The following is a 72,089-nucleotide window of genomic DNA, read 5'->3' as shown; positions in this document are numbered from 1 at the left end:
AGGTAATTGGATGCAACTTATGGGCAATTCGACATGACTTGCAGGTAGGCTACTTCAACGTGAGTTATGGCTAATTCAAGTGTACTTATGGGTGATTCAACACGGCCTATGTCACCTCATCTTTGTTGTTTTTCAGTACTTTTATAAAAGGTTGTCCATTTGGAATCAAAGTAAATGCGACGTCAGATGGAAAAGCGCTATGCATCACTGAGATTAGTAATGTCAATGATCATAATCATGATTTCAATGAAGTAAGTGGAAATAACCCTTTGTACGGTAGTAGTCATAGCCTTTGAGCTATGGTCACACTAGCTCTGTATATGATGAGGCTTTCATCAGAAATTATGTGAAGGATAAAAAAGAGCAATAACATTAGGGGGGGGGGGGTTAATCGGCTTTTTTTTTCAAATTCAATTTTAACCGAGGTTTTAGGATACAACAGTACATTCTAAGAACTCTAGTAAAAAAAATTTGAAATTTCCGTCCAAAACCCCCCTCTATCCAAAAAATTACTTTCCGTGTACAATTGCATTTTGATTATGACACTTGAAGTTCAAATATTGTTTGCTACTGTACTAAAACACGTTAAAAATGTTGCAAGACAGATTTTCTGATCTTGACTTCATCGTAAGACACGGTAAAGTGGTCATTTCACTTTGCGCGCATTACTACGCACATGCTGAATATGACCAGTTTGTGCGAAACTGGTCATATTCAAGCCGTCGATTCACCGAACCTGGTGATCTTGCCCATCTCTGTGGGTTGGACACCTGTCAAATGATATGTCGTTTTCTTGATTATGTGCATATAAATTATTTTTCAGAATGCATTTAATTTGATGCCTAAACAACGAAGATTAAATGAAACAGAAAGCAGTGTGATCGGAGAAATGCTTGCCACCAAAGCAAATAAAAAGTTGGTACAAAAGCACATTGCAGCTTCTACAGGAAAAACAGTTATTCTTAAAGATCTGCATAATATTGCCGCAAAACAGAGACCTTTGTATGAAAACACCTATGATGAACTTATTAATGAAATGAAGAAAGAAAAAGGTTAGTCGACAGACAAAACTTTTTTGTCTGTTATACAAGATATGTTCATGCTAAATAGTAGAGATGACTTTCCATGTGCAGTATGATAAGTAGTGATAGAATGAGCTCCGGTTCCGGTCAAATTCTGGCTCCGTGCTGGAGGTGATGTGACTCCGGCCTAGAGCCGGAGGTGTGTGTGCAAGCTGTGGTCAGGGTCATGACCTTGGATAAATCTTTTTTTTTTGCATCATTGTAGTACTGCAGCAATGCAAGAATAGGCTACCAGGTTGCCTGTAACATTGGTCAACACCGCAGGCGTATTTGCAATCTATAGGTCGCTGCTGCAGATTGATTGTCACATGATATTGTGTGTGAGCATTCTTCTTGAACCATTTCAGATATAATGTCAATTAAGCAATTCGCGATTGACCTCTCGCTGTAATGGTTTAGACTGCAGATGAATTATTTCGATGACGTGGGTTCAATTCCCCCCATTGCTAGTTCAATTTAAAGTGTTGACCGCCTGGTTTACCGGTCAATAGACTTCGTCTACTGCAGCGAACTGCGGATTACCAGTACGCACATCATAGTAGGCTACACAAGAAAAATATCTAATTTTCAGACGTTTTTCTATTCAGAAAACGTTTGTCTAGTATAACCAACACAGAACCCTACAACGTGTGGAAAATTTGCAACATTGAGCTATAAAGGGTCAATTGAGAGTATTTTTTGCTTCATTTTCTTCACAAGAATTCATTCTACTTTCCCAACCTCATGCTCCAAAAATTTTTGTTGCAACATAAGGCGCTATGGGGATTGTAAGATTGAAAGCGGGATCAAGGAATTCAATCAAAGGTCTTCAATATCTTGAAACAATTCTACATTGAGTGGATAGAAATAGAAAACATTGCTAAATTTGAAATCTACGTAAAAGTTTACTCCTAATGGATCCTTTTAACGGACCCTAAGCATTGCCATGTGGCATCTGCCGCATCTTTTAGAGAATTGGGTGAGAGTGGTATACAACCGCTCAGTTGGAACATTGATTATATGATGTAAATATTACCAAAGGCATAAACATCCTTCCTCTGGCCAATAATTAGAATAACATAGAATAGAAAACAAATTTCACTAAAAGTTGATGTTTTTGCTTTTAAATCTGATGTAGTCTGGCCCAGGATTGCCAAGATTCTTGCTTTGTAGGGTATACTAATCCTCAGTTTATTTTCATTTTAGGTGTCGCAGTAGATGTGTTTGCAGATGATGACAAACAATTGCAGGCGATATACTTTCAAACGAAAGACATGCGGGAAACCTTTGCGGCATATCCCGAAATGCTGCTGATTGATGCAACCTACAAACTTAATGACTTGAGAATGCCATTATATGTTATGCTGAATGTTGATGGCTTAGGTCAGAGGGAAATTGTGTGTCTGTGGCTTGTAGCCACTGAAGACAAACTGACTATCAGCAAGCTGTTAACTCAGTTTAAACTCCACAATCCAGCTTGGGATAAAGTGGAGGTTGTAATGGCTGACAAAGACATGACAGAGCGGGATGCCATGATGAAAATGCTACCTACTGCAAAAATTTTAATTTGCTATTTTCATACCCTTTGCACTTTTCGTACAGAAGTTTCCATGGAAAAATTAGGCATTTCTTCAGCCCAAAGGCAGGTATCACTTGAAATTTTAGGAAAACTGGCAAATGCCAAAAATGAGTCAGCTTATAAGTTAATGTATAACCAATTCGTTGAAACAGTCCCAATTGCTGTCACAACATATTATAACGATAACTGGCATGCTATTCGACATCAATGGGTGGATGGACTGAGCAACTTGAAAGCTAATTTTTTGAACATAACTAATAATCGACTGGAATCCATCAATGGAAAGTTGAAAAGTGTCATAACAAGATACTCAGGAATGACCATGTTTTTTAAAGATCTGATGGCATGTATCCAATCTCTTTCCACCGAACGTGACCACAAAGCGTCAAATGCTTTCCTTAAGGTTCCAATGGATGCGATTTCAAGTGTGGCAGAGAGACAATACCAACAGCTACTGACACCATTTGCATATATTCATGTGCAACAACAATTCAAGTTAGCGGAAAAGGTTGTCATGTCAGAGATTTTGAATGATTCTGCCATAGTAAAATCTCGTGTCCATGGGGAATTGGCAGTCACAACAACAGCATGTCCTTGTGGATTCACATCATCAATGCTGCTACCTTGTAGGCATGTCTTGGCAGTTAGAAGGCAGCTCCATATGTCAGAGTACAATCCCAATCTTTGTTCAGAACGGTGGACAATGCAATATTTTCTTAAATCCCATCGCCTGACAAGAAACTCACTGGACAACGGTCCTGCATCCACATTACCAGCTGTTGAGATTCTTAACAAGCCTCAAAGAAGATGTGTTTTATCAGAACAGCAAAAGTATCGCCGGGTTCAAGATATTTCCCAGAAGATTGCGTTAATGATATCTGAACAAGGAATGGATGAATTCCAATACAACCTGGATAATTTACGACAAATTGCAGAGTTCTTGCAGGAAGGAAAGAAATTCCAAGTTGTGAACTTTTTGGGTCAAACTCAGAAAGGTAGGCCTATAATTATATGCTAGCACTATTTACTAAATCAGAAAAGCTAGACTACTTTTTCAAATATCTGAAGAGATATGGGTTAGTTACTGCAACTTGCGTCGTGATTTTGCACTTTTGCAGTCAATTCTTTTTTGAGCAATGATTTTTATGGCATTGAGCTATCCAATAGGTGGGCTAATATGTACTGCATGCGCACTAATTTACGATTATACAAGGTTGCAGATGCTCAGTAATTCTGCTTTTGTGAACAACTGCATGATCCTTTTCAGGCACTGATACTGGAAGTGCTGCTGCAACATCTTCCAGCAATGATCCTGGAATTGCATTTCCTACGGTCTCAAACAGTACTTTACAGCACACACCCGGTGACGTCTTGTCGACCGTTGATACCAGTGCGATTATGATGCAGACTCCGTCCAGTTCTGTTCAGTCTTTTACAAGTATGTGCTGTTTCTGAAAGCTTCATTTCTGATTAGTTGTCTTTTTTTTCTTGCATTGCATGCTGCGCTTACACTACGTTTCATGTTTCTTAAGATTATAGCACGGTCTGCATTATTTGATAACTAATAAGTTTATTGACAGGTGATGCAGCATTCTGCAAATAATCATCGAGAAACACCTAGCAGATTTTGATAGATACTGGATTGGTTGGCATTCGGTAACCACGCCAGAAGCATGTTTTGGCTGCAACAAAATCTTGTTTTCAAAAGGTTAATGTAGATTTGTTGACACCTCAAGTGCTCGCTTCCAACTCAAAATACGGTATACCACAATATCTACTGCCAGTGCACGTATTTACGATTATACGACATTATGTTCCGCCCAGGACCGTAACCTCGTCAGTTTGGTCCCCATTGCAACAGTGCAACATATCCAATAATTGTCCAGTAAAGACTCGTGCAACGCTTCTATTGTTTCTTCATTGCTCAGAGGTGATCCTTTTCAGGCACTGATACTGGAAGTGCTGCTGCAACATCTTCCAGCAATGATCCTGGAATTGCACTTCCTACAGTCTCAAGTAGTAGTTCACAGCACACACCCGGTGACGTCTTGTCGACCGTTGATACCAGTGCGATTATGATGCAGACACCGTCCAGTTCTATTCAGTCTTTTACAAGTATGTGCTGTTTCTGAAACATTCATTTCTGATTAGTTGTTTTTTTCTTGCATTGCATAATGCACTATGTTTATTAATTTTTTAATAAAAACGTTGAAATAGTGATGTTTTCTACGTTGTAGCTTATATTCGATTCTCGTTGTGTTTATTAACAGATGATGCAGGATCAATTAAATTTCCACCAAAGATGACGAAACGTGGCAGGCCAAAAGGAGCTGGATTGACAGTCATTGGGTTACCACGCAAGAGACAAAAAAAGAGCGGACCAATTCCATTCAGACTGAAGTCGTCTTTTCAGAAAGAAGCAGGTTTGTTGCATTTATGTTTGTGTGACTTCATTTTTGTTATAGCCTACGTTAGTTTAAAAAACTACACTTTGACTTCTGTGGGCCTGCCTAGCCGATAGGCTACGTCAAAGCGTACGTAGGCTACATCAAACAAAGTCACCCATGGTCATATTTTTCAGCAATACTCAGTTGGTTTGTCGATTCTGAGGTAATAGAAGAGGTCTTGCGTCCATTCAGCGATCGACTGATCGAAGAAAATGAAATTGAAACATTGCCCGAAAGAATTCCAATGAAGTGTTTAGATGAAAACATTGCCATTGCTTCTGTGCGAAGACATTTTTCTTTTGACGGTTGGAAGTTGATGGAGAACCTACTGACCACTTTGCGAAATAAAGGCCGCTGGTTGTGCACCTCCTGTTTTTTAGATCTTGATGCAGGCGACAGCAGCATGTGCGACTCGTGTCTGGATTGGCACCATCTGAGATGTCTTGGTAGAACAATGCCGCCAAAAACGAAGTCTTGGTTCTGCAGGAAATGCAACCTTATGGAGAAGTGACATTGAATGTTCAGGTGATACTGCAATCTCGGTTTGTCAATCAAACCAAGGATATGTAAACCGTGACCTACGAAAAGACTTATTGGCCTTGACGCGTTATGCTTGAAACTTGTAACATTTGATAAAAATCGTTTCTTCAATGGTCCTCACATAAAACGCTAACGATGTGTTCTTGAATGACTAATGAGTCCAATCCTGGCATTAAAAGTTCTGATTCATTAGGACATTTAACATTCTTTGGGAGAGCTGGCTGAAAGTCATGGACTAGTACAGGTTTGTAATGTAGTTGCTGCAATATACTACGGTCCAACAAGACCTTCAACAGTTCACCAATATTCAACTATTTTACTGTTTCCAACTTCACACAATTAGTATATGTTGAACTCTTTCATAGCAAATGGTGATACAGAACTTGAAAATAGCAAGTAAAAGGTAGCTCGAAGCTGCAGTTTTTTTTTTTGACTGACTCACCAGGAGCTGTCATCAGAATAAAACAAACCTAAATGTGGTGAAATAGTCTATTTATAGTAGAAGGAAAGAAGAAAAACTGGAGCTTCAAACTATCAGCTACCTTATACTCGCTAAATCCAGATTTGTTGCATGTGTGTAGTATTTACATTTCTTCACTGTAATCTTAGGCTATGGCATAAATGCTTTGATTTCTTATGGCAAAAAATGGGTGATGAAGATCCATAAGTTTATAACAATAAAAAATCAATTGTTTATTGTTGAAGTGGTTGGCTTCAGTTGAAGATGCCATGAGATCCATTGAAGAGTACGAAGCAAAAGCAGGAACGAAGCTTGTTGTTCAGAAACGAGCATACGCTGTTAATGTTGATTTTTAACATCCTGTCATTGTAATTCACTAGTGTAATAAGTGTTGATATTCATACTACAATAATAAGCCTTTTCTTTGTTGACAAAGATTCTGAAAAGGTTTCTGCAAAGCACAGTGTTTTCACCAAAGTAGAGGTTAGGCATCATAAAAGAGGAAACGGTTTACTAACTGCAAAAAATGCTATAAACATATGTAAATGTGTTCTGTTTCATCAACTTTTCATCTCGTTTCTTAAAGACACGCAGTTTTCAGGTGTAAAAGCTTTGTTGATTCAAAGTTAGCCTAGCCTACTTCACTGACCTCTTTTGTATTTTTTCCATCTAGTTTGCCAAATCCATACGCCTATGTGGTGTTATTGATTGGACCAAGTGACATGTCCAGCAGTAACCAAAGGCAGGGTTTGGGTCACAACCAATGTTTGTTTTGAGACAATTTATTTTTTACCATATTCACGTAGTAGGCTTGGTGGTTTTCAATGTTACGTAGCCTACAGTACCGTATATTATTTCTGTAGGCTACTATCATAAGATGAAAATTTAGTTGATTGTAACTCATCTTAGATGAAGAGAATACGATTGTTGCATCGTTACGGCCAAGGCATTTGCCTCTTGGATGCAACTTACAAGACGTCCAAGTATTCCCTTCCTCTATTTTTTCTTTGCGTCAGAACGAATGTTGGTTACCAGGTTGTTGCTACGTTTATTATCCAAAATGAACAAGCTTCGGACATAGCAGAAGCACTTTCTGTTGTAAAAGGGTGGTCAGAAAACTGGAACTCTTCGTTTTTCATGACCGATAAATGTGAGGCGGAAATCAAGGCCATCGAAAGCGTTTTTTCAAGTTAGTGAATTGCATTAACATTTTCGTTGCTTGTGTGCTGTCTCCATTGCTCATGCATTTGTGTCGTCACTGTTAAGTTGCTACTGTACTTTACCACTCAGTGCCCACGACTTCTTGTTCCGCAGATTGCTACGTGTTACTCTGTGCCTTTCATCGCGAACAAGCCTGGGAAAGGTGGATGAGGAAAAGTGACAATGGCGTTCGCGATGATAAAGCAATTGTGCTGACATACTGGACGCAATGAAGAAAGCAACTACATAGAACAGACTTGTTTGCAATCAAACCAGGCGACAATGAGCGATTGGCAAACGCGATACCCCCCTATTCAGGGATAATATGCGTGTCTGTGACCGCAGGGGACCTGGAGCCGAGTTGTTTTGCACGTTGATAGCACCATGCAGTTGCAAGCAAAGTGGGGCGTGTTGTCACAGCACGATTTCCATGTGATAAGCTAAGCGTATAACCACAAGTTTTCAATGGAAGGCATAGTTTTCAGTTCTCTTTCGTACAAGCAGTGAAGGTTAATAAATTTGTCACCACAGCAGAAATTATGAGGAGTACCATTGAATTTTGGGCAAAATCAGGTTTTATAACTAAACTAAAAAATGGTCTGGCAAACTAAGGGCTATGATCATAACTGATCAGAAAAGGTACCATTCGTTAGCTTTAAGCCTGTTCTTTTCATCATACCAAACAGATAAGACATGCAAGTAGAGATGTACACATGGTTGTTGAAACCACGTGATTTCATACCACGGGGCGTGTTGTCACAGCTGTGACTACACGCCCCGTGGTGTGCATTTTTAATATTAAGAAACATAAAAATTATTTATGCTTATACAACGAGGTAATATGCGTATTTGTTAAAATACAACGCTTTTTTAGGTAATAAAAATTAATATTAGATAATGATACACACATATATTCGATAGTGACAAATAATTCTCAAGATGACATTTTTATTGTTTTTGACAATGGGCATAAAATTTTTACCAATATGTTGAAATTAAATTTTTTTGCATTTCGTATATTTTTTTATTCGTTCAGCCTGTATTAAAACCATTTTTTGTTGGTTTCTGTCATATTTTAGTCATAAAGCATGTGCAGAAATTTTGTGACAACACGCCCCATGCTCTGTGACAACACGCCCCGGGGTGGGGCGTGTTGTCACAGCCCATTCACTTGCATTAAACATGCATTTACGTAAAAACGAAATAATCCAGAAAAACTTTAGCTGTAGCAAAAAGAAGTCGAATGATACCTCTCTCAATTGCACTATCTAGCATCTCGATACTATTGGTAGCCTACAGAACGAGATATATGCTGATTTGTAAAAATTGTGACAACACGCCCCACTTTGCCCTAATAGGCTACTGAGCTCACATTTTGAACAATTCTGTGATCTTCACACCAAGGTTTTTTTCAGTTTCTAACACGACCACAAATCGCAGCGCATATGCGTGCTTAGTGTTAAGTAACAGCCTTGTGGAAAGTGTTGTGGATTGAATTTGCTAGTTCAAATATATTGATTCCGGTACCCAAAGCCTCAAATGAATTCACGAATATCGCAATTGTTAACAATGGCATATAAATTAGGATGTTAGTGCACACAAAGTAGGGAAAGTATTGCTTGAAAAGTTGATTCCTGGGACAAAAATTGAACACTGTAGGCTATGTCGAGCAGAAACTGGTTTAGTGTTTTAAGGTGGTCAAAAATGTAAGCATGCGTCTATTTGCATCCAACAAATAACGAAACTCTAAACTTCTCAGTTTGGTCGGGAAACAAAAAGGGTTGCGAGGACAAATGGCAGGTCTCATCTAGGCAAGGAGAGGAGGGACACATGGGTGATGATCTGGCCTAACAATTACTGTGCTGTGCTCAAAATATGTACAGTTTTTGTTTAACATGTGCGGTATTCACTTTTTGTAAATAGTCAATGCACTATGGTACTTCCACTATTATAGTGGAAATACCATAGTGCATTGGTTATTTAAGAGTCTGGCTTACCTTTATCTGGGTAGACGATAGCTTGTGCTTTCCAGCAATGGTTCAATTGTTAAAATCGAAGATGAAACAAGCAACTTACAACTAATTTAATAAAGACATATAATCATCGCAGACCGGGGAGACTTGTATACTTGCTTCGATTCGGAAATGCAACGAGTCATCGGGCGCTATTTGCTTGTGTTTGAAGCCCGGTTGCTCGCTTTGTGAAAAAGCTATCAACCTCAACTTTTACTTGTCAATAGACAGAGATGTGTTCTTTAGATTAGCGTTTATTAAATGCTGGTATATTTAAAAGGTATTTTTGGAATAAATGGTTAAAGTCGGTCAAGTTCAACTCTTTACCTAAGAAATATTTTTAACTTTTAGAGTCTGGCTTACCTTTATCTGGGTAGACGATAGCTTGTGCTTTCCAGCAACGGTTCAATTGTTAAAATCGAAGCAGAAACAAGCAACTTACAACTAATTTAATAAAGACATATAATGATTGCAGACCGGGGAGACTTGTATACTTGCTTCGATTCGGAAATGCAACGAGTCATCGGGCGCTATTTGCTTGTGTTTGAAGCCCGGTTGCTCGCTTTGTGAAAAAGCTATCAACCTCAACTTTTGCTTGTAAATAGACAGAGATATGTTCTTTAGATTAGCGTTTATTAAATGCTGGTATCTCTAAATGTATTTTTGGGATAAATGGTTAAACTCGGTCAAGTTTAACTCTTTACCTAGGAAATATTTTTAACTTTTAGAGTCTGGCTGACCTTCATTTGGATAAACGATAGCTTGTGCTTTCCAGCAATGGTTCAATTGTAAAAATCGAAGCAGAAACGACAGAGATATGTTCTTGATTAAATGCTGGTATCTTTAGAAGTATTCTTCGGATAAATAGTTAAACTTGGTCAAGTTTAACTCTTTTCTAAGTAAAGGCGGACACCTGCATGCTTTTTTTTGTCATAGTTGACTGATTTCACCCCACTTTTACACCATTTTTTGGTGGATTCCTCCTCTGTGACGTCATCGCCTTTTTAACCAGGTTGGCGACTTGTATACCAGCTCCAGATCACGCATGAGCGCATATTGATGTCAAACGTAATGCTTGAGTGGTGCTTGTAAGAATAGCCTCTGAGGCTATTTTTACAATATGTTGTAAGAATAGCCACAGCCTTGAAACAAACACGATGTTAGGGTTAGCGGAAACTGCGATCAGCGAGGGTTAGAGCATAGATTACTCTATGGTTAGAGTTTGGGTAAGCGGAAACTGCAGAAAAATGTTTGCGAAAACTGCGATCAGTGAGGGTAAGAGCATATAGTTAGGGTAAGGGTTAGCGGAAACTGAGGAAACATGTTTGCGGATACTGCGATCAGCGAGGCTTAGAGCATAGATTACTCTATGATTAGAGCCAGGGTTAGCGAAAACTGCGATAAGCAAGGGTTAGCGTTAGGATTACGGTCAGGGTTAGCGAAAACTGCAATCAGCGACTTCGGCTTTGTGCTACAGTATCTTTCGATCTTTTCAAGGGGAAAACTTTTAAATGTTTGCGGAAACTGCAATCAGTGACTTTCGCTTTTTTAAATTTTTTTTCTCGATCTATTCAGGGTACAAACTAGGTTGCATCCATTTACACTACGTATGAAATCAATAGCAAAACATATGAAATCAATATTATGATAATAGAGAAGAAGAAGCTGCTATACTAACAGGTGTTTTAAAAAAATTCAGGTATTTTGTGCATAATTTTCATAATCAGTTAATGGATTTAAAAAATTTCATTGTGGGATGATAGACATATGGGTCATTCCATAGGCGCCTAACTATTTTTTTGGCCGTGGGGACGAAAGCGTGTTTCACCAGCAGCAACGTAAATTCAGCGAAATGTCATGCAGATGGATGACGTAATTATGTCGTCACACTAGAATTGCTTTTATTGCCACACTCGGATTTATCGCTACGTTCGACCTACCGTTAATTATTATAAACAAAATTCGACCAAAACACATGCTATGCGTCTGCGTTGGCTAGCGGTTGATGGACTGCGATTCTTTAAGCTAAGCACAACATTAAGTTTAGCAACGAACTAGATTTATTAGCATGAAACAAGAGACGAAAAGGTTTACTAAAAGGTATTGTCTGTAAATGGAATGAAAATACTAACTTGATCATACGCTTGAAAATATACCGGTACCTGTTGAAAGCAAAATCATTCATGTTTACATCAATTCAACAGCACTTCACCTTGAATAAATTTAAAAGTGGCTGACATCTGTAAACAGCCCTTGAAAAATAGTTACGGAGAGACGTTTGATTAAGTTTTCGACTTGACATTGCTCCCTTTTCAGTTTTCACTACAATATCGCAACTTATCGCAGACCAGCTTTCAAGTTTCAATTCGCGGCAGAGTTGCCAGACTGAAATTTAAAAAAAAAGGCCAAACTCAACAAGAAAAAAGGCCAAATTGAGGCCAAATAGGTAGAAAAAAGGCCAAAAATAAGCCAAACTTAAACAAGATAAAATAAGCATTGTAATCAGGGTTGTCAGACTGTGAAAAGGTCTTAATGCAAAAATAATACAAGAAAAATCCATGGAAAATTTTTCTTAGGAGGTGTAGGCCTAGCGTCTGCGATCTTTTTTCATGTTTGCTTTAGACAGTCTAATTGCCGTTGTGAAATTTGTGCTTGGTAGAAATTTGAAACGCTGGCTGAAAATTAGGGCGTTTCCTCGGAATTTTCACCACTTATCAGGGTTTGATTTTACATACGTAGTTTTACATTGTTGTAGGTGTTGCGCATTTGACACATGCTGCCAGGCCCGTAGCCAGCCGGGGGCCAGGGGGACCTCGCCCCCCTGAAAAAAAATTTCCCCTCCCCTGGCAAAATCCCAACATTCTCGAGCAACAGCCACAATTATAATGATTTTGCCCATTTAAAATTTTTCGGCCCTCCCTAAAAACAGTTGGACCCCCTTGCTCTGCGGTCTGGCTACGACCCTGCATGCTGCATTGCTTGAAGCAATAAGCCCCTTTAAATCAATCGTTCAGCGTTAAATAAACACAGTCAGTTTGTGAGTTTCCAGTATGGTTTCTGTCGGCCAGTTGTGTGGTGCCTTACTTTCTCAGTTAGTTTGTTACGGATGCCTTTCTCGGAAGTCACGGTGTTAGTTTAATTATGGTTGTAGTGTAGTTTTTCATGTTCTGAATTAGTTTAGCTCGTTCTATTTGAATTCAAGGCATTATTTGGCTACAACATTCCGACGTGGAAGTTCATTCATTTCTTTGTAATAAACTCCTACTCGCAAAAGAAGCAAGGTATTGTTCTCAAGAACATCCCCACTACACGCTAGTACCCAGGATGTTGCTGTAGCAGCTACAGCTAGGTATGGGAGGATGTTCAGACCACTCGACGTCCGCTACAAAGGCAATACCTTAGCAAGGTATGAAAGGAATGGTCCAACAGGAAAGAGTCTTACTGTAGTGTCGAAAAGACCTGAACACTTTTTATAAGAAGGTCAAATATGAAGGCAATCAATATTAAAATGTCGTCAGTGAATAAAGCTAAATTCATATCGTCATAATTGAATAATTTATGTTCATGTCGTCTAAATTCCTCAATCGTCGTAGGCTACTGCGTGATGTGCAGTCTGGCCATGGGAAGAGCTCAACACTTTGCTCTCCTGGGCCGCATCAAAACGGGCTTTTGCCTAAGGATGGGTTTCTTTTATGCCTGGTTTTCTTTCTCCATCCTATTTTTATTATGATGACTGCTCATCCACATTAATATTGGAACTGGCAAATGCGAACCACAACACTTTTCATTAGGCTATCATTTATTGCTACATGTCAGGGTTACCAGATTGGCCTTTTTAAGGCCAAATTTCTCGAATTTGGCTTTTTTTAAAGCCGTTTGGCCTTAGAAATTATACATTTGGCCTTTTTCTAGATTTGGCCTTTTTCTAGATTTGGCCTTTTGCATATAAGTGATAATATGCAGTGCTTTGTGTAAAATTTGTATACTTTCTGCGACCCCCGAAGTTCGTTACGCGACCCCTCTGGGGGTCGCGACCCACACTTTGGGAAGCCCTGGGCTAGAGCATGGAATAATTTCCCGGCAACAACATTTCAACAATTGGAAACGTTACTTTTCCAATCTCGGGAACCTCCCTGCGTAAAAACCCTCTAGCCTACAAGCATGCGAAACTACCAGGAATAACCATCAAGGTTTTATCAGTCCGAGGATAAAGATTCAAAATCAAACCCAGTTCTAAACACCGAGATTGACAAAGTGAAATTTCTGCTTGTTGTCGAACCACCGTTGTTTGTGAATAATTCAATCTACTAATTATCACCAAATAGAAGTATCATATGCAGGGCCGGATTAACCATTAGGCTAATAAGGCTATAGCCTTAGGCCCTGGAAAAATTCGGCCCTCATTTTTTTTAAGGTTAAATTTTTATAAGGCTGATAGTGATACAGATCCAGTAGGCTACGGTACAGTTTTTGCTTAAAAACGAATGACCGAGTTGAGTCAATACGGTGAAGTCAATACACGAAGAGCCCATTTCCAAAACCACATAGGCGCCACTTTTACCGAAATTGAGTTTAGAGCAGGGGTTTTCAACCTGGAGGTTGCGAGCCGTTTTTCGGAGAGTCGCGCTTGAAATTCCAGTGTAGGCTACTGTATTCTTTTCAATTCTTTTTTGCCAGAAAAGATTAAAAATTGTGTTTTTTTCGCAATCGACCATTCCTCTACTTGAGGTTATTATATCGTTTAAAGGGCTAGGAACATGAAAAAAAATTTTTTCTACAAAAGTGATTTTCTGATTTTATACGTGGTCAATAAGAATGCCTGAAAAAAAAAATTTTTTTTGAGCTGTATTTGGGGTGGTTTGAGGGCCTTTTACTTTCAATTTCTGATAGTTGACGATCCGACACGCGTGACTGCGTAAAGGCGACTGTTGAGCGATGACGTTTCACCGGGAATTCTCTCGCGTCGATGTCAGATCGCACTGCAGAAATAAGTAATTCGGACAAGCAGCAAGTCAAGTTATTTGCTTTAACAAGTTAACAACGTTGTGTGGAGGCAGTACAAGATTTTAGCAGCGGTTCTGATGAAGATGCTGAAGTATTTTGTGACTTTGGAAATAAACATCTTCCGATGCAATCTGATCACGACCATGTTCAACCGCACATGTTCGAGCCTTTGGCAAGCAGCTCGGAAGAGGAGATTGCAGTATGTGAAGCAATGGATTCTAATATTGAGCTTCAAACGAACAGCTTAAACTGGTATGTTGTCAGCGTTTGTATTTTTACAGACTAAATTCAAATAGCATTACACAATATAGATATCAATTGTAAACAAACATTTGTCTGCAGCCTATAAATGGTTTAAACTATGGAAAAGGCAATAACTTTTTTGCTGTGAAGCATTGCGCAATAGGCTACTCAATTTACTTTGAAGTTATCATCAACATGTGGACTTCTATAAACATTCCTTTTCAATCGATGCGACCAGTACAGTATTCAGCCCAAGCAATTCTATAAGTACCGGTAGTGGACTGCGTTACCCACCAGGTTTCAGTCATGACCAGTTGTCAAATTGTTCATTTCGACAGGTCTTTTAGCCTAAATAGACATAGGGAACGTTCAAATATTACGTAACGCTTTTTTTCCGAATTTTTAACCCCCCCCTCCCCAATGTAACGCCAACGTAACGCTTTTTTCAATCCCCCCCCTCCCCCATGTAACGCTTTTTCACTACGAATTCAGCACAAAAAACTACCATTCCGTACTCCAAAGCGTTACGTAACGTTTTGCTTGAACCCCCCCTCCCCCCCGATGTGACGCTAACGTAACGCTTTGCATAAACCCCCCCTCCCCCTCGAAGGCGTTACGTAATATTTGAACGTTCCCATAGGGTAATGAAAAGCTGACTTAAAAAATTATGACACTGTTGGTTGAGAATTTTGGTTAAAGAAGGTTCACAGCTTTGTCCTTTCCCTGGTTGAGACTTTGGATTGAAGCAGACCACCACTTCCACCAATATCAAAACAGTGTTTATTTTAACACTACAGTACACAAGTGATATGCATGCCGTGTGGCTACTGCAATTTGATTATTTTTTTTATAAACTTACAGGTGCAAGTGCGATATCCTTCCAACAGTTGCGGAATGCAGGTGTTACACCGAGATAGAGTACATTGCCCGAAAAGTGAGAGAAGGACGGGAGACGTAGGCTATGGCTGCAAAATAAAGTGCATAACAGAGCACCCTGGGTCTCAGGCAGTCTGTCTCTATGTGGATGTTTTAGAAATTGCCTGGCTATAGTACAAGCAGCAGTATGAGGTTGATGGGGCTTCCGAGCATAAGCGCCATAGACACACTGCATATAGGCAATTAGCCCGTTGGTGTTGGGGGCACCTTGGTCGAAACCTTACAGTGGTTCTTCTACCATGCGCAGTAACTTGCATAAGAGCCCACTTCTCACTCCAAAACAATGATGGATGGATGGTCGTTTTATTTTTGTTTGGATGCGAAACGCCGAAACATACATAAAACAAAAACTGACAGTGTGCATCCAATGAGTGCGAAAGACCATAGCCCTGAAGGCGTAGGAGGTCGTCGAGTCTGCACTCTCTCATTCAAATAGTTATACGGGACGACGTATGAGGACGATTTCGTTGAATTTAAACTGTAGATATCTGAAGAAGCCATCTCATGTCTTAGGTTATATCGATATTATTGTTTTATACATAATGTTACGCTCATTAATAAAGTACTTTTCCAAGACGCGCCAATGTGTGTTTTCTAGTTTGATACAAATATGGTACCGGTACAATAGGCTACTATGTTGCATAGTAAGTTATTTTATAGCGGTTAAGTATGTCTGCGATGCTATTAAGCAATAAGTCAAAGAAATGGCAATGGAGAAAAATGAAATCAATGAAAGATAAACTAATACGACCACCAATCCCAAACAAAAGCGAAATATGAAATAATATACCGTACGGCGCACATTAAAAAAACACAGAAGTACATCTAAAAGGTTATGAATTTTCACTGTTATTAACTGGTGCGCTTGTAAAAAAACGCGATATGTGATTGTTGACGACACTCTGTTTATCTGGACGCTTGACATTGTGACATAAAGGAGGAGGAGTTTCCCATGACAACTCCTCTGGAATGTCATTACTAGCATCTTCAACTCTTGAAGTCACTTGACCTATAAGTTCAGCAACGTAACCTGTAAAGCAAAGGATATAAAATATATTTCTAGGCAATGTTCATCGCGTAATTTAACCGAAGCAAGCAGCTGCAACTGTCGAAGAATAGCTGGCTTAGTGTTCAGGGACTACCAAATGCTTATGAGTTTTAGAAACGAATAAACGCACTATTAGGTTGTTTAAGTAGACTCTTAGCACGTACTGTATTTCAATATTAGCAGACATATGTTCTTACTGAAGGTACATTGTTGCATTGTCTTTTTTAGGTGTGAGAACCTCCTTTGCCTTTTGGAAAGGAAAGAGAAAACTGCAAATTTCCACTTTTTGTTTTAGCTTGCTCCTTTCTGCTATTTTCATTGTAATGGAGGGCCGCAAGTAACAATCTAAAGTTAAATATAAGCGTTGATTACTAATGATGACAAGCTGTTTTTCAGCAACCTCATTGCATTATAACTCTATGGGCTTATTACATTCATAAAAGCCTCTTTAACAATGGATAGACAGAATATTTACTGAATTGCTTACCTGCATTTCATGGCAGCATAACCAAAGTGAAACATTTTGGGAACAAATTGATTGACAAGACTGTGGTAGGCCTCGATGGAAAACGTCTGTCCTTCCGGGGACAATTTCGTAACATCTTTTCGTAAATTCTTGCTTCCCAACAATCCTGTCAAACCTTCATAACATTCAGATCCTGAGTGAATATGAGCAGTTAGCATGCTTTTGAAACAGCCTTCTTTTATGTCACTGCAATCACACTTGAGGTAAACAAAGACAATAAGTACAGAACGAACCTGCTGTGAAGTACTTCCTTTTCGCAAGTGGCATGAAGGAAACAACTCGCTGTGTCCAGTGTGGATGTCACATATGTGATTTGGCAGAGAGTCCCATTTAGCTAAAGCTAAATCATCATTTCCATCACTTGTCAAACGACACCAATACAGATGGTTTATAATGCTTTGTCGCCATTTCGAAACAAGCTCGAATCCCTTCTTTTTTTCTACAGCAACAAGTTTTTTCGAAAGACCTTAACCAAAGGAAATTTACAAAATTAGCGAGTTGCCTGCAGTATAAAATGGTTTATGAATGACTAGATTACTAAATGCTTCATTGCAATAACTACTGCATTTAGCAAGATCATTTTTTGGCACAAACTAAACTACATACAAATTGAGTAGACTAATAGAGTTAAACTTGTCGCTTAGATCGTTAATTGTTTTATGGTTTTCTCTGCTTCAATGTTTAGCGCTTACCTTTTGCAACATGCCATATATCAAAGTAATGTGTCATTTCCATGATCTTCCCTAATCCACTTCTGTATCTGCAGGTGTCTGTCCGTAATCAATGTGCATATGTTGACTCTAGCACTAGAAAGGGTACGGAGACACCTTTTCAATCCCTCTCATTCCATGTGGTAACTTTCTTTGACCTCATTACTCTAAACACACATCTTACATTAGGCAGAACAGTAGTAACTACTGAGGGAAAAGATGTATATATTCTTTATATACAATGTCCATGTAAGTTTTGGGGAGCTTTCCATTACATTTGTGATTTGCGGAAATAGCAAAATTACGATACCAGAATTGTGGGTAACTCCATCAAATTAAAACAATGAAAACTATTAATACTACAAAAAGTGCTCAATGCTAAGCAAAAAAGCAAAGCAGAGCAAATTAAATCAAAATATAGTTATTACTATCTGAATTCTTAACAGTCTGTTTCACCTCAAACGGATCATCAGAAGAGTCTTCTGATGATCTGTTTGAGGTGAAACAGACTAATAATAATTAAATATATTCATTTGGTGGATGAAAATACAACATAAGACATAACATAATTCAAGACACGATTTTGTTGCAAGTAGCGTCATAAGAACATGTAAACTTACCTGGACAATTCCCATGCATAAAATACAGTTTTGCTCACATCCATCAAGGTATAGCCTTCATTGTAATCCTCATCCAAACATTCATGCATGTCTTCTTTACTTTCACTATGGATGGCAGTAGAAGATTGAATAAAATCCATTACCAGTACATTGAGTGGCTGCATCACTGCGGCTTATCGGTAGCCTACATTGCATTGGATACCTAAAACATTGCAGAAATCAATGGTGGCTGATACAGCAGGCAGAAATAATGTTAACTAGTATGTATGTTATGGTAAATAATGTTTATGGTACTATGATTGTGGTATTGTCTCAATGAAGGATTTGCTTTTTTTCATTATAACACTCACATTCATCTTTGATGACACTAAAATAACTTTAGTGGATCATTGAAAACTTTTAGCACATGTGGATTGTGGAACAATTTACCAGTAGCCTACATACAATCAGGGCTGCGATTTTTGCCTTTTTCGGTGACGAGGTCACTCGACACGCGCCATCACTATTCGACAAACGCCGTGCCTTACAGAAAAAAAAAAAAAAAGGAAAAAAAACTGAGAGAGGACTAAACATCGTCAGGTCGAGAAACAATCGGGGGGGGGGGGGGGCATCACGTGATCCAATCATAAGAGTGCTGACTTTCGTAAACTTTCCTTTGCCAGGTACTTCAAAGCAAGGTCTAAAAGCGACGCTTCACACGAGAAACTCCCAAGGCGTCAGCGCCGCCATTTTGAACACTGCGGGAGAATGCTTTGATCGAAGTTCCAACGCCTGGCATCAAACATTTCGCAACACACGTTTCGTGCTATTCGACACAACGGGTTTCTTTTATAGATGAAATAACCTAGGCTACGATAAGTTGTCAACGTCTATGCCAGTTTGTATTTCGCAGTTTGAGCTAATTAACAATATTGCTCTGGTAAAATGACTGTTAGATACTTGCTATGAAAGTTTTTCACATGTAGAAAACAGCCTAGTTTCCGACCAGACGTTCAGAAATACAGATGAAAAAAGCCGCTATTTTTATGGAAAGGAACATTTTGAACACTGCGGAAAAATGCTTTGATCGAAGTTTTAACGCCTGGCATTAAATATCTCACCCCACACGTTTCATGCTATTCAACACAACGGGTTTCTAACTTTCTTCGAAGTAGGCTACTTTTACTTGTCAACGTCTATGCAAGTTTGTATTTATGTCTGACTTATGCACTTGCTGTTCCAAGAATGGAGAATTTTTTTGCAATGTGAATAAAGAATAGTAGACAGATAAACACGGTTTCAACTCGACTTCCTTCCACTAAAAGGGTTTCTGTGATTACGTAATGGGCGATTTTGCACTTGCATTCACAAAAGCACACAACCTAGCTAGCAAAACCCGTCGTTTTTACATTAATTCAACGTCTGTAGACGTTGAATCGAAAAAACGAGAAGCGAAAAATATACTAGAGTAGTCTATCACGACCGCACTGTTTGATTTGTTGTGATGTAATAATACCAAAAGTAGCGATACGCACGCTGTTACGTTAATTCACCTTAAATAATTCAGGGAAGAAAAGTAAGTTAATTTTGGGTTACCTTTAAAGTAAGTTAACAGAACAAATCGATTTCAATTTCCTGGAGGGTTATATTGCGTAGGCTACCCAGACAGCAAAAAATCATCATTTTACATTGATTCAACGTCTACAGACGTGAAGTCAATGCAAAAATAACGAATTTTGATGCCTGCGTATCACTGCCCAAGAAGAAATTTACGTTTGTTTTACATTAATTCGACATCTAGCAACGTTGAATTGAATTATCATAAAATAACGTTAATTGTTCAACCAGGTACCGGTAACAAATTAATAGCTCACTGCGAGATGATTGCCTCGATTTACGTTTACACTAACATAATTTCGGCACAATTGGGACACTGCGAGCAAACACGAGTCTGTTCGATAAAGAACTAGCTGTCAGAATCGGAATTATCAGATACTGTATCAGAGGATGAGGTTGTCGCTTCGTCATTAGAATACTTGAAGACGCAAAACTGCCCGTTCATGAACGCGCGATGCCATATGATCGGAAGCATTACTTTACTGCCCAAGAACCATTTATCGAATTTCGTAGGCTACTACTTTTTTAACTTGACCCGGTAGCTTTTCTAATTCCAATTTGTTTCCGTCATAAAATTCTTTACAAATTTTGCAAAATACCACACTAACTTTTTCTTTTGTTTGATAATCTATAGCAGGTAAATTCTACTTTTTAACTGTATCTTCTTTCACTATATATAATTTATATTCGCAACGACATCGGTAAACAATAAGCATTCGATGAAAAAATAACTTTTGCGTAACAATAAGCCGGTATTTATAAGGTTGCAAACTTTTTACAGTTCACAAGAGCATTGTCAGCGCATAAAATAGCTTGCGTGATGCTCTGGGCTACCGCCGTGTAACACGCGATGAAGAAACGCATAAAATTTCGTTTGATTAAACAAGCATACGGCAATTGCCGCCGTAATCCAAGGTTTGTTGATTTGGCGACGGCAATGTTTTTGCCGTCGTAGATACAAGCTAATTTCGAGGGCTGTATACATGTCCGGTAGGTACATAACTTAGCGCTTGATACTCCTTTGCAATCACTCAACCAGCGTGCGATTAAAAGCTTAAGTAAGTGACTCTGATACCACACAACTTGTGCGGTAACTCGCGACCAAACGCTTATTTATAATCTGACTCCTGTGACGTCATATTACTATTCGACAAACAAACGCAGAATTTTTGGTCGTTCGACAAGAAAGAAAAAATCGCAGCCCTGCATACAATATACTTCACTGCAGTACGGCACAATAAGTTATGTACAACTTGATGTAGAAGGAAAAAAAGAATTTATTTTAAACCTTGGGCAGTGTAGCATGATTATGAAATCGACTAACACCGATAGGCTAGCATCTTAGTAACCAAATTTATTACCTATATATATTATTATTATTATACTTCTGGTATTCAAAACAATAACGGTTAACGGTTTGCAACTTTGCATTGTGGATTTATAAATATGGCTTCATAAAGCATCAAAGGGGAATCTGTGTTTACAGCATTAGATTGTACGATACACAAGAACTACCGGTAGTGTCCTGTTCATCAATTGCTTCTTTTGTAACAGTAGAGTTTAGTATAGCAATGCAGCAGTGAGCACAATTGGAAATGCAGTCTAACCTAGGCTAGGCTGTAGAAACTTACCTGTCAGAAAACCCCAATTGTACTTGTAGACTGGATTCTTCAAATTGGTCACTATCAAAGTGTACGAAACAAATCTGTGAGCTTGCTTTAGCCTTCCAATACATTCGGTTTTGTTGAACAAGTTTCTGCCACTTCACGTTTTTTCCCGTTATTTCAGGAAAACTTTCGCAAGTGCTGTAGCCTATTATAGCACACAATCACTAATTGGTCATTGGTTAATTCTTGGTCGTTGGTTTGAATCTTCATCCTCGGCTTACTCAGTCTGAGAATGGAGATTCAAACCAACAGACAACAGTAGTTGTTTTTCAATCTCAGTGGCAAACCCTTTTCATTCAATGAAGTAGTGTGCCTGCCTCTGCACACTAGTTTGTATGAATGTGCAGTTACATTTACTGTGATGGGGTGGTGGCTGACTAGATGACTGCTTATGGTCTTTCACTACCATCCTGATTGCGCCATAATCTAACCAACAGTTGTACAATGTATTGTTTTGACAATTACATTTTACTCTGGTTATTTGTTAATATATTGCGCTGTTAAAACAAAATAAATTGTCTTGACTTGCTGCATCCCCAAACGACACATCTTCCAGGCATTTTTGCTCCAACAAATAACTTTTATAAACGAATTAACGGCTTACTTTGTAGCCTAAACCTCAACGAAGCAAATGAAACGTCGCTTTCAACTGTCTTTATGCAGTATATGTCTTTACATTGTCGTTTATTGTTTTTGCTGTGATGGTCAGAAATAAAAACAACTGAACTGAACAGTGAAAAACAACTACTATCGTTCATCAATTCACCGGTGTGACGTAGAAAGGGAATTTCCCGAAAACATTTTCGAAAAGGGGCTACAAAAACCTTATGTGTTGGATTCGTGATTTCAAAAAATAAAAACACACACTTTTAGCTTGTTTCAACCAATTTTGTTGATAGGCGTTGTTCTTGATACTATTCCCTACAGAAATAATCCAAAAAACCTTAATCGAAAAAATCATGTTCCTAGCCCTTTAAGCTTTCAAACGTTGCAAAACGCTTTATAGTGCAGGCCCTTAGGGGAATCTTTAGGCTAAACGTGTTACACGTTGTTTTTTTGCATATTTTTGCAGTTGATCAACCCAACTTTGATTTTAGTGGGTGCCGCAACTTTTTGGGTCACGTGATCACCCCCAAATCGGGGATTTCCCCAGAAATCACGTTTCAGCTCTTTTTACGTCATTTTTGTGCAATTACATATTTGATTTTTGTATATTTTAACTTACAAAGCACATACAAATATGTGAGACAAAATAAACACAAAATAATTTGATTGATGACGTCATTGTGACGTCATCACATATATTTTTTTGCTTTTTTTACCTATTTTGGTCGTTTACTGTTGGTTTTAGTTGGAGTACCGATTACTAAAACCATTTCACAATTCCTAAAAGTAGTTTCGTCATGATTGCATCTTTTATGACGTCATCATTACATTATTAAAACTAGACAACTTCAAATTCAGGAACCAAAGGTAAGTTTATTCCGAAAAAAGCGATCAAATACTCTCATTATAAGTTTTGCAAATGCTTAAATGTTTACAATTGCAAGCAATAACAATAATTCCAGTCCAGTATGACGCAATAACGACGTCATCAAGGGAATAACCAGAAGAGCAGCTACCAGGGGTGAATTTCCCTTTTGGTCATGCCACTTTAAAATTTAAAATAATATGTAGGCCTAATTATGATCTACAAATCAAATTAATACACGACCCCAGATGATGCAATGTCAGAGTCTTAACACTGTTAATTCAAGATGAAAAAACTAGCGGTATTCGATGTTAAATTCCTACCATACGTAATTTGATGTTAAAAAAATTCGTGTACGACAAGTTTTTTCAAGTTACAAGATAGAGTTTAGAAAGTCAAAAGCATTTTTTGAATGATCAGTGTGGATTGGAGATGAAACGTCAATGTGGATTAAAGATGAAACATCAGAGAGGATTGGATATTTTGTGGTCGAATTGCATGTTTCGTACTCGCATGAACAAAGACTTGTGCATTTTATGGATTTTTTCTTACAGGAACATCGAGAGCCACGAGTAGACTGACAAAACGGAACAAGCTGATTTGCATCATTATGTTTCCAACCCCAAGCTAAAGGAGAAGGTAGTTGCTGAACATTTACGAGGCTTGATTTCCGTATTTCAGCTTGATGTATCACTCTGCGTGTATGTTTCATCAGAGCAGCTGACGTTGGTGGCAGCTTTTCAATAGTGCAACCATTGGTAAACATCATATAACGGCATTCGTCTACATCCGTGATAGTAGGACCATTGCCATAAAGAGCTATGACATACGTTTGTAGGCTATGTCATTTATAGAACTAGATGAGCTTGAAAAATTCAGAGAATTAAATAAGCCACACATTGCGGTAAGATTAAGCAATAAGCATCCAACAATCCCAAGCCTTTTTTTCCAAAGACGAAACAGTATCACAGATTGTGATAGCATAAAACAAAGGTAAAGAAGCGCAAATCATCGGAGATTGAGGTAAAGATGAAACAATATCATGGATTGGAATGAAGCGAGTTTTTTCTCCAACTCCAAATTCAACCCATAGTTTTGCCTACAGATTTCTAACTTGTCAAAACACGAAATTGCAATAATTACCACATTAGTATCTACTGTTTTGACTATGGCATCGGATTTTCCATGTTTCACATGGAGAAACATACGGGTGTCTGCCTCTTCGTGATCACATGAGGAAACCTCAGACATGAGACATGTCCAATGTTTGATTGTTAAGAGCTGTATCTAATGATGTTACAACAATCGTAAACAAGTTTGGATCGACTGAAGTTATCACAGCAGCTTGTTGAACCAGTTGATATAACGCAGTATTGTTGCTGTCATTTCCAAAAAACTCAGACCAGTTGAGAGGAAGACGAGTATTACTTGTGACAGCCAAGTAACATCCAGACCCTGTTTCTTGCAGAAGATAAGCCTCAAATAGCTACTGCCATCACAGAACATGCCAGCAGTGTGATGTCAACCGATTATGAAGTAGTGAAAGAATCTGCCTCGAAAACCGATCACTACGTTCTTGATGGAGGGTTCTTGTTGCATCGAGTGCCATTGAAACTGGAGACAGTTATGGGTCTATTGCACAGTCGTATGCAGATTTTACTATTCGTCATTATCGCTTAGCAACGGTGGTCTTTGATGGATATGGTGGTCCGTCTATCAAAGACAATACCCATCAAAGACGCGGCATGAACGTCCACCCGGTTGTTCACTTTACTGTAGACACCAAGTTCATTGGAAAGAAAGAGCAGTTTTTGCCTCGAGCTTCCAACAAGGAAGGATTAATTTCTGCTCAACTGAGGAATAGAAGCTGCAATGTGATGAACGCTCCAGGTGATGCAGATGGGCAGATGGACAGCCCTCATCGACATAGTACGACTTTAACTGGTGAAGACACGGACCTTTTAATATTGATACTACGCTATGCTGACACTGACTCAGACATTAAAGACCTCTACTTCCGCTCCGAAAAGGCTTACGCAACCAAGATACACGACATCAACAAACTTAAATCAATCATCGGACCAGACATAATTATGCTTACAGCTCCTCTTCATTCATGCATTCACCGGTTGTGATTCAACGTCAAGGATATTTGGTATCGGGAAGAAGACGCTTTCAAGAAACTAGTGAAAAGTCAGCAAATAATCAAAGAATGTGCAAATTGCTTTATTCTCCCAAATCAGACAGACCAAATCATTAAGGATCTTGGAAACAAAGCTATGACCGTTATGTTTGGCAACGATGGCAGTAGTAACCTAGAAACACAGCGATACAATACATTGGTCAAAAAAATTAAAACAGCCAAATCCTTTGTTCACCCTGAACGTTTGCCACCTACATCATCCTTTACCAAATTCCACTGCCTCAGAGTGTACTACCGGATTATGGTCAGGATGGGTAGGCTACTGACGATGCGGTATGGATGCTTTAGACTGGGGATGGAAAGTAGACAATAATCAGATGGTTCCAATCATGACGGATATGAAAGCTGCCCCGGACAACCTACTGAAACTGATCACTGCAATTGCGAATCGTGTTCACCTCACTGTAGTTGCCGGAGATATGTGCTACCATACCATGCTGGATGTGGACCATGCCAAACTGGTTCATGTGTCCATACAGCAATCACATAATTACAGACGATGACATCGAGAGTGACAGCGATGAGCATTAATAATACTTGATCTATTTGCTTTCTTTACGCTGATTATGTCAAGAGTCTACATGACCACATCGTATGAGCTCTTTATGCCTGCTTAGTTAACCCAAATATATATAGAAATCCCTGTGATAGAAATTTACTGGTTTTTTTAATAAACAATACATTGTTATTGTACATTTTTAATTGTTTTGGCAGCCATCTTGGATTGCCATATTGAATTTATAGGCTATCAGATAATTTAACAATTCTGAGAATGGTCTCATTGACTTCACAAAGTATAAAAACCTAGATATAGACACCAAAACTACATGTTTTGGTCATATGATAACCTAGTTATGGTCAATTTACTGTTATTTTAATGGTTTGGCCGCCATCTTGGTTTGCCATATTGAATTTATAGGCTATCAGATAATTCAACAATTCTGAGAATAGTCTCATTGACTTCACAGAGTATAAAAACCTAGATATAGACACCAAAACTACATGTTTTGGTCATATGATGACCTAGCTACGGTCAATTTACTATGTTATTTTAATAGTTTAGCGGCCATCTTGGATTGCCATATTGAATTTATAGGCTATCAGATGATTTAACAATTCTGAGAATGGTTTCATTGACTTTACAGGGTATAAAAACCTAGATATAGACACCAAAACTACATGCTTTGGTCATAGGATGACCGAGTTATGGTCAATTTACTGTTATTTTAATGGTTTAGCGGCCATCTTGGATGGCCATATTGAATTTATAGGCTATCAGATAATTTAAAAATTCTGAGAATAGTCTCATTGACTTCACAGAGTATAAAAACCTAGATATAGACACCAAAACTACATGTTTTGGTCATATGATGACCAAGTTATGGTCAATTTACTGTTTTGTTCAATGGTTTGGCGGCCATCTTAGAAGCTATCTTGAAAATAACCACTTTCCGGAAGTTGGATTCCTTAAGATTTTGAATATGTTAGTACTGACACTCAATACTAATCAAATCAGTTGAAAAACCATTGGTAATTTATTGTAACCAAAAAAGTAACACCAACAACAAACAAGCGACTACAATAAGAAAAAAACAAGCAAAAAATTAATACATGACGTCACAATGACGTCATTAATAACATAATTTTGTGTCATTTTTATCTCATGTATTTTGTAGTGGCAGTCAGTCCAAATGTAAAAAAATAACGTATCTAATTGCATAAAAATGCCGTGAAAAGAGCTCAAAATTGACTTGGGGGGAGTCCCCGATATGGGGGTGATCACGTGACCCAAAAAGTTGCGGCACCCACTAAAATTGAAGTTAGATGCAAAAAAACAACGTGAAACACGTTTAGACTAAAGATGCTCATTTTTGCCTCTAAGGGCAAAAGGGCAAATTGCATTATTAACAATAGGAAAGCATTCGATATTTTTCACCAAATTCTTGTAGGCCTACGTTGCTTTGTGCAGACTAAAGTTAACTAGTAACCACATTATGGTAAAAAAGCAAAATTATGTAGAATCTTGCAAAATATAGATTTCTCAGTAATGTTTTTAATGGCATTGAAAAAAATTAGTGTCGGCTATTTTGCTTGAAAGTTCTTTCAGCAACAGGTGCACGCATTGACAAACTTAATACGGTAGTTAAAAATGTGTAGCACCAACCATCTCACTGATATTGATTTAAATAAATCCATAAAAGATTGCAATAAATTCAAGCGGTGAAAGTGCGAAAATGTAGATTATTCTCATTATTTTTTTCTCCTCTAGCTAAGATTGACAGAAAATGAAAACAACAATTGGAGGAAATGTAAAAAGTCGTAATAACATCGCAAAAATCGTTTTTCGTTTCGGAAGTTTACGTTGAAACAGCAAAACTAGGCTACATAATTATATCTGGATGTCGGCATGAATCAAATTTGGTTAAATTTGTGCATTAAATATGCTTTTGTTGAATACTTTTATGGGGGGTCGCGAGCAGGCCCGCAACCAGCAAATATTTTCGGGGGGGGGCATTTAATTTTTATCAAAGAACAAACATTAAAATGATGCATTGTGACATTTTTATGTTAATGTCCACAAACAAAATCGTTAGCATGGCTTCCAACCAGCGTAGCCTACTTTCGGTTTCGATAGTCTACACCAGTGGCGTAGCCAGGAAAAAAATTGGAGGGGCCAAATATTTGATGAATTGAAGAGAACGACAAAGTGTTTGATTTAAGACATCGCCACCTGATGTGCAGTGGCGTATCCTGGTGGGTTGAGCAAGGGGAAGCAATGAAACTGGTGGGGGTAAGAGCGTGCCGAACGCATGCGTATTCTAGAGGGGTCCGGGAGCATGCTCCCCCGGAAATTTTTTGCAAAATTACACTCAAACAATGGATTATAGCGCTTTCTGGAAACACTTTTAGGATAATATTTGTATAAAATTTATTAGCAGATAAACAGCTATTAACTTATTAAAGGTAGCTCTTACACACGAACGGGCAAAATCTGCGGATAAAATTAGAGAACACCAAAAACTCAGCTACACAAAAACCCAACAGACAAAGCCATTCTGAAATTGCTTCCACAAATTAGTTAAAAGAAACGTAAATCGAGTAAATTTTGCGCGATTTACGATTTGCAAAATTTATTGGTGTCTTTCTGTGTGTCTAAAACAGCGGTTCTCAACCAGTGGGCCATGGCTCACTGGTGGGCCATGGCTCACTGGTGGGCCATAGAAGCATTTTGAGGTGGGCCACAGACATATTTTAAAAATTGAAAGATTTATTGAAACATTTTGTTTCATTTTTGTCACTATAGTCAATTTTACACTTGTGTGTTTGTTTAGTTACAATGAATGATGCTGCTGTTTTTAGCTACAAAGTGGCAATCATCATTCTATCTAATTATTGCAACATACAGTACAGTTTTACATCAACTCAGTTTTTACAACACTGTATGATGTAATAGACTACTACTTTGTGGTTACAATTAAGCCATCTTTATAAGTGGTAGCCTTGTTGAACTTCTGCAGATCCGCGTTTTTAGTACGTGCAGCATTTTGTTTTGTGGATTATTTTGGGGAGGAATTGACAATACAGTATTTGCAGCTTTAAGTTTGATAAAAATTACATTCAGTATGCAGCCTACATCAATTTTTGATAACAGAGAAGAAAAAGGACAATGCGTATTATGTTGTAAGGTTTTTAGTCATCCAAATTACAAGGACAAGGATGAAGATGTGAATTTTTTTTAATGAAAAGAAGATACTGTGAAGCGTCAGCGCCTGGATTCAACAAGGGGATTCCAGCAACATTCCAAAGGCAATGTTCTGCTGCTTTTGTTTATAAACCTGTTTTGTAATTTTTTTCTTACATAAAAACTGAATGGGCCACAGAACTATTATGCAAACAAAAATGGGCCACGAAAGAAAAAAAGGTTGAGAACCACTGGTCTAAAACAAGTCCTTGTGGTGTTCATAGCCAGATGTCTTGGAAAACGTTATAAATTTCTACAAATTTTATTATATTTTCAACAAAGCGCTCAACTTCGGAATTCAAGCTTTGAAAATTTTGGGGGGGCATAGCCCCTTTCGCCCCCCCCTCCTGGCTACGCCTATGGTCTACACTCTACAGTATGGCTATACGTGTACGACGTACGTCTATTCATAGTAGGCTACATTTCATACTGCATAGAACGCTGAAAATTTTTTTAAAAAATTTCGGGGGGGGCAAATGCCCCCAATGCCCACCCCTGGTTGCGGGCTTGGTCGCGAGACTACAATTGATTGCTTTTGAGGTCGCGTTGGGAAAAAGGTCGAAAATCCCCGGTTTAGAGTGTCATTAGGTAGAGTATTAGCCTACCATAGGTAGGCTACCTACTATCCATTTCTTTCTTTCCAAAATCTTGTCCATCCTGCTTCAAATTTGACATAAAAAAATGCGTTTGTTTCCTAAACCAAGTAGGCAATTACGTGCCATCATTAGCCATTTTTCTGTTATGTTTACGTTATTTTGTATAATTTGAATTTTTCATGTAGGTATGTAGGCTATTCTTACTACTTTTTGTAGCTTGGTTTGCAAAAATTAGGCCCTTCTCTAGTAAAGGGCTACAGTACCCTTAATCCGGCCCTAATCATATGTTACTCAAGTGCACAGCTCAATAGTAGAACCAGCGTTGTTTGAACCTGCCTTTGCTTTGTTGATAAAGTTGGTCGAAAAACTGAGTGAAGGGCTGGATGCAATGTGTCGTGCGGCAAAACAAAGAGTTTTAACTCGAAGTAAAACACTTTCGTTGTAAACAGCCATGATATTTGGCTGTCTTACTGTTATTATTTGTTTTAAACAATGGTTTAATAAAATGTTCAATAAAAAAAAATCTCTCCGGTTCCATCAAAACCCCTTCTTGTTTATTTTTTACAGATCGTGGTTCATTTGATCACGTGATTGAGTTACACCTCCAAAATAATTGTGACGTCGCTGCCTCATGGCAAGTAGTAAACAAACAGGTCAAACCATTTAGCCTGCATCGTGAGAATATTTTGTCCCTTTTGCAGTACTGCGGAACTCCCAACCTTTTATCTGCTGAAAGAATGTCAACAATCTTACTATACTTACAAATTTTGTTTACATTATTTGTTAAGTTGCAGCGTAAAAGGACTGGGCTTAATTAAAGTTCTGAAGCTATGAAAAAATTCAGGTCTATGCCAGTATTAAATGTAATTGTCTAGTTAAGCAGTTAACAGTTGTAGCTAGTTAGGCAGTTGTGCTGTAGGTGCAGTTTTATGCTTCTTTTTGACAAGTGTAAAACTTTTAAATTAGATCTGGAAAGCCTAAAAACGTAATTTGAAAACGAACAAACAAGTCACATAGTTAGCGTAAAAAGATAAAACTTACACAAGGTGTGGTACCGGTAACATTAAGGCAGTGGCTATTTGACCGGCGCCGGTCTTTGAATCTGAAACACTATTTAACCGGTCATGACGTCACTATATAGGCACTTTTTTCTTTTCTCTTTCAAAGCAAAAGACGAAAAGCGCCTATATAAGTTGTAATTCGACAACTTTATTCAACTCGATCCATGGCGCGTATGATATTTCTCCGGTTACTACTCCAGAGGGAACGAGTTCGATACTACCCGGAAGCGTTCCTTTTTTTTTTTTGGCTGTGGCTATATTTACACTATATAGTGTAAGAATAGCCTCAACAGTGTTGCCAGATAAGGAATTCTGCCCTAATTTGAGAAAAGTTTAAAGCTGTTGAAAACAGAAACTTGTTTTTTGGAATTTTTTAGTCCTGGGCAAAAATCAAAACCCTAAAATAATTCCTAACTCTAGCCCTTACCTTAACCCTTCCTAACTTTAATCCTGACTCTGGCAACACTTCATTGTGTAACAATAGCCACTTCCTTTTTTTTTTATTATTATTTTTCTTAATTTTTACCCAAACTAAATTTTTACCCAAAGTGCATTTTTTTAGTCAATTTTTAATTGGAGTTGCCTACAGCCCTATTTTTTATGTCTTTTCAAATGTGAGCAATAAAGTTAGAGTTTTTTAATTTGCCGGAATTTGAGATTTTCTCTGGGTACGGTAATTTTCCGTTCGTCATAAGAGGATGTGACTGTGTTTGCCGAGCGACGCATTACATACCATTACCATTTTTTTAAAAGAAGCATTGTATATAGTTCAGTTCAGTTTATTTTTTTGTTGGCGAAAAAGAAAGACACAAAAAGCAAAAACACAATAAACACAAATAATTCGCACAACAAGGATGGAAGCGAAAGACCGAAAGGTCACCAAAGTCAGCTGCCACCCAAACGTTTAAACAAAAGACCCAAAATTAAGAACATTAACACATATAGCACAATACCAGCACTTTACATAATACATTAACAATAGAATAACACAGGGCAACATAAAAAACTGTGTAGAGAAATAAGCGGATGATACGTTTCAGGAGTGATCATTGTACAAATTCTTTAATAAACATATAACTAACTTGTTGAGAGCAAAAATGTAATGCAAAGATAACTTTGCCTTCCCGTCCACGTATAATCGTATATGTAATCTGCAGGTCGCTGCAGCAGATGGAGTGTTTTGGCAGGTAGAACACTTTAACATAGGACAATTTTTCCTACAAACCAGGTGACTGCAGCATTGTAACCATTCTAGCACTCAGCCAGAGAGTTAATTCTTGCTTTGAACTTGATAAAGGAATAATGAAGAAGAAAAAAAATAATGGTAACGATGGGAATGGAACCCATGTTATGTACAATGTACATGAATACCTCTTGTTCAAACCACTACGCCACGCAAGCGTTCACCAAACCTCCGCTAAATTTAGTTTATGGGAAATGTTGTTTTGTTTGTTTTTATTTCTAACCATCACAACAAAAAAACAACTTAGGTTATGACTAACATAGCAGAGGTCTAGAAGAAAGTAGAAGCGACAAAACGCGGACGTTATAACGTGCATGATACCAAAGCAGGACAATCAGTTTAAAATATGACACGGTCGCAGTACACCTCACAATATTACGTGACACTCCATCTGCTGCAGTGTCTTACAGATTACAAATACGAGCATGGGATAGCATAAGTAATTCCACGTTGCTTATTGGTAAGTCGACACTACTTATGGTGCTTATGGGTAATTCGACGTGACTTATGGAGCTTATGGGTAATTCGACGCGACTTATGGGGCTTATGGGTAATTTGTCGCGACTTATGGGTAATTTGTCGCGACTTATGGGGCTTATGGGTAATTCGACGCGACTTATGGGTAACTCGTCGCGATTTATGGGGCTTATGGGTAATTCGACGCGACTTATGGGGCTTATGGGTAATTCGACGCGACTTATGGTGCTTATGTGTAATTTGACGCGACTTATTGGGCTTATCGGTAATTCGTTGTGACTTATGGTTAATTCGACGCGACTTATGGTGCTTATGGGTAATTTGTGGGACCGCTCTTTAGTAGCCTTCCAGTGTAGTCCTGAAATATCGTGAATCTGGGGTGGTAAAAGGATAGACCCTCGGCCCCAGAGGCTCACACGACGACGACTGTTGTCACAATATAATAAACTTTAAATCATAAAATAACATGGAGCAATGCTAAATTTCTCAAAGGTGAAAGTGACATATAAAACTATTTGAAAATGCAGGACTAGTTTGTTTCAAATGCAGTGTATATATCATAAATATGATATATATCGGTTTTAAAAATATTGAACAATGTGTTGCAGACATCTAATTGTGTAGCCTACCTATCTGATAGTGAATAGTTGAGAGATAATATAATTGGTGCCTTGTAACATGCAGAGAGCTGGTGATGGGAGTTCAGTGTATGGATAGTTAGTACTAGTAGTGTCTCAATCTTTGCGTGTAGTGTAAGTTCTTCATTTCATGTGGACGACTACATCAGCTAGACTACTAAAAGGTAAATAATAATTTTTCTGAACTCAAGATTCATTAGTTCATGTTTATTGAAACTTAAGTAATTATAGGCTTATGTGTTTTGATGTAAGAAAGTATTAAAATTTCATTCATAACCAAGATTTGTCATCTTAAAAGTCATTTACATTTCATGTGAAAGATAGTTTTCAGTCATCAATTGTTTTTTGTTTTTGTTTAAGCTTTTATGCCTAGCAAATCATAGTTTGCATTGCATGTTAGAATACAATTTGTGTCTGAAAATCAAGTTATGCAAATGAAAAACTATACATAGTGTGTGTATGTTTTTTTTTGCTAAATTTTGGTTTTATTGTCTGAACTTTGGCTGAGCATGACAAGAAAGTGTCATGTATGGTTTTTAGTATTACACAGCAACTCAATTAGTGCTACTTCTTTTTACAAATTACTTTTTTTTCCATGAAGTGTATCGAATCAATGATGATGCGCAAAGAAATGCATGGTAATGGACGTGTTCGAAATGGTCAACCAATCACTCAACAAAGTAGACCAAAAGACCAGAATCAAATTGGAATGATGATTCCTACGCAGGTAGTGGGCTAGTGGCGTATCTTATTATTTTTGGTTGTTGCATTGAAGTACTTGGTGATTTTATAGAACATCAGTAGTTCAGTACCATATATCACTATTTAATATTAACATGTTCTTTTCTCAAGTTTAATACGATTTCTGTCAAGATTTTCTATAAGTTTTATTGCAATATCTTATTGCAGGTTGCTGTTGGTAAAATTTCTCCTGTTGACAACAAACAAACTCTTTGCTTATGCACAGTTACTCAAACATTCAATAGACTTAGTTTATGACAATATACACTTTTTTATTGTTTATAAAATAAAAATGAAGAAGAACCTCTAGCCCCCACCCCATGCAAAGGATTGAATTAATAATTAATGATGACAAAGACTGGAAAGAACCTGCTAAGAATTGTCAATTAGATAGATTGTCATTGAGCTTTATAATGACTTCAGAGCATAAGATAACATATGCATCATACAGCTTAACCAGTAAACTTAGATTTTCTAACCCATTGGGTTCTGAGTTGTTATGGAACTGTACAAATGTACATCTTGCCAACACTTTTTAATCTCAGATTTTCCTCATTACTTTGCGAAAAATCACTGGTTGCATTCTTATTTTTAAAACGATTGATATGACTTAATTCCCAACAGAAATTCCTCTGTTATTCTTACGCAGTGGTGAGAATCTGAAACAATCTGCTGTGGTGTTTGCTTTTTTTTGCTTCTTAGGGGATTTTGCTTCTTGCTGTGTCCAATAACTAAAATATAACACAAAAAGTAAAAACTTAAAATTTCCACATTTGCTCCAGTTTGTCGTATCCAGGCTTACGCGGCCTGGTGATTGAAAATTTAGATTAAGTGAACAGGAAAGCAAGGAAGCCAATCTTTGTGTCCACCTTCAGACATGCCATTAAGTGTCTTACCAAAGACACAGCCACAAGCTCTTGAGCGGTGTCGAACCGGCGCCCTTTCGAGCGTCGAAACATGGCTCTCACCACTCGGCAATGCTCCAGTACCCTATATATAATGTAATATGTATTGAGAAAGAGTATTTTTTGAGCAGTTGTTTATATGCAGTATATTCTTCCATTTGAGAGCAGCAACTAAAAAGAGGTTGTCAGCCCTTGAAGTAAAGCCAAATCTGATCATTCATGTTTTGACAGTTAAACACTGAATGCAGTCAATGGTCCTATGAAGTTTCAGTCTTCTTACAATAAATTGCAAACCTCAAGAAGAAACTTATCTTCTTACTAATAATCTTTGTTTAGAGGACCTCAACGTAATAGTGTGCTAAGGCTACAAAGCTATTTGTTAAGTAGATTCACAGAAACTCAATTTCTCCAACTGATAATGCTAAATGACAAGTCATGAAAGTGAAGCTGTGAGTAGGCGAGTGTAGGTTCAATAATACAATGATTAGACATAGCGTGGACATTAGAATTGCTTGTCTATTTTTTCATTTTTGTCATCTCAATATGCTCACTTTCAATTGCTTGCTTTGCAGCACAATGTATGCCACCAGAAATTTTGACTCAATTTTGATTAAACGTCACAGAACTCTGTTATTGTTTGATAATAATAAGCTGTGTGTTCATTTTAATCCATCTTGACCAGCTTTTGTTTACCAAATAGAAGTATATAATATATAGAGTGGAGAAGATGTCCCAAGTGAATTCAATTTTGTAACTACTGGGTAAAAAAAAAAATCTGTAAATAATCATAGCAAAAGCAATTTACTTCATATTTATTCTATTTAATAAAGAGTTTGCCAGCTTCATGTACAGGGTGATCAAACCAAGTGTACAGTAGACAAATATTTATTGAAATAACAGTGCATCCAAACAGGAAAAAAATTATTCATATAAAGAAAATTACAAAGAAAAGTATAAATAAACAAAATGTACTCTTATTTTTCAATGTATCTTCCCTTAGTCTGTTGTGCACTTGACTGCATGAGGCACGCAGCCACCAGTTCTTTGGACAGAAGAAAAGTTATTCACTGTTTATGCTGTGCATAATCATCAGAATGATCGTATTTTCCTGTTTGGATGTACTGTTATTTCACTACACTTGGTTTGATCACCCTGTATATATTATATGTCATTCAAAGCTTGTTGAGTGTGTCTTGTTTTTCTTTGTTCGAGAAATTTTTTACTTTGTCCATGACAAGTTAGAGATGGCACAACGTGACGGGTTTAGGTCGAAAATAAGTATTTTTTTGCTCACCAATTTCCTCTGCTGATGTCTTGAGCAATGCTGGCATGCACGAACAATGATTGCTGCAGCGTGCGCACGACAGCTTGCTTGGCTTAAACGTGAGCCGGTTTTCTCCAGCTGAAACTGCATTTGCAAAATGTAGATACGTTTTGGTTGCAATCCACATATATAGGCCGAGAATATAATGCATACACTTGAGAGTCATGGCGACTCGTCATGACCCTTATGCATCATTATCAGTATCGTAAAACTTTGACCTTTGGTAGAGACGAAATTAGTTTCAAGAATCTCAATTTGAAGATATATGGGTTGTGGATTACTGCAGTTCCAGTTTAAAAATATCACCCTCTGATGACTTTCATAACTTGTTAGTCCAGTTGTAGTTGGCATCAAAATAGAAACGTCATACCATGACTCAACAACTTTTTATCTACTTTTTGGACTGTTTAATGCGGTTTGAGTTAGACAGACAATAAACATCATTGTGATGCTTACTGTGAGCTAAAGAGTGAAGACTCTCACCAGACGTTGAATCAATGCAAAAAGGTCTGATGTGCTGTATTGATGATTTTACACTTTTAGAATTTTTACATGACTTCTTTGTGCTGCATTCTAATGTTTGTAGTTGTTATCGAATGATGCTGTTTGTTGATTGGACAGAATACCAATCGCGGCTTGCGCCGTCAATCAACCAATGAATCAGATGATTCCAACGATTCCATTTCGCATGCAACTCAAATGCCTGCCGGGTTTTCCCCAGTCACAGGTAAACAGTGTGCCTTGTCAAATCACGTAACATAACAAACGTTTGTAGGCTGGCTAATGATACAGGGATTGCTGTAGCGATATATGATATATGAACGTTTTTCAATCGTTCTTTTTCTCAATTCGAAATATTCTTCTAAGGACATTTTCATCTTCTACCGACGTCAGACTAGCAAAATTCTATTCGAGTACGGTATTTCTTCATGGGGTCGTTTATTGACTTGTCAATTCATATGTAGTGTTGATTGTTTTCATCATTTCGCGGCATGACAAACTGCGAATTCCTCATTGAAATTTGAACGTATTTTGGAAAAATACCATGTGTTCACGTTTGTTTGCAGTTGGAAAATGATCAGGTTCTGTAATATTCTGATTAGAGATGTACCGATATATCGGTGATATCGGCCAATTTTTTAATATCGGCATCGGTATCGGCAAAATTTGGCCGATACTGTGGCCGTTACTAAACATGCAAAAAAGGGCGTTTGCTGCGGATTTTCTGCATAAGAAAAGATATAGATTTTTTAAAGTAGTAACTAACGTCACATTGATGTAGAAAAATAACAACCTGTTCAAATTTTTGATACCTCACACTCCCATGACTTCATGCGCGCACCTTTTGGCATTGTTTGCTTACAGTGATTCTTTCACTCAAACAAAACATTTTGTTTCAGCAGTGTTGCGTTGTTCGGTTCTTAAGTTGTGAAGGAGACTCAATTTCTCCAATATTTATCATTTGTGTTTCTTTTTTACTCTCAACAGAGGATAAAATCAGGCCAAGGCTACCCAGGTAGCAAAAATATATAATTTTGCATCGTTTTTACGTTGCTAAACGTTTAAAAAACCTATGTAACTTGGTTGTTTTTAGTAAGCTGGTTCTATCAGTTTGTGATTTAATTTTCATCTTTCGTTGCAATAAACTCACCAAGCTTAAACAATGTCATGGCAGAGTAAGTAAGCTCAAAATGAAAGCAATTGGACTACGAATCCTCACTAAACTAATCAATGAATGGTCTTGTTGCGCCTAAGATGACAACCTCATTGTGAAGAAAGGAGCGTTCTTCCTGGCATCAGCACAAGGCTGAGCACTCACTACTACAGCGAGCTGTTGCGATTCTCTAACCATAACGGTGTAGCTTCCACGCTAGCCATTTAGACCATCCAATCAACTATATGTTTCTCGGCAGCCGTTTTGTAGCAAGAATTGACTTCGACAAGAATTGAAATGGCTAGTGTGGAAGCTACACCGTTGTGGTTAGCGAATCGCAACTGCTCGTGAGTCCTCAATCCTGTGCTGATAGCCGGGAAGAACGCTCCTTTCTTCACAATGAGGTTGTCATCTTAGGCGCAACAAGACCATTTTGATTAGTTTAGTGAGGATTCGTAGTTCCATTGACTTTCATTTTGAGCCTACTTATTCTGCCATGACTTTGTTTAAGCTTCATGAGTTTATTACAACAAAAGGTGGAATTTAAATCACAAACTGATAGAACCAGCTTACTAAAAACAACCAAGTTACACGGGTTTTTTAAACGTTTAGCAACGTAAAAACGATGCAAAATTATACATTTTTGCTACCTGGGTAGTCTTGACCTGGCAAAAGCTTTTCAACCAAACGACAAGCGCCCTTAGGTTGCACATTACTTGTCGAATAGTTTTTGTACGACTACACAAATCACTTGGTTTACATTTTACATCTTATTATCAATAATGATAGCTTATTTGGAGAGTTTGCGCAAACACTTTATTAATTTTTCAGAAACCCCAAGTATGATGTAATGTTTCTTCCCTTATACCCTAGTCCTCAATTACGGTGGACTTTCATTAATAAAACCTACTATTATGACACAACAATGCGGTTAAGATTGGATTCTTGAATCTTTAATAAATTGTGCCAATTGAAAGCTTTTTTTTATGCAAATAAAGTAAAACTCAGCATTTGATATAATTCCTTGCAAATACCAAAATTGCTTCTTTTTGTGACACCAAAGTATCGGCCAAAATATCGGTATCAGTATCGTTATCGGCCTAAAAAAGTGATATCGGTATTGGCCAAAATATTGGTATCGATACATCTCTAATTCTGATACTTTTAGCCTTCTTGCCTGACTTTCAAACAAGTATGGCTGTGATCAGTTTTGAAATTAATTTCATGACCACAAGTATGCGTCACAACTAGTCTCACGTCAAAAATTCTTAAGAATCTTCGCTTAGTCTTAGTGTTTCGCTTGCACGTTATCATTGAAGCGTTTTTACCATCTGTTGTTTCTCTTGCACTACTTTATTTTTTCAGCTTTTTCAAGGTCACTTAGCGGCCCCAACCCCGCTATGAGCCCGCTCAACGTTTACAGCATGTCGCCACGAAGCACTCAGTTCATGTACCAGTATTACAGCAACCCTAGAGGATACTACCAGAACCAAGCGACTTCTCTAGTGTGAGTAATGACACGTGCTGTCTTGACAGCTATGAGTTATGTTTACATGGAACGTTGCCAGTACAAACGCCAAGCTTTTGTATCAAATTCTCCGAAACGTTTGGGGTGCGGAAGATAAAAAAGAAAGTTTATTAATTAACAGAAAACATGGCAGCTTAGACAAAGAATTCTCGGTAATATAGTGTATATAATTGTAAGATTAATTTGTTTTAGATCTCGAAGTGGCGGCGGTCGCCATTACGCTGACGAGCATGGAAATACTAGATTGCGATACAGAACCTTCAACCGGGCTCGCACCATCAGTGAATGCTGTGACTCTCCACCAAAATCTCCCGCTGTTATGCTGAGTGGTGAGCTTACATTGTGATTTACAGGCGATTTTCAATTTTGTAGTTTTCTGATTTTCAAGCTCTTTGCCCTACTTCATGAAACGTGTAGTTTCTCACTTGGTTGCATCGCCATTAAGTTCTTGTCGTTTTGCTCAGCGTGTAGAGCTTGCACTTATTTATGCTTTGTTGTATGCTTTTTAAATCGACCGCCTGTTGAACTTGTTAAAGCTCGTTGTTCTATTCGTGAGGACCATAAGCATGTTTGTTCAATCTTTTGTTGCCAACTGGAGCATTCGTTAGACGTGAACACGAATAACGTTAAAATACTGGATCATTGTTTGCACTCTGGCAAATAAAGCGACTAGTCTTATCGTAAACACAGTATATGAGGGCGGGTCATGGAAGGCTTGAGACCTTAGTGATAACTTACAATTATTGCATAATAGCGTGACGTTTTCCAAGGTTGTATCTTTGCTACTTGATCTTTACGTTTCTAAAGTGGACGATTACTTCTGTTACCATGGCTAGCTTCAGTTCTTCGAAAAACCCTGCTTGCTGCACTTATTTGAATATTATCCGAATCGGTACCGGTAATAATGTTATCACTGATGAAAGCGAATGCGTTTTCTATGTAACTTCCACAATCCACATGTTGACCACAAACTCGAATTGTGATGTCCCCTCGCATTTATGCAAGGTGCTGTTCATGTTGGAAGCCGATTATAACTGCATAGTGCATACATCAAGGTCGCATGTTAAGACAAGAGTGATGTTCAGTTTATTTTATCTTCAGGCCAGGAAATTTATAAAATTTCAAAAAACAATGCTTTGTAATGGAAAAAGAAATTTTAACAAACTTTAATTTTCCCTCAGCAAATTAATAAGCTTCACTATCTATTTTATGTGTAAGATGCCTTGATCAAAAACAGTTAACAAATCTACACTTTATGTCCTGGTGGTGTCTTGTTCGGAAACTTGATAATATTTACAAAGAATACACAGCATGATGCGCTGATTTTATCTTACCCTCATGCTTTGCATAAAATCTTTCTTCAAATATTCTTGACTATTTTTCCTGTGATTTTTTATGAGATTAATAGTATTGACATTTCCCGTTTATGCATTTTTTTTCATTTTTTTAAACTAACGTTTTTCTCATTAAATTTTATTGGTGTGGTTACGTTTGAGAAATGATTGCAAATACTTATTTATGATGGATTTGTTCGTGCAATCATTTTTTTATTCACTGTTGAAAAGCTCATCAATTAAACATCAACTTTTCCATTTGCCGTCAGTTTCATAAACCTTTTATTTGGATGGAAAGAAAGCTCGGTGGAGTCATATGACACTTTTGAGTAGTTTTTGTTGACCTTTGGTATATTTGCTTCATTATTTGATATCCGTGTGCTGCACTGTAGGTCTATCTAGCCTCTGGTCTCATTTGCTATTGATATAGTTCATGTTCTTAAATTATTAATACTTCAAAAACATCAATTACGAAAAGAATTAAAAAGTAGTTAAGAACCTCCTAATCACATGTGGATTTACGACATTATGTGCATTGTGCAGTTACTGAGATGCATGTGAAGTAGCAGTGTTGAACGGAGCGTGATTTTTGACTGAGACTCCTACTCCATGAAACTAGACTCCACTCCAATCCGACTCCAAAAAAAATTCATCTTAAAAGACTCCGAGTCCACTTCACTTCAAAATAAAATCATGTGTTAACGTAATTCTAGCCAATACGTAGCAAACAACACGAAATAGTTTGGGGTTGCAAAAATCTTTGTCAACTGGACTACCTAGCACGAAAATGTTTTTTATGGCGCACACTTAAAAACATTACCGTTTGGTTGAAAGTTGTGAGACATTTTGTTCCTTCTACAAACAGAACTACATAGGCTACGGGAGTAATTTGATTTAACTAAAATGCAAGGTTGCTGAACCAAACTCCGAATCCAATACACTCCAAATCTTTAGTGAAAAATAAAACTCCTAATCACTACATTTTCTGAAGATCGGGAAAACTCCTGCTCCACTCCATGCTTAACTGTACTAGTACGAGGTAGACGTCTCCACTGTGCTACGAGGAAGGTGTTGACTCATTTTGTCGCATGATCATTTAGTCGCTATGCCAAGTGAAGTGTGTTTTACTGAGTTGGTATTGGTTGGCGACAAAAAACGCCAAGAATGACTTTTATTCTAACAAGCTTGATTTGAGGCATCTTTGAGGAACAGTATATCTCGAAACTGAACGCATGGTCAGAAAAACTCGACTGTCTTATTAATACGATGCCGAGATCTCTTCATATCTGGTAGCCAGCAGGTGGTATTCAAAAGTGTAATGGAACTCGACTTGACTTTCTAACATATCGGGGTTTTCGTAACTACTTTGATTGGTTTGTTCATTAAGTCCCAGACATACATCAGTGGGCAGCCACAGTTACGCTCTGTTGAACTAACTCATCTCACAATTTAATTTCAGCAAGGCACAGCTTTTCACATCGTATAGCTATTAATCGCTTTAACGTAGAGAATTGTTGAATCCACAATTATGTTATTTTTCCTTGCTGAATTGACGTCATTCATCAACAGTATCATAGCCGATGCGGCCTTTGATGAACTACATGCTCAGTAATTTGTTGCATCATAGTTAACTAGTCCGAATACTGGGGTGGGTGGCCTATGTATCCTTCCCCAGGGGACGATATTTGGTTCAAGAGGAGACGCCGTCAGCAAGAACTCCTCTCTATCTAGGAGCGCCGGTGATTGAAAATCGATCACACACGTGGAGGCTCCGTCCCAATCGCTCCCAATCGTCCCAATCGCTGACGTCATTATTCACTGATTATTAGCTATTTTTGAACGGCAGTATGTTTGAGTCGAGCCCAAGAATTCCGACTTCGCTGATAGGAGAGGTTTGTTTTCAAACGTGGTTTTTGAAGTCTCGGCAGTGTTAAGAGACGTCCAAAATGAAACGGGTTTCGGTATTTTTTATTTATCACGCAAGTGTCAACTGTGTTGAGCTTGACGAATCAACAAAACTACAGTATTTCTTTTACCTTGTGATGGTACCAGAATTTACCTTTGTTGGACTTCTACTTTTTTGTAGTAAAATTCAAGCTTAATTTAAATTGCAAACAATTCAGTCGTGTCTGATAGATGAAGTGACGCAATAAAAGCGGCTTATCACCGTTTCGATCTTGTGATAGTTCAGCTTAGTTTGCACCAGAAGAACGTATCATGTCATTTAATTATCTCAAACGATGTGAAATAAGAAAATCATTTTATTGATCATACATTTGTTGTTTGCATTGATTCCGATGCACCAAGACGTTGAATCGACGTGTGTGTAAACTAGACAAATCGTTTTCCTCCAGGAATTCCTCAAACTATTGAAAACGATGTTCTGGAAGATCCGAGAAGAAGAGCATGGTCTGAGTCGGATTCAAACCGGACCGACATGACCATGAGTCGGATGTCTGCCTTGAAGAAGCTCCGCAGGAAGTTGAGTCGCAGTGGGAGTCTCAAGAAGAAGAAGCCTGAGGCAAATCAGAGCGGTGAGTTGAAATCGAATGAAAACGTAGCCAGTTTTTTTTTGATAAATAACGTCTGTACCTGAAGGAGCTAACACACTTTCGTTTTTTTTTTTTTTGCAACCTTTGTATTGAACGTGATCATTACTTCACACTTTTGATACTCTACGTTTAAAACTGAAACATTTTACTTTCTTAACAAGATAGCATGAAATATAATATATATCTAGTTTCTTCCCAAGTGAATTTGACATGCTTTGATAAGGTACTACCCAGACAGCAAAATCCGTCATCGATTGCATCGATGTAAAAATGACGGATTTTGCTGTCTGGGTATAGAGTTTATTTTTTGTAGTGCTGTTGATACCAACACATGGTGAATGTTTGCATTTGTTCGCGTTATTAACAGATTCATTGAGTCGTTCAGTGGCAAGCGCCAACTCACTTGAGAAAGTTGAAGAAGGGCGTCAGCTGCTGCACTGCAGTCGCACCACCTCACCAAAGTATGTCTTACTCTGGCACCTTAGTTGCAGTCATTTTTTTTATGACAAAGTAACACAATTGGCCGCATGTTGACAATTGATACGTAAAGTATATCAACAAAGTGTTGTGGACCATCTTCTACCAGTGGTAGTTATGCACCTATGGTGAAGGATTTATTGTTGTTGGTTGGTGACGTAAATCAGGGCGATGAGTCTCTCAAGGGAGTCGATAACAACAAACGCAGTTAGGTTTAACGGATTAATGCTAATGTTTCAAAGTCATGTTTCTTACCATGGCAACCAGTGTATAGGAATCTGTGGTCTCGTGGTTTATAATTTTCTTTGCATTTCAAATGTACCAAAATGAACTGGAAACGTTTACAATTGTCGCAAAGTCTAAAACAAAACTTGCGTTTGTAGCTCCTCCAAAAGAAGCACAATCATTGACGAGTGTCCAGATCTGCAAAATCTTTCCATTCACCAGGAAGATGAAACGGTGCGGTTGCAGGACAGTCTCTCTCCTGACATTGCAGGATATGGATCAACAGAAAGGATTCGATCCCCATCGAGCGAATCGGTCTTCACTCATGATGGAGATCTCATATATCAAAGATTCCTTGAAGGTTTGTTTTCTACCTAATATTTAAAATTAAATGTTTCTTTTGTTTGGCATTCGAGTTTAGTTTGGATCAATGGACGAGAACACAAGGAAGCCAATCTTTATGTTCATCTTTCAGCATGTTTTTAAGTTTTTGACTACTCAACCATGTAGCAAACATGTCTCAATGAAGTGATTTGTCTAGCGACGCCATAAGAACACAGTATTTTCATGGCCATGGAATAACTTTCCTTGTTACAGAGCATACTTGTTATGACATCATGCCGACCAGTTGCAAACTAGTTGTGTTTGATACACGTCTCCAAGCCCGAAAGGCCTTCCACGCCCTCGTAGCTAACTCTGTTCGATCTGCTCCACTCTGGGACGCACAAGTCGGTGGCTTTGTGGGAATGTTGACTGTGACCGACTTCATTAAAGTTATCCTCCTCACGCATAGGTTTGTAAACTGGCGTTTATTTGTGATGGTGTGTTACATTGATTCAAGGTCTACAGACTTTTAATCAATGTAAAAAGCGACTAATTTGCTGTCTGAAATGTTACATCCCTACCCTTATTCGTGTTTTGCTTGTGTTATGTTCAAATCATCCTTTCCAGTACCATTGGTTTCTCCGTTTCATTGTGTCCAGCCAGATATAAGACGATAAAAATGCTGAACATCTGGGTTGGTGGGCATGAAGGTAGAAAAGCATATTCTTGTCCTCCTGTTTATGATTCACTGCTTTGCCACTACACGCAGTCAGACTCACAAAGATAAACTCTGAACAAACTTTGATGGTGGCAGTGAGCGAACAGACGCCAGACACGCGGCCGAGAGCAAGTTTTTCCAATATTACTTTGATATATATTATCCCTTGAATGACTTAGTAATAAACTTTGAAGGAGCAAACTATCAATTTCTTTCCAGCTTCTTTGTGTGTTTGAGTACTTTAAATCCGTTTATTCTTTTTGTGCAGACAAAACGGCCGAGTCGAGACTGTTGAAGAACAGACAATAGAAACATGGAGAAAACTTCTCGGTCAAAAGTCGTCGTTTGCAAACGTACATCCGGGAGACTCACTTCTGCATTCTCTGAAGATTTTGATGAGCGAGCGTTTTCACGGGTCTGTTTTCCGCATAAAACAATGAATTAATTTTTCCGACTACTTGCATTCATTGCCGTTTTATGAGCGTGTGCCCAGTCCCAGACAGCAAAACCAGTCATTTTTAAATGGAATCAATGTAAAAATGACCGATTTTTCTGTCGGGAGTGGTCGGTTGGTTTTGCAATCACTGGTTTTGCAATTGGTGAAAATTTAAGCAATTTTGTTTTATGTGAAAACCGTGAGTGAAACCGCTTTGTGCCGAGTTAATTGTGAAACGATCGTCATAAACACTTTAAAAGTTTCCTGATGTGAGCACGGCTTGATGTCACCACAGGATTCTCACTCGTGTTTCTCTTGTACGAAATTGCAAACTACTGAAACACTGTTTGAGGATACAGCAATGTCGCGAACCACTATGTTGCCAAGCTAGCGAAAGTTGCTAATTCACGTCGTTTCAACGTTGGGTAACGGTAACGCTGTTAGTCGTAAAATGATGTAAAAAAGACAACTTTACTTTGGTTAGTCCAGCGTTTCTTAACCTTTTCTGACTCTAGCACTCCTGTAGACAGGCCTGAACAGTCTACCACCCCCTAACTATCGTTAACTTACGACTACCACAGCGCCTGCCAAAAGTTTAGTAGAGGCCGAAATTTTGACATGCTTGCAGATCGCTGGCGATATATTTTGTAATGAAGTCTCTTGCTGTCTAACAAACTGTGCTTTGGTATTTGACTTCCAATCACCAACAGAAATTCAATTATAACCATATGTAAGTGAATCAACTATCTTAAAACAACAGCACAGTTTGTTAGACGACGAGAGACTTCATTACAAAATATATCGCCAGCGATCTGCAAGCATGTCAAAATTTCGGCACCTCCATTAAACTTTGGCCTGCACTATTGAAAGGAAAGCGATGTACAAATTGATCATTTTGTTTATTCTTCAATGCCATATCAATTTCCCACAAAAATGCAGAAAAGTAAAATGTCATTTTTTGATATTATACTGCACGCATTTAGCACCCCCTACCGTCTATTCCAGCACCCCCGGTTAAGAAACGCTGGGTTAGTCTATCCTAACGACGAGAACGACAGCGATTTGTTGAAATAATGCACTTTGCTTTCGTTTGCTGTAATTAGTCATAGGATATACCGTTTGATTGATTAAAAACTTGCCGGTCGCAGTTGATTAGAGTGAAGGCTGTTGATTGGTCTTGGCTGTTGTGATTTCCTGAGTTAACCTTTGCGACCTTGTGCTCTTGTGATGTCCTCAAGCATTGCTTTTACGCAAAATCAAACGACATTTAGATTAATTTTTCAATGTCAAATGAGGTCTTACGTTTCTGCTGACATGGTTATTCTGTCCTTTTATGCTTGAGCTGCAAAAATTTTCTGTTTTCTATTGCACTCCTGGTAATTTTTTAAATGGCAGAGATTTGAATTATGTGTTTTGTCTTTGCTTCAAATCCACGAAACCATGGCCACCTAAAGATACGGCCTGATTTGTCACATTTTGCAGAAATTTCCAGGTTTTTCTAACTTTGGGCGAACGTTTAAATAATTTTTTTTTAAAATTAGATTTTTACGCTTTCTTTACTCTTTTCCCCAGATGACACAATAGATTTTAACATCCTCACATGTTGAACAAAAAAAAAATTGATTTCGAAAGTTTTAGTCAGACTGTTAATTTTTCAATAACAGTCTGACTTAAGCGTTTTTCAACTTACTTTTTCTCATTTGCTACTGCTTCCCCAAGGCAACAAAAAAGTTTTATGTCATTAGGAAACCGCAAAAAGTAAAAACATTTCAAAAAATGTCAGTCAAACACTAGCAGTGGCTGTAATCAAAATCTGCAAAATGTGACAAATCAGGCCACATCTCCAGGTGGCCATGACGAAACTAACCTCACAATTAACAATGACAGTTCGATTTTCAATTTGTTTTTCATCTCCTAGAGTTCCTATCTTGGACGAGCACACTGGCGATATCTTGCACGTCATCAACCACAAGCGAATTTTGAGATTTTTGAATCTCTTCATGAAAGAACTACCAACGCCAAGCTTCATGACGAAGGTGAGGCACTAATACAACTAAGAAATTACATCAAGGGTGAAGTTATGAATATAAACACTTGCTAGAGCTATTAAAACGTTTGGGTGTACCACCCTATCTATTTAAGTGGCTGAGCAATAAAGTAAACTTGATCCGTTTCGGTTAGGCACTTAATGCCATCCGTTGCAATTACACACTTGTACTCCCGTTTAAGTGTGGGAAGTATTACCAGATTCTTCAAGTTTTGGTTTGCTTGCAAAAGTTTGCTGCTTTGGTAAGTATTTTCTACAGCGGATTACGGCTGTTATGCTCTCATACGCCCTTGGCGAGAAAACTTGCTGCCCTGTGCTCTTAATTATGAGGTTTGAGCCATGTATTTATTCTCTTTTAGCTATGTCTAATTAAACTGCTTCCCGGCTACAAGTTGGTTTATTCGTGTTATGCAATGATTCTCAAATAATATTGCATTGTAACAGATTTAGTTGATAGATTGTTTTATTTCTTGCAATGTATAATCAAGTTGGTTTATCGCCAATTACAAGCGAATGTACCAAAACTTTCTTAATTTCAATATTCATCCACGAGCGCTCATTTCGTGCTTAATCTGAGCAGACTTTGGCTGAAGTGAAGGTCGGGCAATACGAAGACGTAGTCACGGTGACGAAGTGTCACACGATGTTGGACGTGCTGGAAATTATCGTGAATAGAAACGTCTCTGCCATACCCGTGGTTGATGACGACGGTAAGTGCTGTGTTGTCGAGGAATCGTTTTTTAGTGTTGCTTTTCCCATGAGCACCATGTCAGTCATTTTAACTGTTTTTTAAAACACACTCACAGCTCATCTCACAGCCAATAAATGTTGCTTTTTTACATTGTATCAATGTCCGGAGACGTTGGAACGATGCAAGGAAAGACACTAGAGTGGTTGTAACTGGGTTTGCACAGAACAATGCAAATTTTCTAAACATTAGTTGCTTAGCCGTTCACTCACAAGCGTGGCTGTTTCACAATGCCGCCATCTCTTCATGAATGTCGCTTGAAATATCCAACGAATCTGGCGTTGACAAAAGGCAGCAAGACTGGTCGTTGGACTTGAACTTCAAATTTAAAATAATACAAATATCTACATAAAGTGACGTTATTTGTTTGTAAATGTTGTACAGTCAGCGTTAAATTGGGAAAGCATTTTTCAAACTAACCACTCAGACTGCAAATCAACCTTTTTTATATTGATTGAACATCTGCAGACGTTGAATCAATGTAAAAAAACGGTTGATTTGCTGTCTGGCCACATACAACTTTATCTGTTTCCGATGTATAACGCTATAGCGCAGTACACGAATACTGCATTTTCTACGTTTATATAACGCTTTGACAAGTTTTATCTACGTCTGAAAATTGAATGAGCCTTTTATCTACATCTCTTATTTGCTGAGAGATGCAAAAATGCCCGTCTGTCATGCGCTGCTTCCAAAAGACTGTTGAGACTTCGCGTTTTGTATTTCATGCCTGGAGGTATTTCTCACGCAGCCAAGTTGTAAACAATTTCTATGAACTGCGATAACAAAATATTGGGAACGTTTTTGTTTTTATTTTCTCTATCCACTGCGATATTTAATATTTCTCATGAGCTAGCAAAATGTAACAATTTGACATGACCACAACTGTACAACCCACGTGGAAGCGTTTGATTAGTCAATAAAAGATTCCGCTTGATGTGATTGGCGGAAGCTCGCCTCAAGTTTTAGTTTTGATTGCTTGAAAGTTATGGAAGACACCCAGAGAGCAAGATCCGTCACTTTTACGTTGATTTAACGTTTGCTGTAAAATGACGGATTTTGCTGTCTGGGGATAGGAATCAACAGTTGCATAGGCGATGGCCGATATAATGCAGGAAGGTGGTTAAGGGGGATTTTGCTTGCGTTGTTCTCGATTGACTCCTGCGTCAGGAAACAATATTTTCAATCGATGTTTGTTTCCTTCAACAACGTCATCTGTTGATAGCCTGCTGGGAATTTATTACAAGCAAGAGTGTAGTAACCATGCATGATATTGGTTTGATAACTCGCTGCCGCGTATCGCCTTTTACAACATGTGGACATCAGGAAATACTATAAAACGTGCTCATTTTCCATCAACGAATCGTGTCGAAGTTGAAAGAGTGGAAATTATTCAATATTTCATCATTGAAACTGATACCTGGTGTTGGAGTTTTGAATAAATAAAGTGCATAGTAAGACCACAAACCTATCTTAGAATCCAACCTTCACCCGTGCCATTAAGTGAGTTCCTTACGACCCAGTTCCAGCTATCAAAACTTGCCATTTTTACATCGTTTTAAACGTCCGACCAGCGTTTGAGCACTTTTTCACCGCACCATCGGGCCATCCGCCCTCACGTTTTTTAAATAACAATTCTGCGTTGTGGCAAACCTTACAGGAAGAGACTGCAGATTGCACAATTGTGTGTGAAAACCATTGCTGCAAATGTGTGCAACTGCAATGCACGCAATGTTCCTCAGCGCTAACAAGGAAATGTTTATTCCGCTGAAATACCTTGAGTCGGAAATGTGTTGCATTGGCATGAGGTGGCGGATGTCATAGTGGTCGCATTGTTTTAATTTTAAAGCTATTGTCTTAACATTGATATAAAGTTTGCTAACGTTGAATAAACACGAAGTAACGTGAAATCGAGCACTGATTTATTGAATTACATGTGTCAAATCCTTACAAGGCAGTCTTTGTCGTCCAGTTTGCTTTTTTACTTTAACATCGCTTTGACTCGTTTCTGTACCATGGTGCAACGTCAAGATTACGACTGACAAAATGTCTCGTTTATAATCAACTATTGATTGACAGGCGAAGTGATGGATGTGTTTTGCAAGCTGGATATGATATCGCTGGCTGCGCAGGGACTTTACCACGACCTCTCAATGACGATGGAGACAGCTCTATCCTGTCGTTTCACTCCGCTTTTTGAAGATGAAGAGTGTCCAAGTGATGCTTTCACAAGGTCAGTATTTACAGAGTTTCCAGTCAACTTTTGCAACAAAATGGGCTATTAAGAAACGTTTGCGCCACCGAGCAAGCGTCTATTCATGTGACTCATTCATGTGACAGATTGCATCGCTGTTGCGACTGATTCTTCACTAGTTTGTTGTTTGTATGCGTGAATAGACTGCTCACCCCATGGGATATGTTGGTCATCATACTTTGGCTGTCTTATCAGAGCGCGATATTTATAATAATGTTTTACATGGTTAACACAACTTATTGTTTGTGACTGCACCTGCATTCAAGAATTTTAACACGTAGCTTATTGTGACGATAGAAGAAGTTTACCAGGACGAATTTATGTCGGCGTTGGCTTGTCCCTAGTTACGAGCATGTGTCAACACGCCATACAGGCAGTCAACGCTAAGTTTGTTTCCAGATTTTCATCACCGAAGCCCGAGCGACGAGACATCACTGAGAAGACAGATCCAACTTTGTCAGGACAAGATGCACAAACATCCCTGACTACTCATCTCAACCAATATAAAAGCAAGGTCTCGTCTGTCCGTCGTGGCCACTCTGATATCAAGGGTCATCGCGGTGAGTGAAGAACCCAGGCAAAAAATCAGTCCTTTTTTACATTGGCAGACGTTGAATCCATGTAAAAAAATAACTGATTTTCTGGCTGTGAAAGTGTTTTTGTTATGTTCCACTTAATAATATGGTGTTGTGGCGAGTTGGAGCCATCCCATGTAAACAAGCATCGAAATTGTTGAAGAGGCTTTAACTTTCCAGTTGCACAAGCATGGTGGCGGCAATTCATCAAGTTTTCAACGTCTTTTTACGTTTAATCAACTTAATCGATGTTTCATGTTTCTCCTGCTTTTAGCCGCGATCAAATATAGACGATGAGTCATTCACAGTCACTGGCAAATTGCAAAAACACCTGAACGATGCTCACCAGCGCCGTGGGCTCGTATCGCAACACTCATGGCTTGAATGGCTTTGAAAATAAACCGCTGCGACCACTTTACTACAAATCACTGTTCAGTGTTCTGTTCACGCTTTCTGCCGCTCAAAGCAACATTCAAAGTAAACATCCATGAATTGAATCTTACGTCAGCGCTCGATACTTGTGTGTCAGCCGGGGGCACTCGGTGAGTGTGGTGGATGTTATTGCGGCAAAACCTTGTTATTGACAAGCTGCAGTTGCAGAATGCAGTCTGCAATGATCGGCTCGGATTGTACATTTATCTTCCGCTGACAGCCATCCAGTGAAGCTTTTCTGTTTACATTGTCTACCGACGTTGAAACGACGTAACAATAAAGTTTTACCAGTGAATGAGCTATTTAACGATTGCTGTGACAAATTGAATCTTTCAGTTTTAAGCGTTTTTCGACATTGAAGCCACGTACATATTGGTTGCATTTTTACTGCTAAGTGTTGCCGAGGACCCTAGGTAACGTAGCTACGGAAGAGGGACGGCTATCGTGTCTCTCGCGTGTGTCTATTTTTATTTGTTTGTTATGTTTTCGTCCTGGGGTTGGTTTTTGTTCGTTGTATGATGTTGGTTGTTTACTGTTGCTGATCGCAGTGCCAGCGGAAAAAGTTTGGTTTAGGCGTTCTCAGTCTTTGGGCGTTTAGTGTTACTGGAAGCATACCTTCTTTTTAAACCTTCACATACGTAAGCTGCCAGGCACAGCTCGCAAAATATTTTTCTGCAGTTTGTCGCGAAGATATTTCACGCCGAGCAACTTTTTGACCAATTTAAAGATATATTGGGCTGGGACTTGAATGCAGTTTTCCAATATCACCGGAAATGTTTCACCAATGAATATTGACCTGTTGTTATTTACACAATCGTCAACAAAACTTAAACGGAATCTTAGAGTGAATGGAAAATCTCTGTCGTTCTTCTCCAAATCGAAGCGTTTGTTGGCAGTGTAACCAGTGTTGGAGAATCAGCTCACATGCCCCAATCACTTTTTTTCGTTCACTATGAGAGAAATCGAATCTGGACCTGAAGCAGCGAAAATCTTGGAAAATAGAGGCTGATGTGCTGCTCACAACGGCTTCATTCCTTGTTTATTTTTTTTTTGAATCTTCACTTTTACGACATCGGTCGTGATAGTCACTGTGGGGCTTCTGGCATCAATGATCACTTGTCTATCGTGACCTACATCTCCCACCTTCCTACTGTTCCAACCTGCTCAGTTTCGCCAAACAAAAGCTAATCTCTCTACCTCACTGTACTGACATCAGAGGTAAACCTTGTGGTTCCAGTCTATTTCAACTTTGATGTTCCAAAAGAGCATCCCGCTGCCTGAAGTGAAGGTGTCAATGCATCCGTGTTTGCTAGGCAGCTTATGCTTCATGCACGGTATTCAATCAAAACTGGCCAAGCGGTCGTTTTTTGCCGTGGTATTTAGAAGTTTTAGTCAACGAACGTCTGGACTGGTTCTCGGCGCTTGATCGTCTGCAAATAAACGCGAAGCCAATGTCGCGCAATTGATAAAAGCTACAAAAAATATTAGTAGTCAGTGGCTTGGTTGTTGAGCTTGAATTGATTAACAGTAGTAGTAGTTTCTCGTGGCATTTTCACACGTGAAGCACGTTGTCTTTTAAGCCAGTTTTTAAATCTATTGCCGCATTGGTGAACTGTGTCTCTGGTAACCAGCCCATCGACAGGTTAAAATCAAATGATCAATAGTTTTAAAACAAACTTCATTAATGAACTTTTCATCAAATCTTCTTATGATTTAACTGTTTTTTTTTTCGATTTTATGATTTAACTGATGATTCTATTAGGATGCGTGGTGTAACAAAATATTTAAAACAAAATTAGACAGTATCACACTAAATTAGAAAAATCAGTTCATTTACTTCCTCACACAAATGTGGCTTCAGTATATGCTTATTCAAATAGAATAAAATAAGCATATACTGAAGAAGCCACACTTGTGTGGCGAAAGCTTTATAAATATATATACTGATTTTTCTGATTTAGTGTGATACTGTCTGCCTTTGTGATCAACAGTTTGCCTGCTTTTCTTCGCAGTTTGTACAAATTGGTTTGCTTTGATGGCCCCATCGATCAAGAGTGGTAGCAGTTCGAGCATGACGGGTTAAAATTCTATTATACTGTAGTCTGTAGCTGATCCATTCCATTCTGTTGCATGTGGAAACACCTGGGAGGGGTATTGGATCGTCGATAATGTTTCCACCGTATGGTCGATTCTTTGTCCAATATTCTTTCCATTCTTGGTTTAGAATTGGATCATAGTTCTTGGTTGTTTGGTTGTGAATAGATTGACATGATTTTAGTCGATGGCTGTTTGGTTTCTGTTGGATTATATATGTTTTGTAATCGTGAGTTACTCCAAGTATTGCCACGTTCTTGAAGTCTTTGATTTAGTTGGGCTGCCGTGTCTCTTCTCAGATGTAGTGGGGAACTTCCGCTTCGTCGGTAGCCGTTGTATTGGGGTCGATTTCATATCCGGTGATTGTGCGCGTTGATTCTTGTAATTGGACGTCGACTTTTTCAGTGTGTGTAGCCTACACTGTACATTGTTTCCACACAGAAGCGCAGTATTGCGGCCCGAAATAGCTAGAGTGCAAATGCGCAAGACGTTTTGAGATGCACACCAACTTGTCCCAGCTAGTTTCTGGATTAACGAGTTTGTTGTTTTGAGTTTGCCTAAGATCAACACTCAACGGGTGACAAAACACGTGATTTTTTCATTGACATACGAATATCCGTTGCAATTTTGATCCACTTAAAAATGAAGTTCCACGCACGTTATTCTACGTTGTAATACCAGCGCACTTTTCAAGGAAACATTATAAATATATTTTTAATGTTCATTGCGAAAACTTTTCTAATGAGCTTGAATATGCCAAACAAACCAATATAACAAGCATCACACCCAACACGTAAGTGTTTTCGACGGAACTTTTGGTTGGTTTTGAATTTTTATCTCGGACTTAGAAGGCCTGTGGGCCCTTGAGAGGTCATTCCTCGTAGTTTCGCATACTTGTAGGTAGAGACTTTTGACGCAGGCCGGTTACCGACATTGACAGAATAAAGTTTCCAATTGTTGAAGTATTATTGCCGGGGAATTATTCCATCCGTTAGATGCCGCTGAATGGAGAGCAGTCATTAGAATGCGTTGTTCAAGCGCACACCCCGAGATTCGAACCAGCGCCACTTGATCTTGAAGCTTCGTCGTTCACGAAGCCACGCGCTAACCAACTGAGCTATCGGGGAGCTTGATTTGTCAGGTCCAAATTGAGACAGAGGCCATTCGCTTGTTTGGTTGTTTAAGGCAGGGGTGTGCGGCCCGCGGGCCAAATGCGGCCCGCGAAGAAAAATTGTGCGGCCCGCAAAGATGTGCCAATTTTGAATTGTATGCAGCCCGCGAAACGTGTTTATAATTTAGTTTAGTCTGGCACGTGTGAACAATTCATTGTGGAGTGGATTATTGTAGATTTCGCATCTTCTGTTAACCATTTTAGAAGTCTCCCACCGGCCACCGCTAATCCATTTTATTTAATTATTTGGAACGTAAAAATTTATGGTCACATAAAAGGCATTATGAACAAATTACGACTTTGGAAAGCTCACGTAGCCTACAGACAGGAAATCTTTTCCACTTTCCAACTTTGAGAGACTATGGTCTGGAATGCATCCTAAGAATAAAACTGAATTTGCAGACCAACTTGAAAAATTGTTGTGTGAATTTTTGGCTCCTTTCAAGGACTTCAAATCTCATGAACATTTGTTGGTATATTCGCTTCGCCATTCAACACAGACATTGACAAAGCACCAGCAGATATAACTTGAATTGATTGATCTTCAAGAGAAAACGGATTTAAAAGTAAAGTATTTAGAAATGAATCTTGGCGATTTTTACCGAAAACATTTCAACTAAGATTACTTTCCACATTTCAAAAAATCCATGGATTTAAAAATGGCTCTTTTTGGCTCAACGTAGGTTATTTGTGCGAACAATTTTTTTCTAAAGTGGGCGTCATTAAATCTCCCTGTCAATCAGTTCTGACAGACGAACACGTGGAAAATAAACTTCGATTGCGAGCACTTCCATTAAAGTAAATGTGGAAAAAGCCGTCAGGAAAAGAAGCCAGCACGGTGTGACAATAAATTTGAATAGCAGTTTTCTTCAGAAATTAATGCGTTTTAACTTATTGTTTCTGCAAGGAGATAACCCCTCATAATGCCATAAGAATAACTTGAATAACAAAATAACTACTTGTTTTGTGGCTGCAACTACTAAAAATCATGTTAATTAAATGTGCGGCCTGCGGCCTCACCCAGTTATTTATATCTGGCCCTCCTGTAATAAAGGTTGCACACCCCTGGTTTAAGGTGGTTGTGACTACGCGAGAGCCACGCACACACTCTTGACCAGCTCCATCCACTGCGGTCCAATTATATTAAAACGTGCAGCTTCAGGGGAATTGGTTGCAACGGGCTGCCGGGTGCCCTGTTCATCGAGGCCCGCCTTACAGGATGCCTGCCCGTCAGGCACTGCCCTCTTCCGCCAAACATTGCCGTTGGGGACTTTGATTTGTCAAATACATTAGAAAATTATCAGCTGTTACTTAAATAATTAAGTATACATACGTAGCTGGTTTGTTCGGAAAGCTCTTCAATTTGCAAAGATCTTTTTGCTCATCGAAAGCAACACAAAGCCAAAGCATCACATTCAACACGAAAGCCATGCACGATATCACAAAACTGAAGGTGTTTTTCTGCATGTTCAGTTACTCGTAGCAACGCTGACACGTCATCTGAAAAGCAAGAATCCGAACGAGCTCCTATTACTTCTCAACCGGTGGCAGATTCCCGCAATTCTGAGCGCACTGGACACCATCGAGTCCGCCACAAGTCACTGAGTAATCCTCTTGTGCGCTGTCGGCACTCGGATAGATTGCAGGTGATTGACATTTTTCTCTGTCTCCCTGCAATGCTCATCCTCAAAAACAATTTCTACTGTGCACTTGATATGTAAGTCGCTTTTTTTGACCCCTGCTTCTGAGAGAACCACTGATTCTTTATCGCGCACTGAAACATTGTTTGAATTGTTCATTGATGTAGAAATTAAATTTTTCTTCTGTGAATTTAGAAAATGAATTTTTAAGAAAAAAGCTACGACAGTAGTCTAATTATTATTTTTTGTTGCGTTACTTGAATGAGAGAGAATTCAACTGCCAAATGCCACTGTTCTATAAACATCCAACCCATATTTTAAATTTAAATATTACCTTGAATATATTAAAAGATTAAACATTGTGAATAAGAGTGTGGATTACTGAAAGGTTATTTTTCACAGCATATCGTTGACTTGATGGTATCCACCGATGCCAACCTCCTTGTTGTGATTGGTCAGTCGAGTGGTCACGTGAAAGGCGTCATCACTGTGTCTGACGTTTTGTACTACATCATCAATCCACCGGTTCGTATGATTAAATTTTATGCTTTGTTATTGATGTGTTGTTGACAAGTATTAGGTTGTATGTGGTATGCTCAGTTTTAAGGTAGGCAGCAAATTGCATTAACTTGGCAGTTGAAGAAGCAAAATAGCGACATATCTTCGCAATAAGCATGCCTAATTTGCTTTCTTCAAAGTTGTGCTTTTGTCATCCAACCGTTTTTTCAGCACACTGTCGCATTTCAGAGCGCCGGTGTGAATCAGAACTCTCCAACTCATATCCAAAAGAGAAAGCGAAGAAACCTGTTTTCTTCCACGTCTTCTGGCTCGCCTTCTCTGCTCTCTATCCAAGATGGTCCAGAAGTTATCTCTGCAATAGATAGCTCGGAAGACCCGTTCGCTCTTGATTCCTCCCTGGGAAGTCGAAATTTCCGTCCTCCGTCTAAACTTTCATCCTCATCTGACACCTCTAGTCACAATTTCAACGACAGCGGGTACACGAGCGCCTCGACTCTGCAGTCGGGTTTAAACTCCGCTGAGATCATTCGCGCTAGAGCTGGATCCATGAGAAGCGATCATGGAAGATAAAGAATTGGATTAAAGCTACTGACAACTATCATCTTTTAAAGTGATACTAGGCTACCTATTTTGTCTGACAATATAAAGTTCTCATTCATCAGCTAATCATCAATGCAGCACTAATCTTTCATACAATCGTGACCCGAATGGTAATTCCATCCAATCAGTTGAAGTTATAAAGTATTTCTAAAAAAAACGCCATATATTGATTGTACTTGTTGCATGTTCGCTTGGCGTAGCTCAAATCCTGCTGATTTCGCCAGCAAACATTTTCCGCCGTTTTTTGACGTCAAGTTTTGACTAAATTTGGAAGCGCTTAATCTTGTGTGTGCAAATCTCACTGCTGGAAATGAATCCCCAATATTATTCTCAGCCATCCCGAAATTCTCGCAACTGGTTTTATTGCCCCAAGTAGACTTTGCATTATCGGCTGCTAACATCCAGCTCTTCCCAACGTGTGCATTGTGCATATATCAGAGTACGCCATATGATCCTATGCAACGTGGGTCATGAAGTATAAGTAGTTGAGTAGGCTAGTGTACTGTGTAGTGTATATGTGCTTGTGCAACGGAATCTTGTTCAGTTAAGACTTATGTAATCATCGTTTGGCTGTAAACGAACGTTTTTGTGTTTTTTGTTGATATGTTTTGCAAGCTTTCGTAAAAACACTGGAAGCCAGGTTTCAAGTGTTTTTGGTTTCACTGTTTTGTGCCTTCAACGCCAGAAAGTTCCGTTTCCTAAACGCGGATAAAGTTCACGAGTGGACCTTACTTGTTTTTGTGTGAGTGTCATGTATTACATTGTTGTCGCACGTTGTTTCAACGCTTGATGATGTAGAAACGTAATGTTTTTTTGTCAGTCCGCTTGCATTCTTTGTAGGTACGCGTTAAGTTCGTTTTTGATTTCGTTTTTTTTTTTGCGTTCAAGCAAAAGTTCGGTGCTACAATACAAGATGTAGATTTGATTGCTTTTGAATTTCGATTTTGTTTGTTTTTTTCTGTCGATTATGTCTCTTTTTCCACAATCGTACCTCGCCGAACGTCATTTTGACGTTAACTAGTGGAATTCAAAAGTCTACTATACAACGAACCACCTCGTTCCCTTGCTAGCAAAAATTACTTTTTATTACTTTGTTTCAACGTCCGGTCACGTTAAAACGATTTAAAAACAGCAACTTTTGACTAACAGGGCAGATCCGCTTTGAGGGGTTCACCGAACTCCATTTTTTTCAATATGGCATGATTTCTCAGTAGCTTAAATGCATTGAAACAAGAAACAAGGTAACCTATTTTGGTTGTTGGCTTGTTGAGCTAAAATTTAAACGTTTCTGTTCTAATCATGGCCATGTGCAAATATGTTTCAGTTCAAGGTGAAGTGATTTGTTTCAAGAAGGTGAAGTGATATTTTCTTTTAAGCATCGATAATAGCGTTGTGGAAATGTACAGTTGTTAGCTGTATGTCCTAACACATAATAAATCCCGCTGTTCGAAGAGATTTCTGGCCTTCCTTCGTATTGTCACGTTGATTTATGTTAATAACCAGCGGTATCGATTCTTGTGTATGCCAGAAGTGTATTGTTTTTCCAAATCTTGTTGGAATGTGAATTGTACATGAAACTGTTCAAGCTGTACAGAATTGTTTATTTTCAAATGAAACATTCGTTTCCCTCCGTTTGGAATCCTCTGTCACATTTGCGTTGCTTGCTTGGGATGTGATCTATCAACGAGAAACAAGCAACTTTTTTGCAATTCCGCTATACATGATAGCAATTGGTAATAGAATGACAGAAATTAGCGATTACAGAAATCTTTTGTTCTTTGTCGTGAGATGAGTCGCAAGAAGCAAAAGCATGGTCACCTCAGACAGTAGGCCCATCACAGTTGTGCACTAAAAAGACATAGTAGACATAGTTATACAAAGACATATTTTATACAAAGACATAGTTAGTAGCCTAATGGTAAACGGGCTTAACAAAAGATGTTCTAATAAGCTTAGTAGCCTGGTAGCCTAACTAGCAAACATTTTGTTGCAGTGTAGCCTAGGCCAACACCAATTACAACTTGGTCACGGGTTCAAATCTCTCGACTGCTCAACTTTCCTGAATCTCTACAAAACCAAAAGTTTGACTTTAGAAATAATGAGAATTTTGCCAACAAGCGTTTCACACACAGTTATCCTGCGTCAACTGAATTTGGATTATCTAAACTGCGTTCGTCAGTTTGTAGCTTATAGGCCTGCCGCCTACTTATGCTCAACCACGTAGGCTACAAAGATATGTAGCCTAGGTTAATCTGTTGAAGTCGTGGGTTTTCTTTGGTAGCTTAATGGAATTCTGGGTCATACTGATAGCCTATAAGCAGAGATGGGCAGTAGCGCGCTACTTTTGTAGCGGCGCTACTTTTTTGGTAAAAGTAGCGGCGCTACATTTTAGCTGGAGTAGCGGCACTATTTTTTTCCAAAGTAGCGGGAGAGGCGCTACTTTTTTCAGTCGCACTCCCGCTACTCAGAGGTGGGCAGTAGCGCGCTACTTTTTTGGTAAAAGTAGCGGTAGCGGCGATACTTTTTAGTTGGAGTAGCGGCGCTATTTTTTCTCCAAAGTAGTGGGAGAGACCCTACTTTTTTCAGTCGCTACTTTTTAAATTAAATTGAAAAAAATGCTTGTTTTTTGGGCAATACTGGCGTGTTCAATCAGCTATATAATCGGTTTGGTTGCAAAGTTTCGGTCTTTTCTAGCTGCTGACGTCAATTTCTTCGACGAATATCTCCGTGTTTTTGTCGCATCCAGGCTTGCACCCATGAGTGGTTGAAGATTTAGATTAAGTGGACGGGAAGGCAAGGAAGCCAATCTTCGTGTCCGCCTTCAGGCATGCCTTTAAGTGTCCTGCCAGAAACACAGCCGCATGCTCTTGAGCGGTGTCGAACCGGCGCCTTTTCGATTGCCGTTCCAGAGCCCTCACCACTCGGCTATGCAGCCGACCTGTGATGAAGCCTATCTGCCAGGCTTTAGAAATTCTCCAGGGCGAGTCCCAGGCCTATTACGGAGTCTTGCTTCCAACCATCACAATTTGCGCGAAGAAGTTGACCGAGATCAGCTGATCTTTTGACCTGTGAGGAGTTGAAAGTGAAAATCCTTGAAGGGGTGAAGGAACGATTCAACAAGTGCTTCAACGGCATAAAATGCGTTATGGCATCATGTCTTCATCCCTCCTTCAAGACGTCGTGGCTACAATTTCTGCACTACGTTTCCACGGATTATGCTGACGCACTGCGAGAAAAAGTCAAGACAGATGATTGTAATTCAACTGTTGCGGGAGACATCAAGCCAGGTTGATACCGAGAAGAGTGACACCAACACCAGTCATGACTCCGAGGATGTATTTTTTGGAGTGTTTGCGCCATCCCGTGAAACGTCGGTGCACAAGGAAGCAGCAATTGTGGACGCCTTTTTTTCGGACAAGAGCAAGTCCTTGAGCTTTTCGAATACCGAGTTAAAACATATCTGTTCATTAAACACAACACCCCCATTCCTTCCAGTGCTGCGGTGGAGAGACTTTTCTCTGTTGGAAAAGATGTGCTTAACGAAAGCGGGCAGGACTTATAGTGACTCTCATTTTGAAATGCTCGTGTTTTTGAAAGATGCGTAACAATAAAATTCCCTTAGAATGTGTTTTCTATAACGACGTTAAAATGACAGTGTAAACGAATGATAACATTCGTTTTCAAGGTCATTTTTGCGTCACTAGGGACTTGAGTGTTTCCTAGTGTCATTTTAGACAAAAGTAGCGGGTAGGGCGCTACTTTTGTAAATTTGTAGCGGGTAGCGGTAGCGCGCGCTACTTTGGCCCAAGTAGCAGTAGCGCGCTACTTTAAAAGTAGCGGGTGCCCACCTCTGCCTATAAGTAGGCCTAAAACACTCTTGAAACCTTATGTGTCTACTGTCCAATGCCGCCGATTAGGTTAATAAATTTAGTTTGGGCGAGAAATTTTACAAAAAACCCTAGCTTGCATGTTTTTCTTGGATTTGTTGGTTAGCGCGTGACTTCGTGAACGGCAAAGCTTCAAGATCAAGTGGTGCTTGTTAGAATCTCGGGTCTGGGCTTAAGCAATTAAAAAGGCATTCTAAGGACTGCTCTACAATCAGCGACACCGAACAGATGGACTAATTCCCTGGCTACAATCGAAAACTTCACTCTGTCAATGTCGGTAACCGGCCCTGCGTCAAAAGCCTCTACCTACAGGTACAAGTATGCGAAATTACCAGAAATGACCTATCAAGGCTTTGTCAATCCAAGGATAATGATTCAAAACCAACCAAGAGTTCCATTGAAAACACTTACGTGTTGGGTGTGAATTGTGATGCTTATTATATTGGTTTGTTTGGCATATCAAGCTCATTTGAAAAGTTTTCTCGATGAATAGCCTATTGTAAAGTTTTATAATTTTTCCTTGAAAAGTGCGCTGGTATTGTGGTAACATTTTGTTATATTTAAGGATGTTAACATTGTAGTAATGGTTATTATAGATGTAAGAATGGTTTTAGCGGTGGTTTATTATGTTAATTAGCTGTCTCATGATATTTTGTCTGTCTAACTCTAACGGATATTCTAACTAATTTGACTATCTGACATTCTGACTCCATTAACTATTTCCACACAATTATAACTCGAATTATAATTTTTAGTTATCAGAAGGTGTTCATGATATAATATTGTAGGTTAATAACAAAAACGAATTTAAACATTATAAAACTAGTTCACTAGAACTAGTACAACATTGTAGGCTAGACAGTAGGCTATTAGGCAGTGATGTACGCGCATACAAAAAAATATTGACGCGTCAGCGTAAACGCAAACGTTCAAAAAACCATACGCCGTATGCGTCAACGTAACTTGTAAAAAATGTTGGCGGCGTCAGCGTTAGCGCATACACTAGTGTAAACTAATTTTGTTTGCTAGGTGCCAAACATTCACACGGTATAAACCACTCGAAACAAACAAGTTTTATTTTGAATTTCCACAAGTCTGCGGCGTAGAATTTGCGGCGTATACGTACTTCTCTGGTATTAGGCTACAACGTTAAATAACGTGATCAGAACTTCATTTTTGAAGAGGATCAAAAGTTCAGTTCAATTTATTTTCATTTCTGACCATCACAATGAAAAAGCAATATATATGACAAACATAGCAGAAGTCTAGAAAAACGTAAAAGCGACAAAACGCGGACGTTATAACGTGCATGATACCAAAGCAGGACAATCACTTTAAAATATAGCACGGTCGCAACACCTCATCTCAAGTTCAAGTTGCAAATAGAGTTTGCAAAGGTGTTTAAATCTTGACATTATTTAATTGTTCATTGAATCAAAGTTGGAATCGTCTGATGAACACTCTTTGGAAGTTTTGATTTGGCTGCTTCCTGAGTTTTAAACGTTGTTTGACAGAAAATGTAATTCAGTGGACGAGTGGTTAGCGCGTTGGGCTCGCAGTCGTTACCCGCACTAGTTGTTGTTTCTCTGGGCTATTTCCGCAATGCAGGATAAAGATATGAAAAACAAACAAAACATTATCTGGCAACCATGTTGCTCAATGAAGCAGAAACCGCGGGTAAAAACACAGCTGAGAGCTGATATGCTACCTCGTTTGGAGAGTGGGATCTGACTCGGTCGTTTTCGTTAAATGAAAGCAATTTGGATTAACAACTTTGGAAAGTCCTGCATCTTCTTTTAGCAAGATTGATTATTATTAACTTTTTATGTTTCAAATACTGATGAAATATTTTGTTTACATTTACATGGCATTTCAACAGGGTTGAGAAAAACCCGGGTTTTTTTGGGTTTTATTGTTTTTTTTTAAAAAAGATGCAAAAAAAGTTAGATTCATGCTTATTTCACCTCAAAACTACTTTTTACGAGTGAAGTGCCTTTCACTCACAGTACATGCTTGCATAACTCAATAAAATAATGCACTAGGGCTGTTGTTGCTTGAATGTTGCATCATCCATTAGTTTCAAGATCAAGTTGGATGTTGCATCATCCACTGATTTCTATACCAAGTTGATGCTACTGTGGTAGAAATCACATTATTCCATCATTTGTTTAGATTTGAAGGCAAGGAGCATTTATGCCATCATGTTTAAATATTTTTTATCATTTATATATATTTATTATATATAATATATATATATAGTAATGGATGAGCAATTGAGCGATTGCGTGGCCAATTAGGCAAATGCTCTGAAACAGCCATGCGTTAGAATCCAGAATCTGTAATTGGTAAATAGCCTCCTAAATTGCATTTCACATCATATATACAGACTACAGTAGAGTAGTACTTTCACCAATTTAACTATAAGGCCTTCTTGCATAAATGAGTTTTAGTGTAGTATATATACACAAAGTGACATTACTTGATTTTTGTGTACTGTGCAATATCCACTGCGTTTTCAGTTTATTCTTGGAAATTACTTCACAATCACATCCTTAAGTCCTAATTTAAAGTTTGTTGTAAGTGCCTTGTAGTGTTTTTGTAAATTTTTTTTAATTTTCCAATAAAAACTGGACAAATATGATGCTCTGGGTTTTTTTATGGGTTTTTTTAAGTGGGTTTTATTGAAAAAACCCACCCGGTTTTTTTTGGGTTGAGTAAAATACCAACAACCCTGCATTTCAATAGGCTACCAGTCATCATCATCAGAGGCCATCTCCGCTTGCAGCAGATTGCGCATCAACATGGGTTAATTGTTTCTGAGAGTGGCTATTTTGAGCTAACTCTCCCAGTGTCACCAATACCTGAATGTTGTCTTGCCTTCGGTTTGGTGTCTGCCGCGTTTTCTTTTTCCTTTAACTTTATCTTCTATGCAGACTTTGCTGATTCCAAGTATAATATTGATCTTTTGGTGTGGCCGAACAGTTTTAGAACTTTTGATTTTATTGTTGCTGCAATTGGATGTAGCTTTGTCATTGTCAATAGATCTTCTATTTTGGTGTGGTCAAGTAGCTTTTTGTTGGGACATGATTCTTATGATGTGATTTTGGAAAGTACGGTACCGTAGTGAGTTTTTGCAATGGTGATGAAACCACCAATTTATGCATTTTAAACTGTAGAGCATAACTGGTAAAATGTAAGTTTTAAAAAATGTTGATTTCAGTTTGTTGAAGGTTAAGAGCTTTTTATTTTATTCGAACGCTGTCCAGCCTTAGGCAATTCAGTGTTGTACTGCAGTTTTTCCAGGTTGCCACTACCTGCTTTTAAATTTACTTACGGTACCGGTATATATGTTCTTTGACTAAAATCATCAAGTAGAACTTTGATCGAATGTGCAGAAAGCTTCTTCGACTGTCAAAGATATATCTTGCCCCTAATATAGAAATTTTTAAAGAAAAAATAAGAGTTGGTGCTTTGAGAAGTTGTGATCGAGATTAGAGTTGTATGAGAAGCTGTGAATGAAGTACGTTAATTTTCATTTATCATCTCACAGTCACAAGTAGAACTATTCGACCATTTATTTGACTGTTTTACGTCGATATCCCAATAAACTATGTCATATATTTTTCCCAAGTCTCTTTTCTGGTAAGAGATAGGAAGAACCGTGACGTTGATTGTAACAGTTTGTTCCTGTAACAATTGACATGAAGCTTGCATTGATCCTTTAGTTCTGCTAAATATCATTTTCCTTGATGCAGTACTTTTTCAGTTTATGTATTTTTATTTATTTGTTTTAGACTAGTTAGCCTGTATGTTGAAGACTTGATTGGACAGAGAGCGATGGTTCGTACGAAAGCCAGTGTAAATACTGTTAGAGGTATGTTGTTTTAATTTTTGACTGATAAACATACACTGCTTATAGAGTTAATCTGAAAATACCCTTATGTCTTTACAGTTTCTGCAGCAAAGGCACCAAGAAAATATTCGGCACCAGCTTGTCATTCTTCTTCAGTTTCTGCATCACCAGGAGGTAGTGTAATTTACATAAATTTTGTACTATACATGCCAAGAGTAGGGTGCAACCTAATTCGTACCATGAACAATTCGTACCGTCAGTTCGTACCTTGAAAAGATCAAGAGAAACAATTAAAAAAGCCGAAGTCGCTGATCACAGTTTCCGCAAAGTTAGGGTATCGGTTGCAGGCCTCGAAATTCCGGCGGTCATGGCGGACATGACCTCCGGAATGACCTCGAATGTCTGCCGAAGCTGACTCATTGGTCGGTCATAAATGACCGCCGCAAAACGCTTGACAAAAATAGAGCTAATGCAGCAAAAGTATATTTTAAATTTGAATTGTTACAATTGTTTGTTTAACGCGAACAAATACGGAGCTGAAGCAATAATAGTACAGGCAATTGCTTTAAAGATCACATTAGAGTGGCGTGGTTAACGAGCTGATGGCAAAAGTAGCCATTTTTACATCATTTCAACGCCTTGCAATGTTGCCTTGAAATAAAGTTGTCTGAACTTTTCGGCAGGATATGTATTCTAATTTTAACAATGAAGATTATTGCGTTACATTGATCGTTTGTTAAAAAGAAACGTCACAGAGAAGCAAGTCTCAGCTAGGTTCCGCACGTGCTCAGGCGAATGTGGCGACCTTATTCACGCTGATACTGATAGAAATAGAATTTCTGCACAGAAGGGAGGGTGTTAGACTAACACTATTGTGTTAGTTAGTTAACACTAACACTATTGTGGGCTAACACTAATGAGTCACTAATGCGCATTTGTCTGGACGGTCCTGAGCTGGAGATTTACGACACTGCGCCGGCAGTAATCGCTTGGCACAACGATTCTATAACGCGAAAACCACGGAATAAGTGATCGTAGTTGCTTTTGTAATAAGGAAATTTGGATTGTTGTTTTCAATTGTGTTTATTGCGTCATTACACGACTGTCATTAACGCACTGACTTATTTGCAAGCAATCTGCTCCAGTATACTTCAGGGTCGGTTGATTAAGCCATGAACCATTGCAGAGTTATTCTGTTGTAGAAAATCTTCTACAAACACGACTACACAATACTGTAGTGTGATTTTGTGCAAAATCTACATGCAAAAATATGTCCGGTTGAGATATTAAATGTCCGCTGAATGGGCCAGTTCGGTAGGACATGCTTGACCGCCGGAAAAAAGTACAAATTTCGAGGCCTGGGTTGTTAGGGTTAGGGTATCGGAGTATCGGTTATGTATCGGTATCTGCAAACAAACTGAAAAGATTGAAAGAAAAAATAGAGCATCGCTGATCGCAGTTTCCGTTTTTCCGCAAACATTTTAAAATTTCTGGTAATGATCCTAAGAGTTTGCCGAAGTCGCTGATTGCAGTTTCGGCAAACATTTTAAAAGAGTTAGGGTTGATCAGAGTTTTCGCAAACATGTTAAAAGGGTTAGGGTTGGTAACGAGTTAACGACTAGAACATCACACAACTAAGGCGAATGAGAAAATTGAAAAAAGACAACTCATCGGAAAATAGTTAAAACATCGCACTCTTGAGTTTTTGGCGCTAAAAGTAACTACTTTCAATTCTCTCATTTTTGCAAACCATCATTTTTCCCGATATGTTTTCTTTTTTCAATTTTCTCTTTCAATGTAGTTGTGTGATGTTCTAGTCGTTACCGTTAGGGTTAGGGTGTTTCGCAAACAAATAAACTGAAAAGATCGAGAGAAAAAATAAAACAAAGCCGAAGTCGCTGATCGCAGTTTCCGTTTTTCCGCAAACATTTTAAAATTTCCAGTAATGATCCTATGAGTTTGCCAAAGTGGCTGATTGCAGTTTCCGCAAACATTTTAAAAGGGTTAGGGTTGATCGGAGTTTCCGCAAACATTTTAAAATTTCTGGTAATGATCCTAAGAGTTTTTGTTTGCGGAAACTGCGATCAGCGACTTCGGCTTTTTTATTTTTTTCTCTCGATCTTTTCAAGGTACGAACTGACAGTACGAATTGTTCATGGTACGAATTAGGTTGCATCCCCAAGAGTATAGCCTTTGCAGCAGCACATCTCTTATCTTGTGCACTATTTCATTCTAACGTTATTGCTACGAGATGTTTTGTAATTTTAATTGCAATTTAGTTTTCTGAGTGAATCTTTCAAACTTTCAGGCAATGTAATGTCCAAAAAGTGTCCTTCAATGAAAAGCTGTTTAAAAATATATATTTATGCATTGCCTAAAAATGTATGTACCTAAAGCTGTGCTTATGTGGACTGTTGTAAAAGTGTGATAAACGTTAAAGATAAAGAACAAGCGAAAGACTACCCATAAACTATTATTTTGCTTTTTGTAGCTCATTGCACTTCGTACACAAATTTGTTGATGATTTGTAAGTAATAAGTAATTTGTAATTGCTTGATTTTTGTACTTTTTTAATTTTATTAAAGGGGGTAAGAAAGAGAAATCAGTTGGAGGTAATTCGGCCTGTCCTCGTCCCACTCCTGATTGGCAGAAGCCAATAGCTACTTTTTTCACAGTTATTGCACCTAAGAAACATGAGGAAGATTCTCCACCTCCCCAGGTACAAGTCAATCTAATTGCTTAATCAATGTAATAGTGCCGTATGAATGATGTATATTGTTTGACGTTAAAACAGCCACTTCATGTTCAGTTACTTGTTTAGCCAAACTATATTGGCTAAATGTGCTTCAAATAATGTGTGTCATTTCAACCAGTGTATTTTTCAGTAATTATTTACATTCATTATGCGTTCAGTGGCGTAAACAAGATTTTGTTGAGGGGAAGCATTTGATGAAATTACGTTTTCTTTTAGCAATAAAACACCATTTTTCCTATTTTGTAGCCAGTTTGAAAAAACATTAAGCCTACATGTATTGTATAACCGCCTCTTAGCCTACATGTACGTACTGCTTTTTCAATATTCATTGTTAGAATATTACTTTATAGATATTCGGAAATGAAACAGTTATTTCTGATATCTTTTCCTGTCATTGTTTAATATCAATAAATTAGCATACACATTTCAATTATGTGCATTAGATTAAGAGTTGAGCATTTGGATTAGCGTTTTAGAAAACAGATCAATTTTTGGTCAAAATTGTTTTCGCTCAACCAATTTTGCGCGGCATGGTCATGACCCAACGCACTTTCCTCTTTTTATACCACTAGATAATGCGGATATCATAACGTGCTTCTCACTGTCAGTGATATAATTTATAACAAACAACATGAAAAACCTTCAATTTTGTCTCTAGGAAACCAAAGATGTAAGTAGTGAGCCAAACGATAGACCCCTAGAACAGTCTAATGATAACAAGGAAAACCTCAATCCTGAGGAAAACAATGTTGACGAGTTAAATAAAGATGATGAACCTGGACCATCAAGTGGCCATTCATCAAAGCGACCACAAAAGAGAAGGATTCTGTAAGTTTTCATTTTTAAATTCATTTGTAAAATAATTTTGTTAGCCATATGTACCGCTTTACTCTCTTCTTCCAATATGCCAATTAATTACTACTTCTAGCCTGAAAGTAGCCTGTTGGGAAGATCAAGTGCGTTGAATTCAAATTTATTACCTCAAGTTGATTACTTCATTGACATAATTGAATAGCCTAGGCTATCGAGTTTGAAACTACATGGGGTGATTCGCTTTTAGGAGAATGGTCGATTCTGACTCCGAAGAAGAAGATCCGTCCTCACAAAAATGCGTCGTCCGAATGGAAGATGAGATAACAGCATGCTAACCAACCACGCATTTTGAACGTTTGTCATGACCACGCACGAGAGCTGAGCAGCAGTCCTTCGATTGATATGGTCACCCCCAAAGTTGCCATTGTAATCTTATGGGACCTTATTCTCACAAGACTTACAAACAAATACAAACAGTTTCGGGGATCACTTAACAATCATGATTGGAAGTAACTTGTAACAACAGGAACCAGTGCATCGACACTCATTATACTGGTTGCGTTGACTTTAAGACTATCACTATCTGAATTGTGCATTCTTTTTTAATGATTGCTCACTGCTCAGCTTTTGGCAAGTGTCGCTTGCTTTCAAACAGGATTTGATTAGGTATTTGTCAGCTCAAAAATTGATGAGTCTATAGTCTTTCCGTGTTGTTCGTTTTAGTGCATCACGGACGGCACTGTTTTGTGGTGACTCCTGAATCAACTCCAAAGTTAATCGAAATTGTGACTGAAGTGTATTATTTTGATGATGTAGTTCTTGTAATTGTCCATATCAATTTCTGGTACGTTTCCAAAACTAAGGATTTGTTGCCTTGTTTGAAACAGTTGAATGTCGCAATATCTGCCATGCATAGGGCTACCGGGAGAAGATACACGATATTCTGGCGCCGCCGACCTGCGAGATTATTTGGTGCAAATTCTATTTCATCAGTTGAAAAATTTTGCCTTCTGCAGATTTTTTGTTTACCAGTGTCGAATTCCCATCACATTCTTTTCACTAGACGGGTTTGTTATAATGTCAAAGTGATTCATTGTTTGAAAGAAGAAAATAAACGCTGCAGACCAAAAAGCTTATCTACTACTGAAACTGAATAACATATGTTCAATAAATGAAATAAAATTTGCGCGAAGTCTCACGATGATGTGTCCCTGCGACAGATCGGCCCCGTCGGAATGTTCCTAAAAAATAAAATGTTCAAGATCACACAGTGTACAAATTTCTACATACTTTATGGACAAAAAGTGTAAGAAAAGCTATAGAAAGCAGGGACGAATAACGAATAAAAAATTAAAATTAAATTAAAATTTAAAAAAATTAAATTAAAATTTTGCCATACCAAAACAATAAGCCAAGATAACTGCAAACTGCATTGACAACTAATTGTTTTGACTTTTTTGTAAGTTGGGCAATTGGACATGTCACATTCGCATCTTTTCATTTTCATCACCTGAAAAGTATTCTTTAAGTTTTTTATGTTGATGATAGCTTGTAGCCAACTCTATTCCTCGCTGAGAACAGTTATTAACAACAATGATAATTTTATTTTTCTTGCAGAAAAATCTTGTATACCGTATATATTTTTTGTGGATGTAGAGAGGTGTTTTTACAGAGTTTAAAGAGGAATAACTTACAGACTATACTGTAGTTATCAATTATCAAAAAACGGTATACAAAAAATTTATAAATCTTTGATTAGTGAAAAAAAGCAAATGTAATATGCCCAAGTTAAAAAAAATTCTATGCAGTTAGCAGTTATTTTTGTTATTATGTTGGCACACCGCAAAATTTCAATTTGGTTATTTGTCTCTAGCTTGTCTGACACCTTTTGTCTATGAAATATTAAAAAAAATTAAAACATTGATATCTTTGCATATTTAAATTAAATCTAGTAATTACAATAAATTTAGTACCAAACACTATGTGGTTATCAAGAAAACAAATCAATAGCTTTTTTTCCCTAAAGTCTGAACCTTAATTCATTTGTCCAGGCAAACACTCACAATAGTATTTCAATAAAATTTAAAATTTAATTTATGTCGTGGAACCGGTTTTCGTTCATTAGAACTCTTCAGCACAACTGGATCGAAACAAAATTACTTGAAACAAAAATTAGCCTACAAAATTAATAGATGTCACTGTCAGCCTGTACCAAAACGAACGAAAATTTACATACGGTATTAATTAGATAAAATGTATAATATGTAATATGTAAAATTAGACTATGTAATGTAAAATTAGACATTTTATCTAATTAATACCGTATGTAAATTTTCGTTTGTTTTGGTACAGTTATGCTGACAGTGACATCTATTAATTTTGTAGGCTAATTTTTGTTTCAAGTAATTTTGTTTCGATCCAGTTGTGCTGAAGAGTTCTAATGAACGAAAACCGGTTCCACGACATAAATTAAATTTTAAATTTTATTGAAATACTATTGTGAGTGTTTGCCTGGACAAATGAATTAAGGTTCAGACTTTAGGGAAAAAAAGCTATTGATTTGTTTTCTTAGTGATATGCTTTCTGTATTAGGTAGATCGCCCATTTGAGGAAGTGTCATAGTACCAGATCACCTTTTCCAGTTAGTTCTTCCCACTATGTGGTTATCTTGTTTAGTTTGTAAGTTATAGCGACTTTTTATATATCTGACCTGGAATGATCACCATTTCTCATTGACACAAGCTGAATTTTCAAAATGAGAGGGAAATGATCCTCCCTACTGTAGAGTTGGAAAGCTTTTCTGGCTGTGTGAGGTAAAACTAGTTTGAGTCATGTTATTCGAATTAGTTTTAGGGAACATAGTACATGTCGACCAAGAAGCACCTCTTGTATTGCTAAACCTTTTCACGACAAAACTGTTGTTATCGCGGAGTGAAATTTATTTGCTGGTGATGTGCATTGAAGGATTGCTCATGTCTTTTGATATTTTTTTATTCTAAATTGACCACAGAAGTCTTTGAGTAAAAATGTTTATATTGTTGAAAGAAGTAAGAGTATTGTGGAAGATTAATAGTACTCAAGCATCCTTTTTGATTGTAGTATTAATTGTATTTTGAATTGTTTTGTTTAATACCTTGCGACCATACCATGCCAATACATCGATGTCAAGTTATGTTTTACTGTTGGTTTATTTTGCAAAGCGACTGCTGGTGTATCAAATTTAGATTTTATTCGTGAAAAGCTTGCGTTGAATAAAATTTAAGAACAATACTGGGCGATGAAGAGGACAGATATTAGGCGATTGCCAACGACCGAGATGAGGATGGTTCGTTTGATGTGTGACAAGACACTTCCGGACAAAATTGAAAATGATGTCGTGAGAGAGGGAACTGATGTTGAGAAT

General features: G+C 38.2%; 4 protein-coding genes across 4 annotated transcripts in view; 3 read left to right on the top strand and 1 right to left on the bottom strand.

Annotated features, from left to right (window-relative positions):
- Positions 1 to 6,316, top strand: part of LOC145766280 (uncharacterized) — a 7,067-nt gene extending 751 nt beyond the window's left edge. The window contains exons 2-9 of the mRNA XM_082577958.1: positions 137 to 251; positions 824 to 919; positions 995 to 1,052; positions 2,268 to 3,635; positions 3,908 to 4,078; positions 4,585 to 4,755; positions 4,911 to 5,063; positions 5,222 to 6,316. Coding sequence (XP_082434084.1) covers positions 137 to 251; positions 824 to 919; positions 995 to 1,052; positions 2,268 to 3,635; positions 3,908 to 4,078; positions 4,585 to 4,755; positions 4,911 to 5,063; positions 5,222 to 5,598 — 2,509 coding nt within the window. The 3' untranslated portion in view covers positions 5,599 to 6,316. The remainder of the gene's footprint in view (positions 1 to 136; positions 252 to 823; positions 920 to 994; positions 1,053 to 2,267; positions 3,636 to 3,907; positions 4,079 to 4,584; positions 4,756 to 4,910; positions 5,064 to 5,221) is intronic.
- A 9,295-nt stretch (positions 6,317 to 15,611) lies between these two features.
- On the bottom strand, positions 15,612 to 18,612 carry LOC145779457 (uncharacterized). The gene is made up of 6 exons (XM_082591055.1): positions 18,387 to 18,612; positions 17,749 to 17,933; positions 17,290 to 17,522; positions 17,018 to 17,189; positions 16,728 to 16,875; positions 15,612 to 16,512 (listed from the first exon to the last, which is right to left on the bottom strand). Exons 3-5 carry the CDS (start codon positions 17,321 to 17,323, stop codon positions 16,755 to 16,757), a joined length of 327 nt encoding a protein of 108 aa, XP_082447181.1. The 5' UTR covers positions 17,324 to 17,522; positions 17,749 to 17,933; positions 18,387 to 18,612; the 3' UTR covers positions 15,612 to 16,512; positions 16,728 to 16,754.
- A 14,485-nt stretch (positions 18,613 to 33,097) lies between these two features.
- LOC145780870 (uncharacterized) lies at positions 33,098 to 59,139 on the top strand. The gene is made up of 17 exons (XM_082592524.1): positions 33,098 to 33,244; positions 33,682 to 33,807; positions 36,672 to 36,777; positions 39,070 to 39,211; positions 39,425 to 39,561; positions 42,921 to 43,100; positions 43,486 to 43,579; positions 43,979 to 44,181; positions 44,418 to 44,613; positions 45,131 to 45,277; positions 47,217 to 47,334; positions 47,926 to 48,055; positions 50,173 to 50,326; positions 50,747 to 50,907; positions 56,093 to 56,265; positions 56,662 to 56,784; positions 57,007 to 59,139. The coding sequence occupies exons 2-17, from the start codon at positions 33,694 to 33,696 to the stop codon at positions 57,346 to 57,348; spliced, it is 2,520 nt and encodes an 839-aa protein (XP_082448650.1). The 5' UTR covers positions 33,098 to 33,244; positions 33,682 to 33,693; the 3' UTR covers positions 57,349 to 59,139.
- A 5,924-nt stretch (positions 59,140 to 65,063) lies between these two features.
- On the top strand, positions 65,064 to 71,950 carry LOC145772672 (uncharacterized). The gene is made up of 5 exons (XM_082584545.1): positions 65,064 to 65,139; positions 65,218 to 65,292; positions 67,704 to 67,837; positions 68,532 to 68,701; positions 68,934 to 71,950. Exons 1-5 carry the CDS (start codon positions 65,103 to 65,105, stop codon positions 69,019 to 69,021), a joined length of 504 nt encoding a protein of 167 aa, XP_082440671.1. The 5' UTR covers positions 65,064 to 65,102; the 3' UTR covers positions 69,022 to 71,950.
- Positions 71,951 to 72,089: the final 139 nt, after the last annotated feature.

The sequence above is a fragment of the Aplidium turbinatum genome, chromosome 1, assembly GCF_918807975.1.
Source record: "Aplidium turbinatum chromosome 1, kaAplTurb1.1, whole genome shotgun sequence".
NCBI lineage: Eukaryota > Metazoa > Chordata > Ascidiacea > Aplousobranchia > Polyclinidae > Aplidium > Aplidium turbinatum.
This window is presented reverse-complemented; position numbering and strand designations above follow the sequence as displayed.

What these genes read in the sequence shown, in the direction of transcription:
- LOC145779457 (XM_082591055.1), bottom strand. Translation starts at nt 17,323, where the DNA reads ATGCCACTTGCGAAAAGGAAGTACTTCACAGCAG. An exon ending in AAGGAAGTACTTCACAGCAG is followed by an intron (nt 17,190 to 17,289) that starts GTTCGTTCTGTA and finishes ATATTCACTCAG; the next exon opens with GATCTGAATGTTATGAAGGT. An exon ending in TATGCTGCCATGAAATGCAG is followed by an intron (nt 16,876 to 17,017) that starts GTAAGCAATTCA and finishes ATTTAACTTTAG; the next exon opens with ATTGTTACTTGCGGCCCTCC.
- LOC145780870 (XM_082592524.1), top strand. Translation starts at nt 33,694, where the DNA reads ATGATGATGCGCAAAGAAATGCATGGTAATGGACGTGTTCGAAATGGT. An exon ending in GAATGATGATTCCTACGCAG is followed by an intron (nt 33,808 to 36,671) that starts GTAGTGGGCTAG and finishes TTGATTGGACAG; the next exon opens with AATACCAATCGCGGCTTGCG. An exon ending in TCCCGCTGTTATGCTGAGTG is followed by an intron (nt 39,562 to 42,920) that starts GTGAGCTTACAT and finishes GTTTTCCTCCAG; the next exon opens with GAATTCCTCAAACTATTGAA.
- LOC145772672 (XM_082584545.1), top strand. Translation starts at nt 65,103, where the DNA reads ATGGTTCGTACGAAAGCCAGTGTAAATACTGTTAGAG. An exon ending in AGTTTCTGCATCACCAGGAG is followed by an intron (nt 65,293 to 67,703) that starts GTAGTGTAATTT and finishes ATTTTATTAAAG; the next exon opens with GGGGTAAGAAAGAGAAATCA. An exon ending in CCACAAAAGAGAAGGATTCT is followed by an intron (nt 68,702 to 68,933) that starts GTAAGTTTTCAT and finishes ATTCGCTTTTAG; the next exon opens with GAGAATGGTCGATTCTGACT.